Raw genomic sequence first — 72,089 nt, 5'->3', positions numbered from 1 at the left:
GAGGGGCTTCCCCGTTATCAGTCCATGAAGGTGCTTTCTTTATTTATTGGTAGTTTGATGCTAGCTGTTATGCTAAGCTAAGCAATGCCGCTTATAGCAGTTGGACAAGGAAAGGAAAGAGCGAGCAGCCACACATGAATCGCGATAAACAATGTCATGATAGGCTTTCCATAACCATCTTTCTGTAATCAAATCATTCTTTCGGTCTCCCAATAAACGAAAAAGTTGCAAAAGCTGTGCTCGATTTCCTGCGCTAAGAAAGGGGAGTGCCCTATTTACCAAGAGGCTGCAGGACAACTCGGAAAAGAAGGAGTTGTTATCGAATTCGAATAGGCTTAAGAAAAGGCTGTCACAGAGAAGGAGCAAAGGGAGGAAGGAAATGGGCAAATAGGTTCAATCCATAACTGAAAGCAGGAAACTTAGAAAGAAAGACATAAAGCAAGGGAATCTGGTAATCCTACTGCTACTAAGACTACTCCGTCTTAGGGCTAGGAGTTAAGATGCAGCGTAACGGGGCGTAACAGTTGGTGCTCTAATCTGAGCTAAGAGATAGGAACTGCACTTCGACTTGATTTCTTCTACTTCTCCCTCTCTAACCCAAGTCCTAGAAGTGAATGAGGTTTTTTTCCTGGAATAAATTTTGAGTGTGAATTTTAACTAGTGTTGTGCTTACTGTTTAGTGGTAGAGTTTGCCAGAAAAGCAAAGCCTTAGAGTTCTAGCGGGGTTGCTCTATAATCAGCTCCTTAAGAATAGAGACTTATTGGTGAAAATGTCCTTATAAAAGCAAAGGCTAAAGCCCATGCCATACTTAAATGTGTGAATTCTAACTGTCTTGCTTCTGAAAAGATGTACTTCTTGGGTACGAAACTTTTGTTCCAGCTATTATTTAATCTCGAAAGAGTGCCTTTTGGCTTTATCCTTGATGGGTCTGAGCTAATTTTTGAAAGCAGCAGCAGCTACTCCTACCGCTACTTTAACAGAAAAACTATTGATTCTCATCGATCAAAACTTTGCTATTATCTATTCAATTTCAAGGCAAAGTGTCTCTAGAAGCTTATAGCAAGACATGAAGTAGTTAGGAATTGTTTGTGCCACGACTTTAATTAGAACTTCTTTCCTGACCCGTGACAAAAATATTTCCTTCCATCCTTTGATCTTCTTCCAAACTCAATAACAAAAGAAAATACTTCTTTTTTTTCTCTACCAAAATAACCTGAAGTCCCAAATATTTGGAATGAGTAATAACGAATCTAACTCCTATCCTAGCCCGTAATAACTCCATAGACTCTTCACAAACATTACGAGTGAAAGATACCTCAGATTTGTCCAGATTTACAACCTGCCCAGAAGATACTTGATACTTGTGAAGAATGGCCATAATATTATCATCTTCCTGAGGAGTTGCCCTAGTGAACAAAAGGTTGTCACCAGCAAACAGCAAGTGGGAAATGGTTGGAGCCTGCCTAGCGATACGAGTGCCATGAATCTTCAAGTCACAAGCCTCCTTCTTCAACAGACCTGAACGAACATCAACGCATAAAATGAAAAGGTAAGGTGAGAGATGGTCCCCTTGCCTGAGACCCCTCCCAGGGGTGATATTGCAACGAAGTTGACCATTTAAAAGCCCCCTGTAAGACACCATGGAAATACATTTCCCACACCACAAAATAAAGCACCCACACCACAAAAGGCCACTCAATCCTATCATACGCCTTCGACATGTCGAGCTTAAGCGTCATCACTCCCCGTTTTCCTTTTATCTTCTTTTTCATCCAATGGAAACATTCCATGGCAATGAGGGCATTATCCATTATCAAACGACCTTGGACAAAGGCACTTTGTTCTTCATCAATGACATCCGGGAGAACCAAGCTTAATCCTAGTTCTTTGATTCTTTCTTTCATTGTTATTGTATTGATAACAATCTTGTTCATCAAGACTGATAGAAAATCTCTAAAAAGTTTGGTGGATTTCCAGCAGGGATATCAAACCATGTTTTGAAGATAATTAAAGACGTAACTGTGTTACAGCCTAAGTTGCAGAAGAGGAGTTTTTCCAAAAAAATTGATACTTCAATGACATGCAGAAACTACTTATAAATCTATCTCATGTTTATTACTGTTAATGACACCCTAGATACCTGAGTGGAACTGTTCATGCCTAATTTACTATGGTTTGTTCAGATTCAGGATCTAAGCCTTGCACACTGAAAGGATAAAATTCACTCTTATTATTTTTTTATTTTATAATATTTAGTTCATTAACAATTGTTTATTATAACTTTCATTGTAAGACTTAACTAGTAGAAGACCCGTGCGTCCGCACGGGTAAATTCACTCATATCTTAAGTCATTTTATAAGCCTTAGTTGTTGCTGATATATAGTTATTATAAAATAACTAACAACTGTAAATATTTAAAAATAAATATGTAACAAATCATCAACATGATAAAACCAATATTTATAATAACTATAAGTATTTACAAATATTTTGTTCATTAAAATAAAAAAATATTGTGGTGATAGTGACCCGTGAAAATAATGAATTTCGGTAATAAAATTCACAAGAGTTCATCAGTAGAACCAAATATCAACCTGTATTTCGCCCATATTAAAGAACACAATACTCTCAATGACCTTAAACTCTACACTTACATTTAAATTTAAAATAAATAAATATTTTATAAATTTAGTTGTATTAAATGATAATGAAAAAAATTATATAAATTTAGTTGTATTAAATGATAATGAAAAAAAAAAAAAAGAGTAAATAAGGAGGCATAGGTGTATTTATATATTTTATTCGAGGCATAGGTGTACTTGTGGATTTTATTTAAACCATATATAAATAACGTGCTTTAAAGTTAATTATAACAGAAAATTTATATAAAGTTTTAATGGGTCGGCTCTGATAGTATATTTATAAAGTTGCAATGTAATTAAAATTTCATAAAAATTTAATAATATAAATCAAATTAACAATAATCATATTTAATATATTTTAAATATAAATCAAGTTAACAATAATCATAAAGTTCAAACTAATAACATGTATTCGATGAGTAGAATTATTATATAGTGTTTTGATGCAATTCTTATAACAAATTCCAGCATGTTTTATTTTTCCAAGTTTTATAAAATTCCATGAAAGTTTTATACCACCATATACTCAAATAGGTTCAAGAGTCCAACATACAAACTCTCGAGATTAATTAGAGACCAACAGCCGCAAAGAGATTACCAAATTATAGAACAAAAAACCAATGAATTGAGCCAATATGACAATCACAAAATACACTTTCTTTTCTTTTAGATAAATAAATGGCATGATATATGTACAACTAACTAAAAACAACATTAACAAATCAATTCTTACTCTAACTGCATTATAGATTCTTCTGACAATACAGTCAACAATGAATATTTTGCCTTGATTGAGATTCTGCCACCTTCTACACATAGCTTTGCACCAGTGACAACCCAATATCCAGGTGGATCCTCTGGACCTCTTACCTTTTCCTTTGTGTCCACAAAGCTAAGCATCTTGGGACCTCTTACCGAAGGGTTTCTTGCAGTTGCTAAACTAATGAGGCTAACTCCAGGACCAACAAAACCAATGGACTGCGGTAAAAGAGCGGAATTAGCAAAATTCTTTTGCACATGACAAAACTAATGTGCTCCTTCATTAACCCGCGAAGGTGTTTACGATGTTACGGTTGTTCCACACAAGCTGTAATAGTAAACCATTCAAAACCAACATCAATATTTTCTGGACATCAACAAAAACTCAAAAACAATGAAATCATAAAACAATATCCATAAACAAATCTCATTAAACTTGAGAAATATTTATCATGCTTCTGCAGTTTTCCGTACACATAGGTGGCCTCTTCCTCATTGCAATTGAAATTCAAGTGTTGTTTTACAAGATCAAGTGAATGTTTCCTATCAATCTTGTGTTTCAACCAAGAAGTTCCAAGACAACTCTGGAGTTATACATTTGATTACACAACTATGATACAATGCCACAACAATGCATTTTGAACTAAGTATGGAGATTATTAACTTCTTTATTGTATATCATATGGTTAATACAACACCCTTATAAAATAAAACAAAAATAAAGAAGTAAAATAATTTATATTTATGGTATACATAAGCATGGTAAGCTATACTACTTGTCACTTATCTCATATGAAGCTTTTGTCATATACTTTGTCTTCAATTTGAAATTAGTTTAACTGAGATGAAACAATAAAGGTGAATACACACATGTGCAACAAATTTTCTATAAAGCAAAAGCAGTAGTAATTAAGAGAGACACGGTTTCAAAACCAGTACACATTATGACCTTGTAGTATGTATACCTGGGAAATGTAAAACATAAAACTATAAAACAGACTCTACAAATCTTCATTATGTCATGAAATAGATTTTTGAATGCATACATTTCTCAAGTATACATACCGATTAGGTCATCTTGAATATCGATTGTTTCTTGTGGGGATACTCTGCCTATCTGAAAGCTGGTCCACTTGTTTCAGGAAAGCCAATTCACTTTCCAGTGTAGCATGACTAAATATAATATTCAAATCATAAATGGTAAAACGAAAAAATACGGTTATGGAATGTGATAACTCGAGGAAAAAAACTGTGATCACATACACTTTGTTTTGTTCATCAAATTCAGCACAGACTTCATGCACATGTACCATTACCTCCAGCTCCTAGTCAAGCCAACTCGGGAGGGATTTTTCATTGATTTGGATATAAAGTTGGATTAAAAATTTTTTATAGTGCTAAATGTACCAAGCTAAATTGTTTTTTAGAACATTTCTGTCCCCTTTTAATTTGTCAAATTGTATTAAGCACAAGTAGTATAGTTCATTACCTGTCCAGGTTGTAGATATCCATTTGAATAAACTGAAAGGGATAGAAAATAGTTAGTATACTCAAATATGTAGTAAAAGGAAACACTAACAATTCAAGTTCTACCAGAGTGGTCACACAGAGAAGATTTGCGAGCTTCCAACAATTCCTTTAACCTCTTGATAGCCATTGTTGCTTCCTCTATCTTTCTATGAAGAATCTGCACACAAAAATTGAGTGACAACAGCTGTTGTAAAATCCTGAATTCTGGGATGTGAAAATTAGAAGCCTTGTTTTATATGTGTATTGTTTCTAATATCTATCTACATCATTCTAATACAACAATCACACGGTTATTTCTCGCCTAATTTAGATATAGTTAATGTGGAAAGGCCAAGTAAAAGACAAGAGTGAAGGTAGAAATATCTTCACAACAAAATGAGCACAGAAAACAACAAACTTTAAGTATTTAACTCACAATTTTCTGACGGTGTTTACCATCTTGCGGTTGCTCCAAACACGCTGCAATGGCAGCCCAATCAAAACCAACATCAATATTTTCAGAACATCAAATCAACAAAAACAGTGAAATCATACAACAATATCCATAAACAAATCTCATTCAGCATAAAACAAATGAGTCTGCTTCTTTGTACACACATCTGGAAAAAATATCTTCAAAAAACCGCACATTGAAGTCAAACCACCTAACAAAATACCAATAAAATTTCTGGTGATTTCTTACAACATTGCCATGGGAAGAATTCGTAAATGACATGAAAGTTGCCATACCATCATGTTATTGCTTCTACCAGTTTTGATCATGCTCTTTGTGCTAAGAAGAAAAAACATTTCATCATCTTGTTCAAAACCATCCATTAAGAGATCAAGCTGAATGCCAAGCTACATTCAACAACAAAAAGAAACATATCAGCAACATGACAAACACAAACAAACATATGTCTAAAATCTGACAAACACAGACAACAAAATGATGACATGAAAAACTCAAACAAACCAAAGTAATTATCAATGTTCTAAATCCACAAATCCTTTAGCAGCGCAACCCGTGGACTCGATTACATTCACACTAAAACTTGATTACCGAAGGGTTTGTTTCATCCGTCGGCGCTCTAAACCAGGTCGTCGTTGAACTGATAGATCTGGCAAATATGAAACTCCACAAACAAACACAGACACGAGAAATCATAGACATGAACACAAATAGGCAGCCATCAAAACCAAAAATAAAAAAAGGACGAGAGGGAATATGTTTCACATGAAATTGCAGTTGAAAATGAAAACGAAAAAAGAACAGTAAATCGGTATTTACCTTCTTTGGTTTCATTGTTTTCGGCGGCAGCAATTCTATTGTTTTCGACGGCGGTGGTTTTAGGGTTCGGAGAGAAAGAGACGAAAGAGATAGAAATATGTTAATGGAAAGAGAAACAAAATTTGTAAAATGAGAGGGATAGAGGTGAAAAGTTAAAGAAATGAAAAAGGTTAATACAGAGTTTATTGCTTTACCCGGATAAAGTTATGTTTGAAGGTAAAAGGGAAAAACTAAAGAATATTTGGTGAGATTCAATAGAAATATTGGAAGGAGAGTGCCATTTGGAGGAATGGGGATATTTGATTGGTGGATATAAATTTTTGATTTAGTAAATTACACAAAAGGGCTTTTGTAAGGGTAATTAATTTTTGCATTAAGGGTAATTTAGGGTGTTTGGTAGTATGTTTTATTATTAGGTAGGTAGTTGATACTCCCCTGAATTTCTTTTACATGTGTTGAGGATGACTAATTTTTTGTATTGGCGTGTTTTGCAATCCATAGAATTGGTGAACCAATGTCACTTAATGGTTCATCAATATAATTAGAATCCATTACATAGCTTATAGTAAGTTACAAGACAACCACTTGATAGTTGTGGTGTTGTTTTTAGCAGAACCGATTTCATGTATTTTTCAAGTTATGTTAGAGATGAACACATGGAGATAATGGGCTTTTTAATTTCATAAATGCAAATCCTATTCATTATACACATTTGTGCATTTTTGAGTTAAAATATCATTAGAATTTACATAGCTCATTTAGACAATTTCTTTATAGACCCCTACCTTTTTAAGAATCTGTAGCGAAATTCGAATAACGCCTCTATATTTCGGAAGTGCATCTTTGAATGTAATTTTTTTTGAAAAAAAATGTTATTTCGGAAGTGCATATCCGAAAACACTTTTTTTATAGAAAAAATGTGACTTTAGAGATGCACTTCCGAAGACACTTTCTTTTAGAAAGGGGTGTGTTCAGAGATGCATAACCGAAATATTCTAATATTTTGTCTTGGAATTTTTCGGATATGTATATCTGAAAGAACTCAATACTTATTAAAAATTTAAAATCAAGATGAATCAATACAATTAATAGGATAATTAATTGTATTTATTAAAATATATTATTAAATATATATATATATATATATATATATATATATATATATATATATATATATATATAATCAAGATATAATAATAATATGAGCCTAATAAATATTTAAATCAACACCTTATTTTTATATAAAAAATTAATAATAATAATAATAATAATAATAATAATAATAATAATAAAGATATTATTTATTTATGAATTTTTATGATACATAAAAAAATCATTTCATAAACTAAATTTCAAAAATAATTTTATAGTTAAAAATATTAATTTTATAAACAAAATTTCCAAAACAATTTTAAAGTTAAAAATTATTTTATATATAAATAATTTTTTATCATAATTAGTTATTAAAATAATTTTTATATTTATGATTTTTATTTATTATTTTGAAAAACTATGTAATTCAAAATTTATATTAAAATATGAATAAAATAGTAAATAATTTATTCTTATTTGATCTCTTTTATTTTAAATTTTTGTTGAATAATTATTAATGTATTTATTTTTTATATAATCATAATTGTTATGTATTAATTATAATTTTAGTAATTATTAATATAAAATTTATCAAAAAATAATGAAATATTTTAATTTATAATTAGAATTAGAATAGAAATATAAACAGAATAATTATCATTATTATTATTTTCATAATTTATAAATTATATCAATTTTAAGATATTTGAATTAATCAATTTTTTAGTTTTTTGAAATTTTTTCGGATATGCATATCCGAAAAAAACCTCTAACAATTTTTTGGGATTTTTTCGAATATGCATATTCGAATTAACTAAAATCCCGATTTTTTTTTGTGTTTTCGGAGATGCATCTTCGAAAGGGTATTTTAGAATTTTCAATAGGGGTCTATAAAGAAATTTTTCTCATTTAAAGTTTTCTATTTGTCATTTTTAGTATTAGCTTAGGTTTTGGGCTTAAAGTATAGTTATATAGTTTTAATTAATTGATTTCTAAAAATAGTATTAATTGATAAATTATCTTAGATATCAATATTATATCATTAAAAATAATTTTTTTTATTCTAATCATCCCTGTCATATTTAAGATTGGAGAAAGGTCAACAAAATTTTAAAGGAGGTAAAGTTGAAGGATAAAAAACTTGATTTTAAAATTAGAGGACTAAAAATTTGAAAACATTAAAATAGGGGGTCAAAAGTGAATTTAAGCCTAAATAGTAATAATACTATATGGTTGTTGTTGGTTAATATTTTGTTTGAATGAGTTTAATAAGAGTCATTGATAATGAAAAAGAAAGATGGAAGATGTGAATTTTTTGGCGCAGGGGGAGCTTACAAATTTCAGACCCTGATGTTGTCAAGTTAGTTAAACTAACCAACCATTGTTCTTAAAAAAATTTGTTTGTCATCATCAAAAAGTGGCGGATTGTGGGAACAAAATTGCTCATGTCCCTTGAATTTTTATGATAACAAAGTACTTAAAGAACAATTGAGTATATATACTAACATTTGTTTATCAGTGCAGAATTATAAGCTTAAAAAATAACTTGGTTTTGACCCTGATAAAGAGCTTATGAAGATAAGCTAAAATTTTCAAATTCTGGTGGTTTAGAATATGGTGACTCAGACTTTGTATCTCTACTTCCGATGACAACTCAGATTCTGAAGACTTAGGATAAAGGAACTCAGCCTTTGGTTCGTACTCTGTCTCTAAAGTAGAACCATCTTGTCAAAGCCAAATTTTAGAATAAAGTTAAGTAGAGTTTGTGCAGTGCAAGGCTCAAAGAAAGTTGACATCACATCTTAAGTCTGCTCCAACATATTTATAGATACCTAGTATGAAGAAAGACGCAGTGGAAAAAGTCCTTACATATAGGAAGAAGATCTTAATAGATCAACTTCCAACATCTCTCTAGGAACCGTTTTTCAGCAAAGACACTTGTGCAAATCATATTGTAACGACTCTTTTTGTTGCCTTTATATAGGGGACATATTAAATAAGAACTTTGGCTATTATGAGAACTAAGAACTTTTAATAATAACCATACGATTTAAAATCAATGCCTTAGATGTCACTCAAATTTTAAGAAACAATAATTAATACATAGATTCTGGTTCAAATACATATCACACCAATGCAAATCTCAGCATTGATTTTAAATCGTATGATTATTATTAAAAGTTCTCGGTTCTCATAATAGCTAAAGTTCTCAACTCTGAATTCTCAATTAAATTTTCTCCTTAATCTATTTTTGTATCCGATAACAATTTTAGTTAAAGAAACTTTCCGTTGAGAAATAACTTTAATGTTAATAGATTTGTTTCTTAATTATGATAATAAGCCCATTAGCTTCTTCCATCTACAAACATTAGTACTTTTATTATTACTATCAGAATTACTTCTTTGGTCTTATTGGCTTTGGCTAATATGCATAAGGATTTACTTATGCACCATGCATAAGTCTACATAAGTCATTGAATCATGTTTTTAATTTAATATTGAGTATTGAGTATTGAGTAATAACAATTGATGTCTAGAATTTGATCTAAAGGTCCATAATAATCTATGTATGGTGCATAGATTTTTATCTATGCACGATAACTGCACCCGGTCTTATTTATATGCGACAATTCACTTTTTAGATACATTTAATAATCAATTCACTTTTTAAATATATTCAATAATTACTGTATCTAAACTACATATAAATCAAATACATAAATTCAAATATCTCTTATAAATAGGAAGGAAGGGAGCAGTTAATTAATATTAAATCAGAAAAATACAACTAATGATAAGAGGGGTAGCTTCAAAGAATTAGTTATAGTGAATGAGGTTGAAAAAATTGACTACAGTGATGGGTGAAAAACGAAAAGGTGTGAATGGTTGAACATTTGTGAGAGAAATAATGAAAAAGGTGACGGGATTATTTTAATAGAAGATTTAATCTCATTCATTGAATTTGATTTAATGGTTTATAACAATTCTTCTCACCCTCACATTAGAGACAACTAGTGTCTTACCCGTGCGTTCGCACGGGTACCCGTCGTTTTTGCGCATTGTGATTGAGAAAAATAAAAGATATTAGTAAAAGATTAAGTTTTGGGTAAAATTGAAAAAGTTATAAAAATAGTAATATTTTATTTAACAAATTATAATGACGGAAAAGTTTTAAAATCCCAAATTCACGAATTATAATGAAGAAATATTCAATCAAATTATATAATTCAATTAGTGATAACTATTAGCCCAATCTCAAACTATCAGCTAAGGAGAATCGATTATTTTTTGCTAGCTAAGGAGAAAATTAATTATTTTGGCTCAATTATAACTACAAACTATCAGCTCTGTCTTGTAGGCCAATGAGAAACCACTACAAACTCCATTTATAATAATGATTCATTCAAAATGCATAATTAATAGAAAAATACTTTGACCAGTGATCAGTGCATTTTGATGCACATTCTTCCATGTTTGTACTCAAGCATTTATTTGATTTGTTTTAATTATTTTTATGTTTTAATATGTTTTTATAATTTATTTTATTTTTATCTTTATTTAATTTTCGCACTTTATTTTTCAGCTTTAGCAGTCTGCACGGAAACGATCATAACTGGAGTTCCAGGAGTCCGATTGAGGCGTTCTAATAATCGCCGGAAAGCTAAGAGAGAGAGCTACAACTTTCATGTTGGAGTCGAAGTCAGATTCGGAGTCGATAATTCCCAGTTTTGCGTTTAAAGATGCAGCACTTTTTATTTTAGTGTTTCGGGTCGCTAGCAGTGGGTCGGGCTTTGTAATTCGACCCAGTTGGGTCATAAACATTTTTTTGCTGATTCCTAATAGGTCTAGCAGCCACCAAACACTATTCACTTTACACCATTCACGAATTTGGAGTTTGCTTTGTATGATCATGAGGAACTAATTCATCAAGGGTCAATCTGCTGTGACTCGGATTCCACTTTGAGGTTTTTATAATTCCAATTATTTGTTTCCTTTGAATTCTTCCTATAATTCCAATTATTTGCTTAATTTGATTGTTGCTATAGGATAGATTTCTTAAATTCGATTGTTGTTTGATGATCCTGAATCAATTTCGTGTTAACATAGCTTTTATATTATCACGAACGATCAAAGTTGCGTTTGCTTAATTCGTAACAGTTTTTAATCCGTTTGCTTAATCCGGAATTCAGGAGCATCTGCCGTATAATTTCTATTGCGCTTGTCAGTAGTTGTTATAATCGAATAGGAACGAACGAACCCGTTAGGGAATTGGGATTTTATAAATCGATGATAAGTTGGGAGTCGATACAGTAGGTTGATTCGTTTTAGCATAATTATTAATCACTTATTTTCATAAACAACTTATTTCCATAATCACTTTTTTTTAAGAAATTTTTATAATTCGACCACCAAACAAAAACCCCCCAATTCGATTTCAGTTAGTAATAACCAAGAGTCCTTGAGAGACGATATTCGAGTTACCGTTACCGTTGTACTACAGTTTTATAAATTAACTCGTTTTTTATCCGCGCGCGACAGCGGATCAAATTGGCGCCGTTGCCGGGGATTCTTGTTATTATTAATCGATTTTAGAGTCATAGGTTTAGTGTTCTCGCGTTTAGGCGTTAGTTTCCTCACGGTTTTGGCCAATCCGACTTTAGAGTCGAAAAATTCAGTTTTTGAAAAAAAGTTGTGTTCGATTGTAAAATGTTTTTGCTTACTGGAAGTAGAAAAATCGTGCGATTAATACTCCCCTACTCTAGAAGAGTATGGGAATTCGAACCAAAATTGCCAAATTCATCATTTTTCTATTTTTAATGAATTTTTTACTGTTTTCATAGAGTCGAAAAAATCCAAAAAAATTCTCAAAATTCTTATTTCATCTAATTAGATTAAATTTTGTGTTTTTATATTTTTCTGAACTTATTTTAATCGTGTTCCTTCATTCTATTTGTTTATGGCTGTTATAGGACATTGTTGGCATTTTCGCATTTGTTGTTGCATTGCTTAATTGATTTTGATTCTGAACTTGATTTTGATAATATGGTTGATCAAAGAACACTAAGGCAGCTAGCTGCGCTTGATGTTAATTATAATGGTTTATGTATTGAATATGCTGATGTTGTTGTTCCCTTTGAATCGAAATCTGGTTTAATACACTTGTTGCCAAGGTTTAGTGGTCTTATAGGTGAGGATCCAGATAAGCATCTAAAGGAATTCCAGATTGTTTGTTCTACATTATTGAGACCTAAAGGAATAACAGAAGACCATATCAAGCTGAGAGTTTTCCCGTTCTCACTTCAAGGTGCTGCAAAAGATTGGTTATACTACCTTGAGCCGAACTCTGTTACAAGCTGGAATGATCTCAAAAAAGTGTTCTTAGAAAGATTCTTCCCTCCCCAAGTTACCACTTTTGCATCTTCTGGACCTTCACTAGAGGACCTTGTTAAGCAAATGGCTATGAATAATCTCCATTATCAACAACAAATAGATTCTACTCTTCAGACTTTGCAAACACAAATTGGACAGCTTTCCACTTTGATGAATGCCATGCAGCAAACTCAAGGATCAAACCAACAACCCTTGGAAGAGCATTCTATTTTTCAAATTGAGTCGCTTTCTGAAAATGTTGATGATACTTGTACTGATTTGTTTGCAGATGATTTTCCATCATTGTCTGGTTTTTATGATGTTTACTCTTGTGATGTTTGTACTGACACTAAAATTTGCTCTGTTTGTGCTGAAATTGAGGTTGCCTTGCAAGTTGATATTCTTACTACAGATGAGGTTGCAAATGAAGTTATTCATGTAGATGAAGCTCTCGACACCCCGGCTGCCCGGATCAAACCATCCTTTGAACAACCACCTTCTCGGAAGCTGAAACCAATTCCTCAAAATCTTAAATATGCTTATTTAGAGATGAATGAAAAACTTCCGGTTATAATTTCTTCTAAACTTTATTTTGATCAAGAAAGTAAGTTTTTGCAGGTTTTGAAGAAGCATAACAAAGGAATTGGATGGACCTTGGATGATATTTATGATATTAGTTTGTCCATGTGTGTGCATAGGATCTCACTTGAAGATGCAGCAAAAGTAGTGAGGCAGCCCCATAACCTTTGGTTCCTTGATGTTGTGAAAGATGAGAGCACCTTCACGTGCCCATTTGACACTTTTACTTTTCGGAGATTGTTCTTTGATCCTGGAATAAAAGGAGAAGGCACTAAAATAAATTTCAAGGTCAATGTACACCGTATTAGGCTATTCCATGAGAGCCCTACTTTGGAAGGAGAGATTGTAAAAGAGGCTTCACTAGCAAAGGCTGTTTATGCGATCACATATCCTCCTTGAATACTCGGGTGTGTTCTTTCCTTTCTCTCACTCTTACTTTATATTTGAGTTCTTTTCATTGAGGACAATGCTTGTTTTAAGTGTGGGGGAGGGAATCATTTATTTTCTTTGCTTTTGTTCTTTGTTTTATTTTCTTTTGTTTTCTTGTTTTGTTTTCAGTTTTAAAAATAAATAAATAAATATGCATCGTTTTGAAAGTTTTAGGCTACAAACTGACTTGAGTCGAGTTTGCGGAGACTTGAGAAAATTCACAAGATCGGTATTGTTCTAACACCGTAAGTCTCCTGCATATGGAAATTGATTTGAATTTGTTATTATGTTTTAGCCTTAAATTCTCATTCTTTGACAACTCTTGAGTAGTTTATTTCAGCAGTCGGCACCATCTCTCACACACTTTACGCAGGGAAGCCGATGAATATAAGTGAATGTTCCGAAAAAAAGAAAAAAAAGGTAATGCACCTTCTAAGTTTGGTGACCCTCACCCGGTCACTTAACCCAACGGTTATGGAACTTAAAAAAAAAAGATTTCAAAACTCTTCGTTAGTTGGTTTAGCGGTTTCTGGTGCTAAACTTGGTAGGGAGGATTACGATCCGATCCCCCGCAACTACAACTGAGTAAACAAAGGGTTATGCCACGTAAGTACCAGAACCCCGTGCATAAAAGGATCAGAGTCACTAACCGGTCGTCCTGCTATAAGTGTGTGGAGATAACGGGCTTAATGTGATTGCGCCTGAATGAAAAAGAGCAAAAAGGATGAGTAAGTTAGGCTATTGTATGATAATATGATTTGAATTGGTTTGTGTATTTAGGAGGCTTATGTCTGCATATTTGTGGTTAGTGTTCTTACGATGTCCTTAGTGTGCAAGATTAGTACATGTCGATGCAAACTTACCCGAAGAAGATTTGTAGCCTAGGATGAGTAACTGTTGATGTATTTGTGCTTTCTTTGTTTTGATTTTATTTTGCTCGGAGTACAAAAGTTCAAGTGTGGGGGAATTTGATCAGTGCATTTTGATGCACATTCTTCCATGTTTGTACTCAAGCATTTATTTGATTTGTTTTAATTATTTTTATGTTTTAATATGTTTTTATAATTTATTTTATTTTTATCTTTATTTAATTTTCGCACTTTATTTTTCAGCTTTAGCAGTCTGCACGGAAACGATCATAACTGGAGTTCCAGGAGTCCGATTGAGGCGTTCTAATAATCGCCGGAAAGCTAAGAGAGAGAGCTACAACTTTCATGTTGGAGTCAAAGTCAGATTCGGAGTCGATAATTCCCAGTTTTGCGTTTAAAGATGCAGCACTTTTTATTTTAGTGTTTCGGGTCGCTAGCAGTGGGTCGGGCTTTGTAATTCGACCCAGTTGGGTCATAAACATTTTTTTGCTGATTCCTAATAGGTCTAGCAGCCACCAAACACTATTCACTTTACACCATTCACGAATTTGGAGTTTGCTTTGTATGATCATGAGGAACTAATTCATCAAGGGTCAATCTGCTGTGACTCGGATTCCACTTTGAGGTTTTTATAATTCCAATTATTTGTTTCCTTTGAATTCTTCCTATAATTCCAATTATTTGCTTAATTTGATTGTTGCTATAGGATAGATTTCTTAAATTCGATTGTTGTTTGATGATCCTGAATCAATTTCGTGTTAACATAGCTTTTATATTATCACGAACGATCAAAGTTGCGTTTGCTTAATTCGTAACAGTTTTTAATCCGTTTGCTTAATCCGGAATTCAGGAGCATCTGCCGTATAATTTCTATTGCGCTTGTCAGTAGTTGTTATAATCGAATAGGAACGAACGAACCCGTTAGGGAATTGGGATTTTATAAATCGATGATAAGTTGGGAGTCGATACAGTAGGTTGATTCGTTTTAGCATAATTATTAATCACTTATTTTCATAAACAGCTTATTTCCATAATCACTTTTTTTTAAGAAATTTTTATAATTCGACCACCAAACAAAAACCCCCCAATTCGATTTCAGTTAGTAATAACCAAGAGTCCTTGAGAGACGATATTCGAGTTACCGTTACCGTTGTACTACAGTTTTATAAATTAACTCGTTTTTTATCCGCGCGCGACAGCGGATCAACCAGTTACTTCATGTTCCCGTTAATATTCATTATTTTGATAAGTAACTTCGTATTCCCGTTAATATTTCAAATTTCTTCCCGTTAATTTTCAAAATTTTGATCAGTAACTTCATGTTCTTGTTAATATTCATTATTTTGATCAGTAACTCCTTGTTCCCGTTAATATTCATTATTTTGATCAATAAGTTCGTGTTCCCGTTAATATTCCAAATTCGTTTCCGTTAATATTCAAAAAAATTATCAGTAACTTAATGTTCCGGTTAATATTCAATATTTTGTCAATAACTCCGTGTTTCCGTCAACATTTATTATTTTGATTAGTAACTTTGTGTTCCCGTTAATATTCAAAATTTGTTCCTGTTAATTTTTAAAATTTGGATAGTAACTTAATGTTTTCGAAAATTTTCAAAATTTTGATCATTAACTTTGTGCTCCCATTAATATTTAATATTTTAATCAATAACTCCGTGCTCCCGTTAATATTCAATATTTTGATCAGTAACTCCGTGTTCCCACTAATATTCAATATTTTGATCAATAAACTTTATTTCCCATTAATATTCAATATTTTGACCAGTAACTTCATGTTCCCCTTAATATTTAATATTTTGATCAGTAACTTCGTGTTTTCGTTGATATTCAATATTTTGTTCAGTAACTTCATGTTCCCGTTAAAATTCAATATTTTGATCAATAACTTCAAGTTCCCATTAATATTCATTATTTTGATCACTAACTTCGTGTTTCTGTTAATGTTTCAAATTTGTTCCTGTTAATATTCAATAGTTTGATTAATAACGCCATGTTTCCGTTATTATTCAATATTTTTAGCAGTAACTCCATGTTCCCGTTAATATTATATACTTTGCTCTGTAATTTAATACTCACGTTAATATTCAATATTTTGATTACTAACTTCATGTTCTCGTTAATATTCAATATTTTGATTAATAACTTCATGTTTCCGTTAATATTCAATATAGTTTGATCAATAACTTTGTTTTCCCGTTAATATTCAATAGTTTGATCAATAACTTCGTGTTCTCATTAATATTCAATATTTTGATCAGTAACTTTATGCTCTCGTTAACATGTCATTTTTTATCAGTAACTTCATGTTTCCGTTAATATTCAATACATTTAATATTTTGATCAGTAATTTAATATTATCTTTAATATTCAATATTTTGATTAATAACTTCATGTACCCATTAATATTAAAAAAAATTCTATTAATATTTAATATTTTGATTAATAACTACATGTTCCCGTTAATATTCAATTTTTTTATCAGTAACTTCATGTTTCTATTAATATTCAATATTTTGATGATACTTTTGAAACAAAAATAAATTAATTTTAACATTGTTTAAAAATACTTGATGATAATTAAATTTTTTTATAATAACAAAAATCTTAAATTGACAAATTATAATGAAGAAATATTCTATCAAATTATATAATACAATTAATAATAAATATTTAATATAATTGATTAAACTCAATTTACAAATCAAATATATTATTCCATATATAAAATATTTGAATCAATAGTTAATTATTCCTATATATAAATATTTTTGTTTTGGAATTATTTATAAAACTATTTAGGCTTAATTGCAACTTTAATCCTCCTATTTTGTCTTTTTCTTGATTTTGATCACTCTATTTTAAAAATCACTATTTTAGTCCCTTTTTTAAGTTTTCTGGGCAATTTTCGTCCCTCTATTTTGTTTTTTCTGCAAAATTAGTCCATATTCCTGTCTCTTTTTCATTAGAAAACTCAAAAAGGGGACCAAAATCGTGGTTTTAAAAATGGGGGGACTAAAATCGAGAAAAAGACAAAATAGGGGGACCAAAGTTGCAATTAAGCCAACTATTTAAATCAATTGTAAACTTATTCTCGTTATTACATTTAATTAAATGTGTTAATATGAGTACCATATGTGCGTACCATATAATTACCCGTGTGTATCCATAATATATTATTTTGTATTTGGATAGAATTGACCCATTAAAGTTTTAATGGTAATATTTCAATTATATTATATTATATATAGATAAATATATATATTGATTATTATGAACTTGTTCAATTAAATTTTAAATTTTATAAATGACAAACAAATTGTATGATTAATATTACTTATGTTTCATTCTATTACTACTTATTCATACATTACTTATGTTTCATTCTATTACTACTTATTCATACATTACTTATGTTTCATTCTATTACTATTTATTCATACAATACTTATGTTTCATTCGATTACTTATGCTTATTAACACCCATAGTTATTTTTAAATATTTTGTTTAAAAAAAAGTCAATAGATCTAATATATTTATTTTATTTAATAATCTCTAAAAAATTTCATTTATATATATATATATATATATATATAAATTTAATATTTTATATTTTAAATAATTTAGTAGTATTAGTAAGAAATCTTATTAAAGTGAAAATAGAAAATAGTAGTTAGTTTTTCTATACAGAGAATGACGATGGCACATGTTGTATTTTAAATATTTTGAAAATATACTTTATTTTTATAATAATATCTATGAATTTTTTATCAAAAAACTCCATACAATATATAAAAGCAATGATATGCCTAAAACATTTTATTAAAGTATGTATCTAATAATATTTATCCTTTTGTTAAATGAGAGGTTAAAAATCTTCTAACCATATGAAATTTGGTTTCAAAATTATGTTGATAAATTCATTATTTTGGAAAGTTTCTATTAAATAATTTTGAAGGAAATCAAGTGAGATAAATTATATTGATTAATTTTTAATGATAATATGATTCACTCAATTTTTGGTGATACAACATCAATATAATTGGAGTACTAAATATATTTGTAACGTATTTATTTTATACCAATTAAGATATTGGTAAGTAATTGATATGATTTTAATGTATTGATTCTATATCAATTAAATTATTCCCAACGTACTGATATTAAGGTATGGGTCGTTAAAAAGGCTTTTATATCTTACAAAGTTAGATAATTTTAGGTAAATCATACAAAAGTACAATATTTACTCAAAATTATATTATTTTTAGGTAAATCATACAATATTGTAAAAACAATATAATTTTGTAAGATATAAAAGTACATTATTTTCTCAAATCTAATAATTTAAATATACATATGGTAAGTACTAAAAGAATAAGAAATCAAAAGTTGCAATCACATGCATTAAATCATAAATTAAAAGTTGCAATCAATCGATCAATGATTACTAAAGATAATTATGATATTTAACTTTTTTATAAGTAAATGATTTATGTCTTTTCATTCTAAACTCTTTATTTACCTAAAAAAATTTATTCTTTGATTCTATTTTCTTATACATTTCAAAATTATGTATATGTTTTGAATTTGTAATATTTTATTATATTCTATATTTATTTATTTTTGTTCGACCTTAGAATAAATAAATATCAATAATATTTTATAAAACTAACTTTATAAATTATATATATATATATATATATGTTGATAAACTTAATTTTTTTAATTTGACCTAACTAAAATATTCTTTAGTTATATGAATTAATATACAATATTATGTTATTTATATATTATAATATCTATAATTTTGATAGCTACTAAGATTTAATATAAATATCACTCAAAGATAAAATTAATTAATCAATGAAATTTATTTATTAAAATTTGCAATAATATACCAATTATTTCCATATCAAGAAAATAGGTGTGCTGCTTCATTATTTCAACAAACCATTCTTTAAAATCACGTTCAAATCGACCATAATGCTTGGATTATTATGGATAAGAAGTTAAAAATTGTAATCACATTAAATCAAAAAATTAAAAATAATAAATCAAAAGTTGCAATCAGATTAAATCAAAAATTAAAGTTGCAATCAAGTAAAATGATTATGATATTTAATTTTTTTATAGGTAAATGATTTATGTCTTTTCATTTCAAAACTCTTTATTTACCTAAACAAATATAATGTTTTTTCTTTACTCTTTGATTCTATTTTCTTATAAATTTCAAAATTATGTATACATTTTTAATTTGTAATATTTTATCTTTATTTTTTGTTTTGTTAGACCTTATAATAAATAAATATCAATAATATTTTATAAAACTAACTTTGTATATATTGATAACCTTAATTTCTTAATTTGACCTAACTAAAATATTCTTTAGTTCTATGAATTAATATAAAATATTATCTTATTTACATATTATAATATCTACAATTTCTATAATTACTAAGATTTAATATAAATATCACTCAAACATAAAATCAATCAATTAAGATTTATTTATTAATATTTGAACTTAAAATATAAAAAATTAAAGTTCATTCTATGAATTAATATAAAATATCATCTTATTTACATAGTATAATATCTACATTTTTGACAAAACTTGCGCAAGCATAACCCAGTAATTTCAAGCAGATTCTCCATTGTATATTGACACCAGCCAACTTGATTTCTACTTCTACAGCTCAAACTTTCGGGACAGTCAAAGAAGAATATTTATTTCAAACGAATCGTATAGACGATGTTTTCTACTGTCTGCACAAGAAAAAAATCCAAAACACATATTAGGACAATATTTAAATTGTTACTAAAAAATAGAAAATAGGGATTGGAAACAACCCATGTAAAAAACGAACCATATACTATGGAGTGACGCCAACTGGTACTTCAGAATGATACGTTACAAATTCAACCTGCAAATAACATGAAACGCCAATTAGTACTTCAGAATGATACACTACAAATTCAACCTGCAAATAACATGAAAGATATTTTCTATCAAGAAAAGAAAGAAAAAAATGTTAAATTCCGGTTTGTCCATGAATAGTCGTGGGAATGGCTGTAATTGCAAAAATAGTATAAACCAAAATTTTCCACATGAATAGTCGTGGGAATGGCTGTAATTGCAAAAATAGTATAAACCAAAATTTTCCACGATTAGGTTTGATGATTATGATAGATACTGTGAAAGTATGATGGTTATATATAGTAATGATAAAAGTGTTTTGGAACGTGGAAGGTGGAGGGCTTGGAAGGCAGAAGGGGCTTGGAAGGCAGAAGCATTATATGAGGTCATTAGTGCTGTAAGCAGTTGTGAATGTGAATGGCCAGAGAAAGTAAATAATTTGTAACTGCGAGATCATTTCAATCCTACAATGGGAAAGGAATGATGTGGAATTTTGTGAGAAGAGAGGCTGATGTGGCATAGCTAAGAGATGAGGAAATGGTAGACTTTTCTTATATGATAGATTTCTCACCTAGATATGTTCCAGAGAAAATATTTTTAACTTATTCCACAATCTTAACTTTAAATTAGGTTTAGTATAATATATATATATATATATATATATATATATATATATATATATATATATATATATATATATATATGTATATATATATATATATATATATATATATATATATATATGTATATATATATTAAAATAAATTTTAAAATAATTGATTTTGAAACAATTTTTAATATAAAACTAGTTTGAAACTAAAAATGGTTTAAAACCAGTTTATACATCCAAACCAGCTTAAACCAATTTATAATTGAATTAAAACTGTTTTAATAGTTAACTGAATTGTTATTAATGTGGTTATTAAAAACTGAACTGAACTATTTTTGTGGTTTGGGTCAGTGCAGTTCATGAATCATGAACACCCCTAGTCTGTAGGAGGAACTAAGATAACTCTATGTGTGCTTTTACTTTTTTGCTTATATATTATTGGGAAGGAATATTGACCACTTCACTCTCAATAATATACTGAAGAAAGACGAAAACTCCAACATCCATCGTCTTATATTATTTGGTTGAAGATCAACCATCACTTCCTTATATAAGTGGGTTCGTGAGTCTTTTCTACTAAAAGCTCTCAATAATTATTGGAAACTCTTAAGATAAATTCTTGGGGAGTGGAGTAGGCAGTGGCGGAGCCAGAAATTTTATGCAGCCTGGGTAAATAAATTTAACTGCACGCTACATGTGACCATATATAAATAGTCATAAAGTGTGCTACATAAGAGAGATGAAACCTAACCTGCGAATAGTGTGCTAAATAAAATTAAGAGGTAAATGCCCTCTCCGAGACTTCTTTGCGGTGAATGTTCGAACAATATCAACATCTTTAAGTGACTTGAATATATCTCGCTCGGTGTAACATATCATCAAGTCATTGAACCACACATCATTAATCTTGTTGCGCAAATTAAACTTGATAATCTTCATTGCTGAAAATGCTCTTTCAACAGATGCTGTCGACACCGGCAATATCAAAGCCAACTCAATGAGCTTGTAGACCAATGGAAATACCAAATGTTTTTCAGTTTGAACCATCTTCATAGCCAAACTTTGAACATCTTCACAAGAAGTAAATGAAGCATGCCTTTTCACTTGTTGTACATAAGTCTCAAGTTGCTCCCTTATTGTTCCACGATCATCATCAGAAAAGTCTGCATGATAAATATTAGCAAGACGGGCAAGCTTATCAACATCAAACTTGAAAAAAGAGTTCTTAGGGTCAAGACATGAGAAGCAATCCAGCACAACGTTATTTCCTTCACTAAACCGGTGATCCATCTGAAATTTAATGATTCAATGAAAAGAATTTTTAAATAAAGAATTTATAACACACAAATTGATGAGACCAAATAATTAAATTAAATAAATAAATTATAACAACAAAATTAAAAGAGAATTCTAAAAAAAATGAATAATATATATATATATATATATATATAATAAAAAAATTAAACTATTTTAGATTTTAAAAAATATTGAACTATTTTATTATAATATATAGTATGTTAATTTATATTACAATTGCATAATTGCATGTAGTACCAGCCACCAGGGGTGGTTCTATGTCAAGTAATATATACAATGATCTAGCCATATAAAATAAAAATGAAATTAAATTGAACCTATATGACCTATTGCAATTACGGTACAGCAGTACAGGTACATCACTACAGTCTACAATATTCAACATACAAATGAAATTGAACCTATATAATCTATTGCAATTGCGGTACAGGATTACAGGTATAACACTACAACATTCAACTTTCAACATACAAATAGGTACTACTACTAACTATATAACTTAATCTATATAATATAAATAATATAATAATAATAATATATTATTATAATAAAAAGAAAAATTAAGAGAAATACCTGCTGCTTCAAAGTGACGGTGATGGGATTGGGAGAGAGGAATTGAGAAAATAGGAACAGTCTCGGAGAGAGAAGATAGGGCAGTATATAATTAGTTTTTTTTTTAATTTCTATTCTATAAGTTATAAATAATTAATTGAGTTGGGCCTATCTGGACCATTGGGTATTCATCTGTTTTAATTTTTACACCTTTATTTTTACTAATTTTGCCCCTGGTTTCATTTAAAAACCGACTATTAAATTGGGGAAAATACAAAGAAATTAGGGGTTGAGCCCGGGCGCGTGCCCGGGCTCGTCGGGCTATAGAACCGCCCCTGGGAGTAGGTCCTTTTTTATTTGACCGAACCTATATAATTCTTGGTATTCTTCTTCTTCTTCCCTTACCTCTTTAAATTCCGCAATTTATTTTCTTCTATTTACTTGCTGCTACCTAAGATTTTCAAGTTTTTAATATGATTTTTTTTTCAAAACCTAGTTTATTCAAACCACATAATTCACCCCCCTCTCATGTGTGAAGTCTCAAGTCCAATAAATGGTATCAGAGTCTAACTCTTGTTTAAAGACTTATCGTCTCAGGAGAAAGATGACTTCCGACACAAGATCTTTTTTTAAGTATACCACCACTTTTTGAAAATAGTAATTTTTATATTTGGCAAGCCAAATTTAAAATTTTATTCAAATTTTAAATCATAAATTGTGGGAAACAATAAAAAATGGTATGACTTACCTGACTCATCAAGTAGATGATAAAGTAGTGGAAAACTCTATTCTCTTTAGACTGAAGAATAAAAGAGAAAGATGAATATAGATAGGGATGGCAATCTGGCCCATTCCCAATGGGTACCCACAAAGATATCCTCGTTGGGTAGGGTAAAAACCCGCAAAAATGGTTACGGGTACGGGCACAGGTAATTACCCATTAAAATATGCAGGTATGAGTGTGGGCACGGATACCTTACTACCCATTCCGCCTTATACTCGCACTATATATTTCTATTATGTCATTTATATTATTATATAAAAAATGCATGTTTCTAAATTTTTTAAAAATATATCGCTATTAAATCATTACACATTTTAATAAAAGTGTTTATTTGTTTCTTAACTTAACAATAACATGAATAATTTTCTAATATTGTTAAAAAGACTAAAATTATATGATATTTTGTAATTAAATGATTTAATTTTATTATAAATGCGGGTAAACGGGTACAGGTATGGGCATTGAGGTACCCACAGTGTACGTGTACGTGTACGAGTATGAATATTGATACCCACACGGGTTTGTGCTCGGGTACGACGATTTTTTTAAACTGCGGATATGGGGACGGGTACTATAGTACCCTTTTCAAACCTTGCCCATTGCCATCCCTAAATATAGATATTAAAACCAAGGATTTTATAATAATGTCTTCAGATGAAAGTAAATTTTTTTATGTTTGTCACTGTAAAACCGCCAAGGAAATGTGAAATTTTATGGAAAAGATATATGGATTTTCTCCAAGTATCAAACAAAAAAAGATGAACACACAAGACGAAGAAGATACAAATATTAGAATGATGCTTTTCTAATTTTAGAAATATAGTAAGTTTTGTTAGAAATTGCTTTACTAACAAATATCTAAGAATTAATAATTGAAAACTCAATCCAACTCTTAAATCAGTATATGGGAGTCTTCATGAATTTCAGGAAAAATCAAGAAAGAAGGAGATCACAAAGAAGATGAAAGAGCTTATTAAACTACTTGAAGATGAAGCAATCCAAACTGAAAAATCACCATCCTCATCATAATCTTATCATACAACACATGTGTAATCCTTCAAAAGAACATACTCATTAGTTAAACGATCCCCAGAAAATTCAACATCAAATGAAGGATCCCCTTGATCAAGGAACAACAAAGAAGATGAGGAAGTTTCTTCAACATTTGAACAAAGAAGAGAAAGAGAGACATCAACCTCGGGGAGAAATATGAAAGAATCATCTTCCAACGAAAAAGATAAAATATACTCAAAGTCATCCAACAAGGGAGATACACTTTCAAGTTTGGAAAATAAAGATCTCAGAAAAAAGAAGTCTCCACTATATCAATGCACTAATTATGATATTGACATCAAATGTGAAACCTTAAGTGACTTGCAGTTATGCTTTGCAGCTTTAAGCTTTAATGATTACTTGAGGAAGTTGTACAAAGCATCAATATACTCTAGAAGTATACAAAATTTATAAAAGGCTCTGATCTCGAAGATGAACGATGATAGAAATGTCAACTGTTGTGATCAAAGCAAAATATTTGAAAATATCTCAAATTGATGATCTGAAATGATCAATTGAATGAATAAGCCTGTAATGGACTTATCTATTTGTGGATTTATCAATGCATACATAAGAATATATTGTAAGGTGTTATTCCCTTTTTGGGAAATAATTGTCAAGATTTCTTGACAAGGAGGTAAAAAATATTTTGAGAGTGAAAATAATCAGGGAATCTGATTAAACCTTTAAATTATTTATTTTAAATTTTCACTCATTAAATTTAATTATTTCTAACCCATAAAAGTGAGTCCTTTTAGTGTTTTCTAGCAAAGGGGTGTTGAAAAGTAACAGTTGAGGGTGTTGTAAAGTAAAAAAAGATAACATAAAGCCCAACAATGCATAAAGAAAGTTGAGCCAAAAAAGCCTAACTGATTAGCACGTTATGCTAACCGATTAGAAAAGCTTGAAACACGTTTGAAGTTCTTTGTGAAATGATCCTTTGGATTGGTTGCATTTTGCAAAACAACAACATGGAAGAAGTGTTCAAAGAGTTCTAGTTGATCTAGCTTGCTAAAGCTATATGGAAGTGAAGAAGGAGCGTGCTGCTTGACATCCTGCCCTTGTGAATCTGAACTTGGCTGCTTTATTTTGGAATCTAATCAAAGGTTAGATATGATTTTATTGTCATTAAGTTAGCAATATGACTATATGATTTGTTGGATAGTTGTGAAGATCAAATAAATTTTAAAGAGATTTAAATATGAATTTCTAGGAGCTCTATGAAGAAATAGCGTGCATTGTTGGGCTTTATGTTATCTTTAATTTGCAGGATCAGTCAATAGACCACCTGTATTGGATGGTACCAACTATGATTATTAGAAAGATATGATGGTTTCCTTTCTCAAATCCAATGATAACAATACTTGAAAGGTTGTGATTAAAGGTTGGAAACATCCTGTGATCACTGCACAAGATGGTACAACAAGCGTGAAACATGAAGCTGATTAGTCCAAGGATGAAGATAATGAAACTCTTGGAAACGAAAAAGCCTGGAATGTTATATTCAATGGTATTGACAATAATATGTTTAGACTAGTCAACACATGTATTGAAGCTAAGGAAACTTGGTAGATTCTCAAAAATGTTGTTCATGACAAACTTCCAAAGTGCGTATGTCAAGGTTAAAGCTCTTCACAACAAAGTTTGAAAATTTGAGAATGATGGAAGATGAATCTATATCTGAATTTCATTCGTCTTTGTGATATAGCCAACCACTCATTTTCCTTGGGAAAGAAGATGTCTGAAGAGAAACTGGTTAGAAAGATATTCAGGTCTCTACTTAAGAAGTTGGACATGAAGGTTATAGTCATTGAAAAAGCTCAAGACTTAAGCAAAATCAAAGTTGATGAACTCATTGACTCTTTACAACCCTTTGATATGGTTATAAATTATATATTAGAAAAGAAGAACAAAAGTATTGATTTTGTATCCAACACTGATAAAGATCAAGATCAAGGTGAGAAGGATATTGAGGAAAACTTTTTAGATGCTATAGCTTTTGTTGGCAGAAAGTTCAACAATGCTCTGAAAGATCTGGACAGAAAGTGGAGGATAAATGTCTTAGACAAGGTGAAAGACATTAGTCCCCAGAGCAAGAACAGAGATGAAGACAAACCTAATATGCAAAGGAGCAATATGCTATGAATCTGAAAGGTTTGGTTATACTAAAACTGAATGTCCTTTTTTTTTAGGCTTAAGTAATCAATTAATCTTTGTAAGTTAGAGTACTTTTGTTTTTTGTCCCTAAAGTTTTTTGATAAAGTTCTTAAATGTTGAATTTCATTTGATTTTAGTTTCTAAAATTAAAATTCGCAGAAAAATCTACAAGTTTTTCATAAATTTTTCTACAAATTTCTTGCGAATTTTAAACTTTATATTATAAAAAAAAGATTTTAACAGAGATTAATTTTTAAAAAAAAAATAAGGAACGAAAGTCAAAAACACATAAACTTACTTGAACCAATTGATTATTTAAATTTGTATTTTATATGTAAAATCCACTATCACATTGGATCACTACCATTGACTTTAAAAGAATCACATGAGAGACCTTAACATTAATACTTAACCAAGATTTCTAACTCATGGTATACTTAACATATCAACAATATTTTTCCCCAAGTTTGATCCTTGGCCCACCATATGAATTATTTGCTCATTCTTTTCTAACAAATTAAAGAACATATAATATTTTTTTGTCAAGATTTTATAATGCTTGTTTTGCTTTTTTTTAGTAGTTTGTTATGCTCCCCACTATATATCATAGTTAGTTACATCATTTAAGATAGAGCAACACATTATGTACCTGACTTTATCATAGTCAATCAAGTTTGACCTCTTTTTTCAAGATAACGTTTATTCCCAACTCCCATAAATGAACTCATTACAAAATTGTGCCAGCATAGACTCAATCACTTTTTCCACTTAAGTGTGTAATTCTTTGTAAAGGGTTTCTTCGTATGGTTAATATTTAAACGAAACAAGAAAAATCAAAATTTCCAATAAAAATTCTTATTTTTATAAGCAAAGTTTATTGAAGTTTATGGAGCAGCGTAGAGTAAACCTCTCATCCACAAACGCCATGCAGTTGCAATAATCACGAATCTAGATCTACACTAATAACACTTCATCCATTCTACCATGAGTGATTTAATGAACTATTTTTCACACATTAAAAAATAGATAAAAAAGAGAAAATATTGTTTTTATTAAAGTATCTCTTAGTATTGGAAATGATGAAAGTAGTACTTCTTCCTTGAGTGACATATTTGAAATAATATTTTGTCTCAAAATAAATGAATTATTTCAATTGTCCATACACTTTTTCAATTCTAATATCTTATTAATAGGATTTTCATCATTTCCAATACTCTCTTTGTCTCGTAATAAGTGTCTCATTTGTACTTTTTTTATATCTCAAAATTAATGTCTCTTTTGAGTACCAATGCAACATTTATTATTTTTTTCCACTAGTAACTTTCACGTTTTTCAACAACTCCACTACATATAATAAATAAGGATACTTTAGTAAATGACATTAATTTTATCATAAAAAATGTCTTATTTTTTACTTTTTCTTTTTCTCAAAATAAATATTTATTTACAATACTAATATAATACTCCCTCCGTTTTTTATTATAAGTCGTTTTAGAAAAAAAATTGTATTTAAATATATGTCGCTTTACAATTCCAATGAATAATTAATGCTATTTTTCCTATTATATCCTTAAATATTTATTATTCTCTCTCCTTTCAATTATATAAATTTATCTTCCACATGTCATTAATGAAAGATAATTTTGTAATAACCTTCATAATTTCTCATTTTCATTCAACAATTATTATTTTTCTTAATCTGTGTGAAAAGTCTAAAACGACTTATAATAAAAAACGGAGGGAGTATTTATTATTATTTTTCAGTGTTATATTTAATTTTTTACACTTTTCAACTACTCCACTTATTATAATTAATAAGAATACTTTAATGAATGATATTCATTTCATCGTTATAATCAAATGATCTAATTATTTTTAAAAACCATGCATAGTTTAAATAAAATACTTATTATAAGATGGATGAGTAATTAATATTGGATTAAAAATTGAAAAGAAATTATTTATTCGGTAACAATTTTATTTTACAAATGAGTTAAGTTGTAGTATGCTTCATACATAAGCCCAAAACTCCGACCTAATTTCTAATGGCTCCAAACTTCTCAATCCAAATGGCAGAGATAGTGGCTTGAATTGCCCTCATTAAGTTCAACAATACATGGTTAGTGGCGCTCCCCAAAGAAGATGCTACCCAATCCTCACAATATCAAACTTCCACATCATATTAAAACTCAAAATAGTTAAAAGACATCGCACCACTGTAAAATAGTTTTACATTGTCATCCAATAGAGAGTCATTAATTTATCATGTCAATAAAATATTTTTTAAATAAAAGACATCGTATTAACAGTATAAAATAGTTTTACATTGTCATCCAATAGAGAGTCATCAATTTATCATGTCAATAAAATATTTTTTAAATAAAAGAATGCTTTAATTAAATACATGATTGATTGATAGGGTAAAAGTGCATGACCCATTTTTTCAAACTGAAACTCAAAATAGTAGCGCACCTAGTCTATTCCTAATAACATCTGCTGTGACACATACAAGGACTTCATTCCACCAAACACAGTACACAATTTGTAGATGATAAGCCTAATGAAGTCAATTTTATCTGTAGTAACAAAAATATACATACTTTTAGTTAAGTATACAATTTCGACATATATTCTTCAACTGCAAAGGCACTAAGCTTTGATTTCTAAAAGATAACAACTAATTTTGAGTTTATTTCCAATCAAAGCTTGTTGCATTCTAGCACATTAGAGAGATAATTCAAGATGTGTTGACCAAAAAGAAACTCAAAGAACAAATGCTCCATCGATTCATCTTCCTTGTGACACAAGTCTCATATCTATGGTAATGACAACCTATTTGAAAGTCGATATTCTCATATCCAAAATAGGCATTGGAAAATTGGAAGTTCGGGACAGAGACCTCCCGCTCATGTGGCTTTTGAAATATCGATTCCATGTTCATTTCTTGTAAAGGATTACTTATCACCTGAAACAACGATAATTTTTTAGAATCAATTCTATTCGTCGTGATTATCTGAATAGATCAAAATTAATTCTACATCTCTAAAAATAATAAAATTTATAAATAAAAAATACTTTAAAATACAAAAGGAACACGTTAGAGTACTTAACCAAGATTACTAACTCAATTTACATTTTCTTGATACCCAAGTTTGATCCTTGGCCCACCATGTGAATTATTTGCTCATTCTTTTCCTACAAATTAAAGAACATAATATTTGTTTGTCAATATTTTATAATGCTTGTTATGCTTTCTTTTGGAAGTTTGTTATGCTCCCCACTATCTATCATAGTTAGTTACATCATTTAACATAGAGCAACACATTATGTACCTTAATTTTGACCACTGTTTTTTTAAGATAAAGCTTATTCCCAACTCCCAAGAAGGAACTGATTACAAAATTATGTCAATAATAATATAGATTATGTCATTTTCAAACACAATTGCGGTCGAGGACGAGGCATATGTTTTCAAAAAATCTCATTTTAAAAGTATTTTTCTTAAGGACGAGGCATGGTTTTAAATTGCGGTCAAAGTTGCAAGTGTTGCGGTTGCGCTCAATGAGGTTGCTGGAATGCGTATTGTGGCGTGAATATGTATTGTTGGAAAAAGAGAGAAGAATTACAAAATACAATCAATAACGGTGCGCCTATATCTTACGGTGGGCGATCCAACTTCAAATGGCCAGAGTGATGCTTTCAACAATACAGTGGCGCGATCAAACATTTTTGCTAGAATTACAAATCTGATCAATCGCCTAATCGTGGCACACCTACATAGCACAGCGGCGTGATCCAGACATTCAGCCAGCCAAGCAATAGCAGCGCTCCCCAAGGAAGATGGCGACATGATCCTCACAATACCAAACTTCCGCGTCAGATTAAAACGCAAAATAGTGGCACACCTAACATCTGCTCTGACAGACACAAAAACTTCATTTCCACCAAACACCATTTGTAGATGATAACCCTAATGAAGTCAATTTGTCTTCACAATGATTACCTTATTTGTATATGAGTAACAAAAAAATACATACTTTTATTTAAGAATACAATTTAGACTTATATTCTTCAACTGCAAAGTCACTAACTATGATTTCTAATCAAAGCTTAAGTTAGTTTCCAACCAAAACTTGTTGCGCTCTAGTACGTTAGACAGGTAATTCAAGATGTGTTGACCAAAAAGAAACTCAAAGAGCAAATGCTCCATAGATTCATCTTCCTTGTGACACAAGTCACACATAGATGGTAAGTGACAACCTATTTGATATAGATTATCATCTGTACAGATTTTCCTGTGCATCAGTTTCCAACAAATCTAGCATGATATTAATGAATGAATCATTTGATCAAGTCATGTTTCTTCATTTGCAATGCCCTTGCTTGGTTTTCTCACCTCAAAATTGTATCTTCTTTTGATTGAAACCGTCCTTTGTGTTGGTGCTCGTCCTTTGTCTTGACACATCTATTTGTGACACGAAGATGAACGATTTTGGTTTTTGTCTCTTCTTGGTGTCGAAGAACTGGAAATTTCGACAGAGCTCATCTCCAAAGATTTACCGGCAGTTGAGTCACAAGAGGATGCCTCCACTCCCCCAAAATCGTCGTAATAGGTACTTTCATGTTCGTCTTTGCTTTCATCATTGTTAAAAGATAGAACACGAGTACATCCATATTCGCCCGAACTAGGATTTTCAAGATACATTGTTGAAGTATCAAGAAAATTGTGTAACTGTAAAGTTTTAGAATCGAAACATCAGTATATGAAGAAAAAAAAAGTGCTTTGGAATCTATTAAAGAAAACACCAAAATCACCTAGCATTGCAAAAATGTGGCAAAACTCATGTCAGCACAATGGACGGTTCATATGCAAATGTAGGTACATAAAGTTCCAAATATCATTTAGTCTTTGAACAATATATATTTACCAGCGGCGTAGAGACTATATCAACATCTGCTTCGCTGCTATTATAGTAGGCCATTCTCAACGACTCAGACTCGATCAACATTGAGTTGATGAACTTATCTTCCTCTTCAATTGTTTCAAACGAACTCTGAAAGTCGATATTCTCATTTCCAAAATAGGCATCGGGGAATCGGAAGTTTGGGACAGAGACTTCCGGCTCGTTTTCAGAGATTAAAGATTGTTGCGTCGCGAAGGGAAAGTATCTGTCTGCCTGATGCGGCTCTTGAAATACTGATCCCATGTTCATTTCCGGTAAAGGATCACTTATCACCTGAAACAACAATAAGTTTTTAGAATCAATTCTACTAGCAGTGAGCATCTGAACACGTCAAAATCAATTCTACATCTCTAAAATCAAGAACGCATTGCTTACATCAGGAATTCCTTCGACCGTTTCTCGATTTTCATAGTCAGAGCTCATGTGTCTGCTGGGCTCCCCTTCATCACAGACCATTATATCAGCTTCCTCTTCGGGCTTTTTCTCCGCTTTCTTCATCAAGCGGCATAAAACAAAAGTCCTCTACAAAATTTTGCAAGGTAAACACAAACACAAATCAAGCCAATGCATCAAAATCAGAAACTTGTAATCTTCAAATTTCAGAACAAACATTCAGATAGGAAAAACATCAAAAAAACTGAAAAAATACACACATTCTCATTCCATTTCTAGTAACTAAAGATGATATTTTTCAGGAAAAAAAAAGTGACAAATAATCAAAACATGAAAAGTTAAAACATTCTAGTACCAAAACAAACCTGATCATCCTCAAAGTTGGCAGCATGATACTCATGAATAACCCAATTGGTCTTCACACCAGGAACCCGACCTTTATAATAAACAAGAGTCTTCTTAGTCCCAATAACCTTATCAGTCCCTCTAACCTTAACATTCCTGTCATTACCAGTAGCCTTCCAAAATCCATATTTTGTAGCCCGGTTAAACCTCTTGCTCTTAGCATATTTATAATCACGCGGAGACAGAAAAAACCACTCAGGATCATCAGATTTTATCACAGAAAAACCTGAATTAAAAAAAAAAACAGAAACAATAAAAAAGATTACATTTTTATCACAAATAAATGATGGGTTTTGTATGTTTTTGAATATTTACTTACCTGGTAACTCCCATGGTTCAAACTTGCAAACATCAACTTCAGCTATAACATTGTTGACAACCGAAACATTACCAAGTAGTTTGTTTCTGAGGTAGTGGTCAACAAGCTCTTGGTCTGTTGGACGGAATCTGAAACCAACAGGAACAAAACTATGAATGGGAAATGAACTTGTTGCCATTAGTTTTGGTTTCTTTGAAGCTTGTTTTGTTTTGCAATATGACAAAAAAAAAGGACAGTGTGAGAGAGATGAAAAGACACAAGAGAGTGGTGGTGTTTGAAATGCAGTGTGGTTACAGAGGTTTGGAATTGATCATGTTCAGAGGAAACTTTTTGTCTTTGCTAAGAAATGATGGATGAAAAGGAAAACAATATGAGAAACTTTCTTTGTATTATCTGTGTTGTTGCTTGATAATGGGCTAGTTTGATCACAGTCCCTATTTATAGAAGTTTTGAACAATTTTTAACTATATAAACTAAATTAATAATATAAATAATGTGTCATCTAGTCCTAATTATAAGAAAGAAAGAAAAAAATTTAAAAAGCATCCAATGAATTTGTTTCTATAATTTCCTTTTATTTTTTGTGTTTGTAAAAAAATATTTTTGTTTTTATAGTGAAATTGTATAATATAATATATGGTTAATTATTTTTTTAATTAAAATAATGTGTATTAAAATAAAAGATATATCACTCAAGCATAAGGTGTTGAAATGAAAGTGATAGAGTTTCTCTTTGTGTGTATCAATCAAGAAGTGTTGGCAACATTGTATTTGGGAACTATATTCCAAGTGGTCCAATATATATTTTTAATCTTGAAGACAAATTAAATTAGTGGTAATAATTAATGATATATATATATATATATATATATATATATATATATATATATATATATATATATATATATATATATAATAAATGCACATAGTAAATTGTATTTAAATTTCATTTTTAGACTAATATAAAATATTGCGTTTCTTCTATAAGTAGGTAGTTTACATTTGTTCATTTCACATGTATTAAGAAAATACTATAAATAAATAAAACATAATAATTAAGAATATGCATGTAAAATTAATTTAAAATGTATTAATAGTACATTTAAAAAATATTTAAGTAAGTTGTGTTTATATTTTGATATACTAGTATATTTTTATTTTTTAAAATTAAAAAAATATCATTTGTGTATATGTCAATGTTTTTTAATTTTTTTAAAAATATTAAATTACATACCAAAATATAATTTTTTAAGTTCTCTCCCAAATTTTTGAAAAATCAACTTGCTTGTATTAAAAAAAATTAGGTGATTATAACCATCAAAGTTTGAGTGTTAAAACATGTGTTTATAGTATATTTAAACTAAATCTCTACCAATTAGATCAAACTAAATTAACTTTCTTATTTCTCCTTTATTTTGCATATTTAACCATTAACATGACATGTTACAAAGTTGAATCATAAACATTATTAATAGAACTTTTGTCTTAACATGGAAAGGGAAAACAAGAATAGAGTCAATTTTCAAGTCAATAGAGTATGAGAGAAGACACTTTCTTATTATATTGTGTGAAAATGGTTATATAGAAAATGAACACTTTTAAGAACTATTGTCATTTTTAGATAAAACTTAATGAAGTGGATTTGCTTGTTCCATGTATTTACCGCGTAAGAATTTAATTATTATGAGAAAAAGAATCTTCATCACTATCACCACTCAGTTTCCACGAAATTCACATAAGGTTACTCTTGTACTATATTATTAAACTTTTCATAATCTGTTATCAGTCTCTATCACGTTATAAATTATGTATAATAGCTACATATACTAATTATGGGGATTTATTATTGGTTTCAAATCATTTGTCTATTTGTTTATAAAGAATTCTTTATGTATTCCTTTTGTTTCTTTCTACTTGTTTTCTTTAAGTATTTCATATATTATTTTTAAAGTTTAATTAAATACTGTTTATTGATAATATTTTTAAATATTTAATACAAAGAAAAATATATAAAATGAAATGATAATTACTTATTTAAATTATAAAAAATAATAAAATTTATTAATTTCATTGGTATGTGTCTGTAACATTAAAATGGCAAGTATAAAGGAAATAAAAAAAGAGTGAATTTTTATGGTAAAAGAAAACAATTCATGCAAGGACTATTTCTGATTGTCAGTGAGCGCGTTTGTTTTGTCCTCTCGTGTAGAGTGAGATATGATGTAATATTTATAAATTTATATTTAATAACTACATCTTATATTATTGTTTTTTTCTATAAAAAAAGTACTACCATCTTCTCTATATACAAATCCTTCTTCAAAATTGTAAAAAAATCTGTCTACCCAAAGAATCTTATACTTTTTTAAAAAATATTTTATGAGTTTGATATTATATTTGATTTAATAGTTATTCATGTAAGTATGTTCAATACACTTAATTATAACAAATATTTATTGTAATGCGGAAGCTAATTAAAAATAATTGTATTTGCAAAAATATATCAATCATAATCTTTTAAAGAAAATTTAATATGGTTGTTTTCGAATATGACCTCTTAATGGTGATTCAGAATCAGGTTTGATTGCCCGATATCTTCAATCAATTATAAATGTGTTTATCATATCTCAATTATATATATATATATATATATATATATATATATATATATATATATATATATATATATATATATATATATATATATATATATATATATATATATATCGTCATGCATTAGACTTAGGCCAACATAATCAACCTGGTCATCAACTATTTCAACTCGACCTTGTTCTTATGGATAAATCATCAATCGGGGCAAGCTCCACTAGGTTTGAGCTAAATTTAATCCATTCAAGATTCGAACATTGAAATAAGACGTGTACACAACCTCTCAAGAATGAGACATGTATGGAAGAATTGCTTTTCGAATGCATACCAAGAAATCAGACATGTACATAGCCCTTCAAGCATGAGTTGTGTAAGGGCGAAATGTTTTCCTAAGACATACCTAGAGATCGAACATGTACACAGCCCCTTAAGCGTGCGTTGTTTAAGGGTAAAATGCTTCCCCAAAACCGATTAGCGATTCTCGCATGTGCCTCAAAGCATAATCGTTTTCGCGCGAGCTTGCTCTAATTTTCTAGATACAACAACCTCATATCGTGGTTGACCAATATCCATTGGTCACTTGACTGTTACATTTTTCCTAGATATGATGATGGTCAAACGTCTTGAAAATAGGAGTCACTCATGACATATCTCCTCTTCCTAGGGCCCTAATAAGGTATCCTTAAATGCAGTCGTTCTCTGCCATCAAATCTGATAAATAGGTTTTCTCATTTTTCTCATCTCTTCATTCTACCTTACAAATTTTTAACAAGTACCTTTGCGCCATTCTGCCCTTTCAGTCCTAAACCTTCAACAAAAGCTCACGATACTAGGAAATACCATATTTCTTATGTGTTTTTTCTTTCTTATTTTTTGGTATTTATTCGAGAGTATAACTCATTTGTAAGGGTCATCAAGCCCCAGAATGATGCCGAGATGTGCAAGTTGTGGAAAAAATGTCTATTAAGGTCAAAACGGGGCACGGGGAAAGTATATTGATTGTTCCTAGAAATGGAGCTCTCCGGACTTAGACTAAACTATTTCCAAATATTAATGAGTTTTCACATGAATGTGTGGATGAAAAGAATTTGACTTACACCAGCCTACTACTAACTTTGAATGCCATGGCGCTTATGCAATAAGCTTTGGTGGAAACATAATGCACTAAATGAAAACTTTATTAATGGAAATAAGATGTATTTCGTTAAAGCTTAAAGGACCACAAACCTAGTCGGAGAAAATACTCGAGTAGGAAAAGAAGACATCACTCTGTTATAAATTTATTGAAATAAAATTTAAGGTGTGTGGTATTCCACGACCTCGAGTAAATGTTTCATGCTAGATATTTTAGTAGATATGCTCCCTCTTTAGTGTAGAGCTAATCCAAAATTTTCCTGCATGTCTTAATACAAACTTATCTTGTTACTTCTCGTTCATCTCTTCATCAAACTCCTTAAGACCAAGTCACCTTTATTAAAGCTTATTGGTTTTAATTTGGTGTTAAAATTGTTTGCGGCTCTTAACTTTGCGGCATATTGAATTATATGTCTTGGATTTTTATTCTCGTTAAGTAGAAACATGTCTTATGTCATTATGGTTTACGAGATGGACTTATTTGATAATCTTGATCAAAAGAATATATAAGTGACTTCACTAGTGCCATCATATATGATCCGTACACAAACTTAAAATAAAACTCCTAAGGTAGTGACTGAGGTGTGGCATGATATTTCCATAGTACTCCATTAAGTGCTTCAACTCATTCTCCTATTGTATGGTATATTATTTTTTTAAACCTGTTGAACAAATATATGGCTGACTTCACTAGATGGTTAGTTTGTGGATGTTCTCCCATCGATAAAAATAATTTTGATGAATTTCGATAAAATATCAATAATTTTAAAAAATCAAAATTTTACATTAATGAACAATATAATAGAAAATTTCAATCCAACAATAATTTTGTAAAACCTATATTCATTGAAAGATTATTAAGTTGCATCATATTACTCAAATACTACACCGATGTAATTGGATAATTCTCCTTTTTATTTTAATTAATAATTCATTTTGTCTCTTAATTTCTATTTATTTTTGCTTTAAGCCCCACTAAAACAACATTGGATCACATTTGAATAAAAAATAATCACAATTGAGTTTGAACTATATATCTTCTCAAAAAACTTTAATACTATCTGTTCCTTTTTAAGTGTTTTATTTTAGAATATTTTTTGTTGGATAACTTGTATTCCAAGTTATATACAAATTGAGAAATTAAGAGGGAAATCAAAGGCAATTCTGAGAGAGATGTATTATTAGAATTAATAATATACAAGTACATGAGAGAGTGGTATTTATAAGACCTGGAAATCCATAACTAACTAACTAACTAACTAACTAGTCATAATAGCTAAGTTGTGATAGTTTGCTTGTGTTGCAAGTCAATCTTTAATACTTAATTTTCAATCTTTATTTACTAACTTGTTCTCTTAGGAAATGGTACATCCTCTATATGTGTTTGTTCCTACCATAGTTCATAGGGTGGTTTGCCAATTCAACTGTTGACTGATTGTTCACAATCAACTTGATTTTCATAATGTCATTTACATGTAATTCTTCAAGTAGTGTCTCTAACCACAATGCTTGGCATGCAACATAAGAGGTTGCAACATACTCTGCCTCACATGAAGATAAAAACAAAGTTCCTTGCTCTTTAAACTTCATGAAATTTGTGTTTCTCCAAGAATAAACAAATAACTTGTTGTGCTCTTTCTATCATTTTGATCACAACTCCAATCTGGGTAAGAATAGTCATACATTTTGGCGTTTATTCTAGTGTTTTATTGATGAGGCATAAGTATCTTGTGGCCTGTTGTTCCTCTAATGTATTTCATGATTCTCTTTTATGCAAGTAGATTACATAACCATGGTTCCTCCATAAATATGCTAACCAATTACATATTATGACAAATATTTGGTCTTGTGTTGCAATGATATCTTAAAAAGCCATTGATCTGCTTGTATAACGTGTCAACTACCAATTCATCATTTGATTCCTTCTTCAACTTAATATTAGTTTCCATAAGGATAATTGTAGGGTTGCAATTGCTCGTCTTGAACTTCTTTAGGATGTCTTTTTCATATTTCTTGATATGAAAGAAAACTTCATGCTTGTGTTAATAGTTTCCATTCCTAAGAAGAATGCCAAATTTCCCAAGTCTAACATTTCAAACTCATTCCATGCTTGCCTTAAATTATACTAAATCATCTTCATTAGAACTTGTGGCCAATAGATCATCCACATAGAGACATAGGATGACTTTGTCTTACTTGTTTAAGCCTTTCATATATACTTCATGCTCTAATGTGCACTTTTTGAAACCTAAATTAATCAAGAAGCTATTAATTATGTTGTTACATGCTCTAAGTACTTGCTTCAATCCATACAAAGATTTTATCAGCTTGTACAACATTTATTCCTTCCCTTTTACCTCAAAACCTGGTGGTTGCTTCACATGGACTTCTTTTTCTAAAGGTCCATAGAGAAAGGCTGACTGTTCATCAATTTGGCGCATCTTACAACCTTGATATGTTGCAAAGGCTATAACAAATCTAATTATTTCATGCCTGGTCATTGTGCATAAACTTTATTAAAATTGATCAGTTGGTTCTAATTCAACCATCATGGCTTCTTTGGTCAAGTCACCATTGTCACTTATAGATTGATTAGGAAATATTTCATAAGAACTAGATCTAACTATTTGCATTTTGGATCTTGTTGATCTCCTCACTTCTTGAGGTTATGCAGACTCAGTCTAAATTTCTTGGTCATCTTGTCAAGTGGTTCTAATGTGGCTTGAACCCTCCCTCACCTTTTTGCATTGGACTTCTAGGAATAACCAATTCCATCATTTGCATTCATCAAATTCCACATCTCTATTAATCACTACCTTATACTCAATTGGTGAGAATAATTTGAAATCACCAGTGGAATGGTAACCAACAAAAATCAAGGCCTGACTACTATCATCTAGCTTCCTTTTGAGTTGCTCATGTACATGGGTGCAACATATAAGCCAGAGATCTTGAAGTGTCTGACACTTGGTTTCAAGTCTGACTAGGCTTCACAAATGTCTTGCTGCTTAACTTATTTGTTGGACATATATTGATGATGTAAACTAAAACTAAGGTACCTTCATCCTAGAAATGATTTTACATTTGCTTTTGATTGAGCCTGCTTATTTCCATGATCAAAATGCTCATATTATTTCTCTTAACAATGTCATTATGCCGAGGTGTGTAAGGTGCTATAAATTTATAATTAATTCCTTATTTCTTACAAAACTAAGCAAATTCAGTTGAGGTGTACTTGCCACCACCGCTAGTTCATAGCTTCTTGATGACACCTTCAACTTGATTTTTAACTAGCATCTTGAATCTCTTGAAGTTGGTGAATACTTCACTTTTCTTCTCCAACAAATAAATACAAATATATCTAGTGAATTAATATATGATAGTTAAGAAGTAACAATTACCACCTAGTGACTTTACTTTAAAAGGGCCACACACATCTGAGTGCATAATCTCTAACTTTTGATGTGACTTCATTGGCAAGTCATGTTTGAATTACCTTCTTCCCTGCTTGGAAATGCAACACTCATCACATAATTTATTTGGATTTTTTATTATGGAAAGTCCATACATCATCTTCTTCATATGAGTCTCAAGTTGAGACTCTTAAAATTGAGATGGTCGTACTATGAAATCAAATCCAATTCTGGTCTTCAATTGTGATATGTGCAAGACATTAAAGGTCTAACATATTGATCACAATCTTGAATTTTATGTTGTTAGATAGAGGTTCCCTCAAGACCAACTTGGAACTTTCATCAAACACCTTGAGCTCCTTATCTTCTAGCCTCATTGTATAAATTTCTTTTCATGCAATTATCTTAAGCTTATCATATTTTGTTGTCATTGAAGAAACATAAAAAACATCACATATCATTGCTTTTTGTTCATCCTAATTCTTAACAAGAATATTTCCCATCTCTTATGATGTGACCATGTTATTATCTACAAATCTAATGGATCTTCTTATTGATTCATCAAGCTTGATGAACCAGCTCTTGTTTCCAGTCATGTGATTGATGCACCAAATGTCAAGGTACAATGTATTGGTTTTGTCTTGAATTAAGTGTGTGTTGGCCATTAAAATGGCCTCCTTAGAGTCACTAATTTCTGCAAGTTCAAATTGTGCTACACCATTGTCATTTCTATTTGATTCTGTGTTGAAGTAACAGTCTCTATCATAGTGTCTAAACTTTTGATGACAATAATATCTGGCTTCAATCATCTTAAATTTTTTATTGTGAAAAGCACCATTTCTGGTTGTCTCACATTGAATTATTGAATTATTGCCTGCACCATCATCATTTCACTTCTTCTTCCATTTTTATTTTCATTTGTTAATCGTTGAAGAGTCTTTTTTCATTTTCTTAAAGAACTTAGCCTGCAAAGCATGTTTAGCTACTTTCTCAAAGTTTCTCCATTTTAGCCTTAACTCATGAGCTTCAAGAGATGCTTGCAATACTTCAAGTTTCACCTCAGATAAATTTTTGGAGTCTTCAATGGCCACAGCAGAGTGATCGGATTTTAAAGCCAAAGCTCTTAGAACCTTCTCCACTTTATGCAATTCAATTATATTTTCTCAATACAATTCCATTTGATTGGCCAACACCATCAATCTTTAGAAGAACTTTGCAATTACTTCACCATCATTCATCTTTGTGTTCTCATATTTTTTTCCTCAAATATTGCACCTTGAGCTTCTTTAATTTCCCATCTCCATAAAACTTCTTGAGAGTATTGTTGAGATATTATTGAGATTGATATATTATTGAGATATTAGATATAGTATCAAATATAATCTAATCTAATAATATCAAATATAATCTAATTTGTGTAAGCCCAAGCTCAATCAAGGTTATATATAAATAGTCATAGTCTGTATCATTATTTGTACACACCATTATAATTCAAGTGAATATAAATCCTTATTTCCTTATTTTCTCTCTTTCTCCCCTCTCTCTAAAAGTGTCTCACACACTAACAAGTATCACATGCATATTTGGTCGTTTCTTGCTCAATTATCTTCTTAAATATATTCAAATCTACACATTTATGGATAAAAAACAAGTTCTTTGCACCTCGGTAGCATTCGTCTCTAATGCAAAGAAATCATCATTCACAATTTCATGAACATCTTGAAATCTGAATATAAGTTTCATCAATGTGCACCATCTACCATATTCTTCTCCCTTGACCAATGGTAGATTGATTGGGAATTTAATTGAGGGTGTACTTCCATTTTCCATGGATGGAAGTTGAAGATCAAACTGGTGCTCTTGATACTAATTTTTTGGATAACTTATATTCTAAGTTATTAACTAAATTAAGAGAGAAAATCAAACATATGTTAGTCTTTTTCGGGGTTTATTTTGATCCTTTAACTTTAAAAAGTTTCATATTGGTCCTCTTCAAACATATGCTAGTCTTTTTCGTCTAATTAGCAACAAATTTAGCCGTAGATTATTGAATTTTTCTATTGCTAGTGAGACGAAAAAGATTAACTTAATATATTTTGAAGAGCTAAGAGAACATTATAAACTTTTTTGAAGTTAAGGAAAAAAAATAAACCGGACAAAAAATTATATTAAGTCCAAAATTTGTTATTAGTATTTCCATGTGTAAAAAGTTTAAAAATAAAATAATAAAGAAAACACATTAGAGTAATTAACCAAGATTTCTAACTCTATTTACTTACTCTTATTCTTGATGCCCAAGTTTGGTTCGTGGCCCCTCCATTTGAATAATTTGGTCATTCTTTTCCTACAAAAGCACAATATTTCTTTGTCAAATTCTAATGTTTGTTTTGCTTTATTTTGGTAGTTTGTTATGCTCCCCACTATCATAGTTAGTTACATCATCTGATGTAAAGCAACCCATTATGTATCTGACTTTATTATAGTCAGTCAATTTAGAGTTCCTTTTACAAAATAAAGCTTATTCCCAACTCCCATGGATGAACGGATTACAAAATTGTACCAATTTTAGATTGTGTGCGGTTTTTAATTCCTCATAAATGGATTCTACATTCCTTGTGGTTCATATTTAAAAGAAAACAAACAAAAAAAAATTATTCAGCCTGATTTTTCTTCATAATGATAAATTAATACATTCAAATGAAATGAATAAAATTAATTTGGATTAGTTTCAAAGATTGGTTAAGTTTGCATAAGAAATGGAATTAAATAAGCTACAACATTAATTTTTTTTGTTCAATTTGATTAGATTATCAAGTTCTTCAATTGAGTTATATATTGTATTTAATAAAGATAAATTACTAAAAAAAAAAAAAAAAAAAGGAGATACATAAATCTAACTAGTCCAACAATTAATAAAAACAAAAGTTACACGTACTCGATTTATATCTTTAAAAACATAAATAAGAAGTAAAACTCATCAAATATCAAAACAAAAATAAAATTTACATCACAGTAAAAAAAATTATTTAATTGAGATATATATATATATATATATATATATATATATATATATATATATATATATATATATATATATATATATATATATATATATATATATATATATATATATATATATTTAATTTTTATATATTTTCTAATTTCAATAAAACTATCTATCATTTAAGAAAATTCTTTGTTTTGGAAAAGATATTAATGCCCTTATTATTTTTAAACTTGATAAGTGGATGTCTTCTCCATCTAGATTTCAATTGTTTTGTTCTCTACTCATTTTTTATTGTTTTGCTTTTAAGCTTTTGATCAACTCATAAAGTGACTTTTAAGTTTTGGTCTTGGCAACCACATCATTTTTTCAACTTCACACTCTTCCTTTCAAATCATTACTTTCTTGGTAAGAACTTCTACTTTTTTTTTTTTTTTTGTAGAATAAAGTTAGATTTCCTCTTCTTGTTGTAAGTGTATATAAAAACTAGATCTCCTCTTTTCTTTTGATTTTGGAGTATAAAGTTAGATTTCTATTATCTTGCTTATTGGCTCTAAAATTATATTATATTTATATTAATTAATTAATTTATGTATTAATCATATAATATTTTTTTGTGATAATGAAAGATATTATGAGCTGGATTAATAATTAATATAGAATATTATTTTTCTTACAACATTAAATATTTAAATATTATTTTTAATTCATAATATTTTTAATTAAGTTTTTTTAACTACGACAATTTAAGATAAAAAAATATTTTATTATGTTTTTTAATGGTGAAATTTGATAATATATCGTATAAGAAAATTCATTGTTTTGGAAAAGACATTAATGTCTTTATTGTTTCTAAGTTTGACAAGTGGATGTCTTCTCCATCTAGATTTTAATTATTTTGTTCTCTACTCATTTTTTGTTGTTTTGCTTCTACACTTTTGATCAACTCATAATGACTTTTTGGTTTTGGTCTTGGTAACCACATCTCATTTCCAACTTCACACTCTTCCTTTCAAATTCTACTTTTTTTTTTTTATTTTGGAGAATAAAGTTAGATTTCCTCTTTTTGTCATAGGTGTATATAAAACGTAGGTCTCTTCTTTCTTTTGATTTTGGAGCATAAATTTATATTTCTATTATCTTGCTTATAGGCTCTAAAATTATATTATATTATATTAATTAATTTATGTATTAATAATATAATATTTTTTGGTGATAATGAAAGATATTATGAGATGGATTAGTCATTAATATAAAATATTATTTTTCTTACAACATTAAATATTTAAATATTATTTTTAATTCATAATATTTTTTATTAAGTTTTTTAATTACAACATTTTAAGATAAGAAAGTATTTTATTATGTTTTTAATGGTGAAATTTGATAATATATTGTATAAGAAAATTTATTGTTCCGGAAATGACATTAATGTCCTTATTGTTTCTAAGCTTGACAAGTGGGTGTCTTCTCCATTTAGATTTCAATTATTTTGTTCTCTACTCATTTTTTGTTGTTTTACTTCTAAACTTTTAATCAACTCATAAAGTAACTTTTTGGTTTTGGTCTTACTAACCACATCCCTTTTTCAACTTTACATTCTTCCTTTCAAATCACTACTTTCTTGGTTACAACTTCTACTTCTTTTTTTGATTTTGAAGAATAAAGTTAGATTTCCTCTTTTGTTGTAGGTGTATATAAAACGTAGATCTCCTCTTTCTTTTGATTTTGTAGCATAAAGTTAGATTTCTATTATCTTACTTATTGGCTCTAAAATTATATTATATTTATATTAATTAATTTATCTATTTATTAATCATATAATATTTTTTTGTGATAATGAAAGATATTATGAGCTGGATAAGTCATTAATAGAAAATATTATTTTTCTTACAACATTAAATATTTAAATATTATTTTTTATTAAGTTTTTTTAGTTACAACATTTTAAGATAAGAACGTATTTTATTATGATTTTTAAAGGTGAAATTTGATAATCTATCGTATAAGAAAATTTATTGTTTTGGAAAAGACATTAATGCCCTTATTGTTTTTAAGCTTGACAAATGGATGTCTTCTCCATCTAGATTTCAATTGTATTTATTCTCTACTCATTTCTTATTGTTTTGCTTCAAAACTTTTAATCAACTCATAAAGTGACTTTTTAATTTTGGTCTTGGTAACCGCATCCCTTTTTTCCAACTTCACACTATTTTTTCAAATCACTACTTTCTTGGTTACAACATCTACTTTTTTTTTTTGATTTTGGAGAATAAAGTTAGATTTCCTCTTTTTGTTGTAGGTGTATATATTAACTAGATCACCTCTTTTCTTTTGATTTTGGAGCATAAAGTTATATTTTTATTATCTTGTTTATAGGCTCTAAATTTATATTATATTTATATTTATTAATTAATCTATGTATTAATTATATAATTTTTTTGGGATAATGAAGGATATTATGAGTTGGGTTAGTCATTATTATAAAATATTATTTTTTTTACAACATTAAATATTAAAATATTATTTTTTATTCATAATATTTTTTATTAAGTTTTTTTAATTACAACATTTTAGGATAAGAAAGTATTTTATTATGTTTTTAATGTGGAAATTTGATAATCTATCGTATAAGAAAATTCATTGTTTTGGAAAAGACATTAATACCCTTATTGCTTCTAAGCTTGACAAGTGGATATCTTCTCCATCTAGATTTCAATTGTTTTGTTCTCTATCCATTTCTTATTGTTTTGCTTCTAAACTTTTGATCAACTCATAAAGTGACTTTTTGGTTTTAGTCTTGGTAACCACATCCTTTTTTCCAACTTCACACTCTTCCTTTCAAATCACTACTTTCTTGGTTACAACTTCTACTTCTTTTTTTGATTTTGAAGAATAAAGTTATATTTTCTCTTTTTGTTGTAGGTGTATATAATAACTAGATCTCCTCTATTCTTTGATTTTGGAGCATAAAGTTAGATTTCTATAATCTTGTTTATAGGCTCTAAAACTATATTATATTTATATTAATTAATTAAGCTATGTATTAACCATAAAATATTTTTGTGATAATGAAAGATATCCTGAGTTGGATTAGTTATTAATATAAAATATTATTTTTCTTACAACATTAAATATTTAAATATTATTTTTTATTAAGTTTAAAAAAAAATTCTGTCAAAAAAAAAAAGATAAAAAAAAATTTATTATGTTTTTTAATGGTGAAATTTGATAATCTATCGTAAAAGAAAATTCATTGTTTTGGAAAAGACATTAATGCCTTTATTGTTTCTAAGCTTGACAAGTGGATGTCTTCTCCATCTTGATTTCAATTATTTTGTTCTCTACTCAATTTTTGTTGTTTTGCTTCTAAACTTTTGATCAACTCATAAAATGACTTTTTGGTTTTGATCTTGGTAACCACATCCCTTTTTCCAACTTCACACTCTTCCTTTCAGATCACTACTTTCTTGATTACAACTTCTACTTCTTTTTTGATTAGGATAATAAAGTTAGATTTTCTCTTTTTGTTGTAGGTGTATATAAAAAGAAAATTTCTTTACTGACCCCTGCCTTCTTGGTCACCTACGGCGAATTTCTCAAAATGACCCTCTACTTCGAAAATGCATCTCCGAAGTTGAAAAAAAAGAGTGTTTTCGGATATGCATTTCCGAAATCACCTTTTTTTTACGTAAAAAATATATTTTGGAAATGCATTTCCGAAAACAGCATTTCGGAAATGCATTTCCAAAAAAATGTGCGTTGTTGCTGTTTAAACAGAACAACCTCCCCCCAAAATCATTTACCCTTAATCAGTCGAAAACCCAAAATTTCGTCTGAACCAGTTGTATAACCACCAAAGGCAAATTCAAAGACCATCAAAGGCTACTCCAAAGGCTCTTAAACTACTTCTAAAGCACCTCCAACAATATCTCAAATCTGTAAGTTTTCTAAACTTTTAAGGCTTACTTACAGTTTTGGTCCCCCTATTTTCTCGGATTCACGAAATTGGTCCCCCTATTTTAAATTTAAACAGTTTTGATCACCTTATTTTAGATTTAAACAATTTTGGTCCCTCTTTCATACTTTTTCACTTAAAATTAACGATATTTTCACTTTTTAAATGACAAATTACTTGTAAAACATGACAAATCATCGTATATAAACTTATTATTGAATTTCATAGATAAAAATATGAGTTAAAAAATAAAAAATCTCATCGATTTTCTTTGAAAAAATATGAGAGGGGGACTAAAACTGTTTAAATATAAAATAGGGGGACCAAAACTGTTTGAATTTAAAATAGGGGGACTAAATTCGTGAATCAGACAAAACAGGGAGACAAAAATCGTAATTTAGCCAACTTTCAATTTAGGATTGAAATTGATATTAGGGGTGTTAGAAATTAGTATAGTGTAGTTCATTTAAGTTATTACATGTCACTGGTGTTATTTAGATAGGAAAATTGAGATTTTGATGCACTTAGGGCAAGCTTTTGGGTTTTCTACAAAAATGGTGTCGCATGGGGGGTTTCAAAAGTGCATTTTCGAAAAGACCTCTCTCACCAGTTTTGGAAGTGTACTTCCGAAATATACTCAGAAATGTGTTTTTTTTTATTTTCTTGATTGTTTCGCATTCTTATGGAATTCAATTTTTTCAGGAAAATGGCAGATGGCGGCTACACAGGGACGGGGTCGAGTACGAGTACCCGTCCAGATGGATGCGCCCGAAGCCTCATCTGGACCCAGGAGTCGGCTGGCTCGGGTGTCACCTTCCCGTCAGGAAGAGGTACGGGAGGACGAGGAGGAGGTGAGATACCAGGAGGCGGACGAGGAGATACCTGGTGGTGATCCTCCGCACGGGGAGGAGGAGGAGGATGGCTTCACGGGGGGTCCTAGGGACACTTCCGTGCTGATTTCCTACCACGAGCACGTCGCTCGACGTGTCTGAGAGGGATAGGTAATTTTTTTAATTTAACCAACTTTATTATTTAACCGTTTTTTATTTAGATTTTTATTTCACATTTTCTTCACGCTCTAATTAGCAAACTTTTTGTTTTTGTTTTTGTTGTAACAGGAAAGGCCAGCACTAAAAATTGTGAACCACGCGCGGAAGATTTATGATATCTTTAATAATGTGGTGACTACTTCCGGGCTAGGTGGGTTGTGCATGACCGGGTATACCACCATCAGCCACGGCATGCAGGGGGGTTTTGTGGAGCGGTGGCATAGGGAGACGTCTTCTTTCCACTTACCGGTTGGGGAATTGGCGATCACCTTGCACGATGTGCATTGTCTTCTCCACTTGCCGATTAGGGGGATGCTGCTGAACCATTCCCGGATCCAGAGGGTCGATGCGATCGAGTGGATGGGGATCTATCTGGGTATGGACCCATATATGGCTGATTTTGAGTGCCGGACGACAAATGGGGCTCATATCCGGTTCTCCACCTTGAGAGAGCTGTATGAGCACCACTTGGTGGCGGCGGCCGATTCCGAGGAGGCGGGTAACGACTTATTTACGGAGTATCACCGTGTCTGCACTCTCAGGTACTGGTTCATGTTCTTGGTAGGCATTGCACTCTTTGTGGACAAGAGTGCAACCTACGTCGACGTGACTTATCTCCGTTACTTCATGGACCTGACTACCATTCACCAGTGGAAATGGGGGTCAGCTATTCTGGTATACGTATACCAGAAGCTAAATGAAGCCTCCAACTGGAGGATCAGGAAGTTGACTGGATCTGCCACACTCTTGACGGTACGTTTCCTTTTAATTGTTACACATTTATTTATGGTTCATATTTATTTTTAATACATTATCGTGTTTGTCTTTCAGGGCTGGATCATCTCCTACTTCCCCCGCATCCACGGCTTCGCCATTGATCCTGCGTACGATGACGCTTTTCCCAGGGCCGCCAGATACATTCTCCAAAGGGGAAAAACGCATTGGGACCATATCGCAGGTACCTCGACCGCAAAGCTCAAGATGACATTCGTTGGACGCCATTCAGTGACTACACTATTGTTGTCCCATTTGACCGCATCGCGTTATACTCTGGTTGGTTGGCATGTGGGGCCAACACCATGGTGAGGTATCTGCTAGAGCGGTGCATGCAGTAGTTTTGACATGTGCAGATGATACTGAGGTTGCCGTTTGAGGCTGCTCCCGACACAGTTACCTGAGTGGAGCTCACTGCCTTATTTGAGGACTGGGAGCATCATTTGGTCCCGAAGGAGTATCGTCGCATGCAGGCAACCCAGGAGTGGCATTGTGTAGAGGGGTACGTGACATGGTTCTATCGGGTGTCACATCCTCTGATGACACCCGACGCTCCCGGAGCTCCTAGGCCAGCATATGAGGAGATCTTGGAGAACCAGCAGGCCGATGATGACCATGCCACTGATCTCCTGCCGATATGTCAGCGGATAGAGATGCTTGGGCGGGACGCATTGGGCCGAGGTATCATTGTGCACGGAGGTCCAGAGGCGGTTGCAGTCGTGGAGAGGATGGTCAGCGACGCGGGCGGTGCGGCGGCTTATACTAGGTAGAGGAGGTCTCAGTAGGGGGTTTCGATTTATTTTTCTTTGACTTTATTGTATTCGGCTTATATTTCTTGACATTTACGTACACTTTCGTACACTATTAGTTGTATATATAATATTAGTATTTTATGCTAATATGTCGCTTATTTTATTCGGGTTATATTTTACTTATATCTGTTTACTGGAAGCGTTTTCGTTTAATTAAAAATACGGGACTAAATGTTGTTTAGAAAAACACAAATAAAACAATTTCTGCATATTTCGGAGATGTATCTCCGAAATGATCCAAAAATGTGAAAAAAGGTGTTTTCGGAAATGCATCTCCGAAAACACCCCCCATTTGATGTTTTCGGAAGTCCATTTCCGAAATCTGGGGAAAAAATTTTAAAAAAATTACTTCGGAAATACATTTCCGAAGTAGGGGTATTTTTGGTTTTTTCTGGAGGTTCTCTCCCTAGGGGGGTCTACAAAGAAAATCTCTATAAAAACTAGATCTCTCTTTTCTTTTGATTTTGGAGCATAAAGTTAGATTTCTATTATCTTGCTTATAGGATCTAAAATTATATTATATTTATATTAATTAATTAATCTATGTATTAATCATATAATATTTTTGTGATAATGAAAAATATTATGAATTGGATTAGTCATTAATATAAAATATTATTTTTCTTACAACATTAAATATTTAAATATTATTTTTTATTCATAATATTTTTTATTAAGTTTTTTTAATTACAACATTTTAAGATAAAAAAGTATTTTATTATATTTTTTATTGGTGAAATTTGATAATCTATCGTATAAGAAAATTCATTGTTCTAGAAAAGACATTAATGTCCTTATTGTTTCTAAGCTTGACAAGTGGGTGTCGTCTCCATCTAGATTTCAATTGTTTTGTTCTCTATATTTAAATATTTAAATTAATTTAATAATTACCTCTTCCATAATTCTCTCTTCTCATTGGTCAAAATGATTCATTCTAATTGAAGGACCATGTATAGTTATTTTACACAAACAGTGTATTTCTAATTAATCCCATAAATCAACATTTAATTAAAAATAATAATTCAACATATCAGAAACAATTTTACAATATATTAGAAACTATAATTTTAATTTACATGTGTGAATTAAAGAGATCCAGCAGGTAAATTATGTAAGAATAATAAGTCTTGTCTTTTCCATTCATCTATGCTTGTATTCAAATAATTTTTTTATAATAACTTCTTATAATTTTTTTATAATAACTTCTTATAAAAATCATGATAAATCAATTACAAATATTTTTATTCTAAATATAGAGATATGAATATAATCATCTATAATTGATTAATTTATTACAATCATTGTTAAAATGGAATATTAGATGAATGTTGAGACTATCACGAAAATTATCAAAGAATTGTATCAAAAGTTCTTTAATGAATATGTCAGCAATTTGATAACATGGAGAATATGTAAAACTCTTACATGGCCGCAAGCTACTTTTCACATAAAATGTATATGCATCTCGATTGTTTGGTGCGTCGATGTTGCACTATGTTATCAGATAGATAAACTGCACTCACGTTATCACAATAGACTAGAGTAGATGTTGTAATTGAGAAATGTAGTTCTAAGAGAAAATATGAATTGAACCACATGAGAGATGTTGTGTCACTCAAAGGAACCATCAAATATTTTCTTGTACCTAAAAAATCCACAAACTTCAAATAACATTAGCATTAGATGGCCGAGGAACTAAGTCTCACGTCTTATTTTCAATAAGAGCATAACAAAACAAGGCATCATCCTGTCCAGTGTTACCAGAAAAACTACATAGATGGTTGACATTGTTATCCCTAAAAATAGCACCACGTGTTTATAAGGTATGAACTCCGTTCGAAGCATCATCAATATTGACTTTTATGCAATTAGGAAAAAAGTATTTCAAATAACTTCTTTAGTGAAATGAGGTCTTGGAGAGTGAATTTGCACTTTAAAATATTTGAAAATCAAGAAGTAAGATATTAAAGAGAAACCTGTGACAAAATTAAGGAAGATGTTAATTAAAACCACGTGAATAATATATATTTAATCCCCAAAGGTGTCACACGTCTCTTTCAAAACAAACACACTTCTCAAAAAACTTTTTCAAAAATACGCAATAGTTAATCTCAAGCAGGTTTAACTGAATAATTCCAAAACAAATAGTTCAACAATCATGCTAAGGGAAATAGTCCCAAAATCCTTAGAAAACACAACATAAACAAAAAAACTCATCCATGTGTTACATAACAAAGAGACACTGCGAAACTAAATGAAACTTGAAAAACATAAATAAAGAAGAAGACAATGTGAACCATTCCTTAACTCAGCAGCTACTACTCATTACATGTATCTGCAACATAGGCATAACGAGCCACACAACAGCAAATAAGGGGTGAGAATAACTTTACATAAGTTATTGGTGTATTAAACAACAAGGAAAGAAAACACGGCATAACTCGAGATCATACAGAAGAATTCTCATCCACAAATAATTATAGTGCAAATGTGAAATGCTATGTAATCCTCCCCCAAATGCATTTGCTACCAAGTGTTTTGGATGTTCAAGTTGTGTTAAGGAATTACCCACGTCTCCGATCTCTCTCTAAAAATGTGTTCTCTCTGAACAATGAGACTGTCATTGGTTCTCTCTAAACACTTGACCTCGTTTACCTATCTCTGATATACAATAATGCATGAATATGGCAACAACATCCACATTAAAAAATCAAAAAAAATTATTATTCAATCTCATATTTAGTAACAACAATACTCATATCTCGTACTCAAAACAAGGTTCTCTCTGAACCACAAATTTGCCAATGCAAGGCACGATAATTCTCTCTGAACAATTCAACTCATACTCAAAAAGGTTTCTCTCTAAAACCATAACTCAACAATGTAATTACGACTCATTAATTATATTAATAATCAATAATAGAATAAAATTATATGATCACTCAGTAGCTCAATTAACACAACACTCAAATTACTCGTTAACTCATTAAAATACTCAAAACATATCGGCAGAGTAATATTTATTTATTTTATACTCGCAACTCACCAAAAGGGTGACAATCTTTGTCTTTAACTCAAAAGAGTTCTCAATACGAACTCTAAACAACTTTTTAATAATCTCTACAACTCCAAAACAAATCTAAATGACTCTGAAGTACTCTAAAGTATCATAAAGTGCTCAATTGACAACTCTTGCATGATTGATATAATGTCTCAAATAACTCTAAAGTATCATAAAGTCCATTTTGGCTTGCATTTTGTCCATGAGACTTATCTCATGTATTCCTCCTTGGGTCTCCTTCTTACCTATTGTTGCTCATTCGGCTCCCCATTGGTAATGGTTTTGAGCCATATCTTCAATGAGGGCACAAGCTTTAGGGTAAGGTTTGTTCATCAGCACACCACCACCGGCAGTGTTGATGGACATCTTAGTATTATAATGAAGTTCGTTATAGAAGGTGTGTATGATCAACCATTGCTCTAGGCCATGGTGTGGACAATCTCTCAAAAGGTCTTTATATCTCTCCCAGGCTTCAAAAAGTGATTCACCTTCGTTTTGAGTGAACATATTAATTAGGTTTCTAAGGACAGCGGTCTTGCTTGGGGGGGAATACCTAGCAAGGAATACTCTCCCAAGGTCTTCCCAAGTTGTTATCGAGTTGTCAGGAAGAGAGTCTAACTAGTCGTGTGCTTTACCTCTAAGGGAAAAAGGGAATAGCCTTAGACAAATTGCTTCAGGTGAAGCACCATTTGCCTTTAGGGTGTCGGCTAACTGGATAAACACTTTTAGGTGTTGATTCGGGTTCTCAGTAGCGAGACCAGCGAATTGGCTTTGTTGTACTAATTGTAATAGTGAGGGCTTTAGTTCGAAGTTATTAGTTGTTATAGCAGGATTTACTATACTAGAACTAGGCTCCTCATTAGATGGTTGGGCGAATTCCTTAAGAGGTCTTTGGTTACGGTCTTCGGCCATAGCTCTTCTTAACCTTTGGATAAAAAAGTGTGCTCGAGTGTAACATTCAGGTTCCACTAAAGGATCTACTAATGTTTCGATGCTACGATTTTTACGCATCTACCGACTAATAAAGCCTTAGTCTAAACGGGATAACAATAGGGTACGAAATTTGACGAAGTTTGGTCCCCAGCAACGACGCCAAAAATTTGACGGGTCTGTAAACAGAGTCTAAAACAAAACTGCAAGTGCACAACCTATCGAAGTAATATATAAGATTATCGAACCACAGAGATCAATCGTCAATCTATCAACTCTATTGCTAAGGTGCTTATCTAAGGCGGTTGAGAATATTTGATATGAGTGCAGTGCAAGAAAATAAAGGAATAAAGTAAATAGCAGATAAAACCTACAGGTTCGAATGTAATTCACGTATATCAGATAGCATTCCAGTTACATATGGATAAAATTACTTACGAGGACATATTTTCTACTTATAGAAAGGAACAATTTAACGGGAACTTGTTGCTTTCGCGTATTAAGAACTGAGTTTACTCTTTAATTCTATCCATTCATTTATCACATATGAACAGTGCACATTGCGTTAAAAGTAGTAAACCTATTTTAAGAAATTAATTACTTGTCTTAGTAGAAAAGTGATTTTAACTTGGAAAATTTAACTTAAAGAGATTCTTGGCCTTTGGCCAAGAATCAGATTTCAAACCCATAAACGCGTCCGAAAATAGTTTCAAAATCGTTTTCTAAAAATGTGTTAAAGATTCTTAATTAACCAAACAAACTACTTTCGCCCTTTTTGTTTGGTTAAAAACTAATCAAATTTGATCTTAAGTATGGACGATTTTCGATCTTACCCATAAACATTTAAACACAGTAAACTTGAATTAAAGGTCAAAACATCCTCAATAGTATTTCTATTAACGTAACACTAGGAAAGCGATCATGACAACGATCCTTACATTCCAACCCTTATAAATTTAGTCAGACATGGAAATAAAAGCGAGCCTATAAAAACGTGTAGGCATGGTAAGAGCGAGAAATAAATAAAGTAAAAGAAAGACAGTAAAATAAAGCAATTAGGCAAGCCTATAAAAACGTATAGGCATGGTAAGAGCGGGAAGTAAATAAAGTAAAGCAAGACAATAAAATAAAGCAATTAAATAAAAACTTCTCCAATTGGAGTCTTTTGAATCTGGTACAAGCAGAAAGTAAATGGCGAGGAAATGTAAATGGCGGTATGATGAACTTCAACCAAAGTGCTCCAAACCCGATTACAAACTCAATCTACACCGTGACAACTCTTTGATGTGGAGGGATTGTCACTTTACAGATATTGATGGTATATGGCTTAAGTAGTAACTAAGCTTGGATGGTTTGAAGAAAATGAAAAACAAAACTATATACAGAGGTTCTTGAAGATGCGCAAAGACAAGGATGCCCCTCAACTCCTTCTGAGCGGGAAAGAAAATACAAAGACCGCGCCCGTTGAGGGGGGTCCGCGACCACGGAGCAGGCCAACATGGAGATCGTGGGGACGTGGCAGTTATCCCCCCGGTCGAAGCGGGACATCACCACGCTCCCTTCAGCGAGCGCTGAGTTGGACGCCATGTGTGCAAAACTACTGAAAATCTCGGTTTTTCTGGCTTTTTCGTTCGTTTTCTTCAAAATAGTGAACAAAGGGGACATTACCTGCCAATGAGCCAAGAACATACATAACACAGAAAAATATCCTAAAAACTAATGAAAAACATGGGCAAATCGAGTCAATTATATGGTGCATTTTAGTGCGATCAGGTGTTACATTTGTCCTCAATTTGCTTTCCACTTTCTTCAAGGATCTGTTAAACTTTCTACCAAGAAGAGTTATAGCATCTGATAGACTTTCTTCTTTCTCACCATGATTTTAATTCTCTTCAAAGTTGGAAACAAAAGCTATAATTTTGTTCTTCTTACCTATCATTTAAAGTCATCTCAAAGATTTGTAAGGAGCTAATGAGTTCATCAACTTTTAGCATACTTAGGTCTTGTGCTTCTTCAATAGTTGTAACATTCATATCAAACTTCTTTGATATGGATCTGAGGATCTTTCTTGAAAGCTTTTCTTCATAAATATTTTCTCCTAAAGCAAAGGAAGTGTTGACAACGTCACCTAGTTTGATGTTGAAGTCTGAAATAGATTCATCTTCATTCACTTAGATGCTCAAACTTTGTAGTAAGGAGCTACAACCTTGGCATTATAACCTTAGATGTGAATTCATTTGCAGTTTTTAGAATCTCTCAATCATCTTTGACTTCAGTACATGTGTTAATCAATCTAAACATGTTTTTGTCAACACCGTTGAAGATAACATTCAAAGCTTTGGAATTTCCAGGAGCTTCATTATCTTCAATATCAATCCACCCAGCTTCTGGATTTAAGATTGATGTTCCATCTTGAGAAGTAATCACGGGGTGTTTCCAGCCTTTTACAATTTCCTTTCATGTTTTGTTGTCCATGGATTTTAGAAAAGAAGCTATCTTGGATTTCTAATAATCATAGTTGGTGGCATTATGACTGATCCTCCATCTTTAGTATTGTCCATTTGAACAAAATTGTATCTACCATGTTGCTCACCCGAACAGAACATGGTGCCTTCTCTAATGCCAATTGAAATTCTGTTCTTGGGGATAGATGTTGGACACGATATCTAAGACAACATGTACAACTGAGTTAAAACAGTTTAACTTACACAAGATGATGAAGCATAAAATCAATAAAGAACACAATAATCGTTAACTCAGTTCAGTGCAAACCACACCTGCATCTGGGAGGCATTCAATCCAAGAAAAGAAATTTGATATTATAGTAGTATTAGTACACTTAGTCTTACATGAACACACATTGTTCACAGCCTCTTCCTAATACTACCAGATGACTTTCTATTTAAAACTCCCCTTAAATATGAGGGTGTTTCTCGCTTTCTCTCATTGTCTAACCTTAGTGATCAACTTCAATAAACAACTTAAAGAATGTTGAATTACAACTCAACTAAACAAATCAAATTGTATGCTTTAAGATATGAATGAAAGCGCTAGAGTGGTGTACAAGCAACACAAACAAAGGACTCAAATATAAACCCTAGCACTAAAGATCTTCAATTCATCCCATGGTCTTCAACGATGGAACATAGTCTCTTTAAATAGCAACACTGATTCTTGGCTTTTTCAATGGACATTTGATCACGTCCAAAATTGTAGGATATATAGTTAAGATTTTTTTTAAAAAAAAATCTCCAAAAAGATTTGATTTGATTCAAATTTAAATCTTCATTTAAGTTGATTTGATCATGTCCAATCTAATCAAACAAATCTATATAAATGCATTGCTAAAAAATAACAACAAATCTACAATAAATATGATTGAAACAACCAGAAAATACGTGCAGAACATGCTGGGACATTTGTTCTCACATGTGTCCTTTCTTCGTAAAAACAACTTTGAACATACCATGAAGTTTTGCATAATGCAGTCAACCCAAAAAAATAATAAAAATATCTCAAAAATAATTAAATTGAAAAGTTTATTCTTTTTTTTATTGTTACGTGAGCTAAATTTCTAAAATAAAATAATAATAATAATAATAATTGATTTTAATTTATATTGCATTTTACTATAATTAATAATTTTTTTAAGAATGTTTAAAATATTTAAAACTAAAATAGCAAATTTTAATCAGTACTCCCTCCCCGTTCATTTTTACGTTTATTTTTGTGAAAATTTTAGAACTTTTTTTTAATTATTATTTTCAAAGTTCAAAGTAGCAGTGATTATAGTTTTTTTTTTTCAAAATTACCCTTAACTATTTATTATGGAGAGAGAAAAAAGTATTTTAAAATTAGGTGTATTATAGCGAAAAAAGGTCATAGTTTGAAAAGTAACAATAATTATTAGCTTTATTTATTTATTTTTGATAAAAGAGAGGGCCAAAGCCCGGGAAAAAAAACTACACTACAATCAGACGGAGAGAAACAACCCCTCTAATATCTGCATCGACAAGATGTTGAATATGACTCATAACATCAAGATAATAAATAACATCAAAATCTAAATTACAACCAATATTAGCCTCCCTATAAGTATGAGAGACCTCAACAGAGCAAGGTAAATCCAATAAACGGCGAATGTTCTTCAACAAAGCTTGCCTCACAATGCCACTAACTGCACCCTTCTGAATAACTTGAACCACCGCTAAGGAATCAATTTTAACCTCCACCTTCAAAACTCCAAAGCTCCTAACATACTTTAGCCCTTCAAAAACACCCTACAACTCTACGACATAAGCATTACACGCACCTAAGTACTTGGCAAAGCCACCCAACCACTAACCCTTGTAATCACGAAGGATACCTCCACAACCCGCTTGCAAGCCATCCTTACACGCACCATTAGTATTGAGCTTGACCGTGTCTTCTGCAGGTGGCTTCCAACCAATCCACTAACACACGTTGAATGTTCATGATATTATCCTTAGCATTCTTTGCCCGATAATACTCCTCTGATAACCTCTTGACACAAAGCCCTGGGTTATTAGGCTGTTGATACTCCTCCTCATGAAGCTCTTTATTCCTTCACAACCACAAACAATGGCACGCCGTCGCCCAAAAGTCACACCTTTGCACGCCATTAGAATCACACCCTTTAAAACTAATATTCATATGAATCCATTTCTACAAGTCAACTTGAAAGTAATTACTCCCTCCGTCCAAAATTATAAGACGCTTTGGAGAAAAATTTGTCTCAAATTATAAGTCACTTTACAAGTCTAATGCAACATTAATACAATTTTTCCTAATATACTCTCTATCATTTATTACTTTCTTTTTCATAATCTTTTAATTTCGTTTTCCAATGTAATTATTGAAGGGCAATTTTATAAAGTTATACATCATTTCACTTTCTCATAAATTAATAATTGCATTTCTTAATTCGTGTGAAATGTCCAAAAACGTCTTATAATTTTGGACGGATGTAGTATTACACAGCCCATAAGTAAGGATGACAAGCAGACCCAAACCCGCGGGCCCCACCCGTATCCGAATCCGAGTCAACGGGTGAAAACTCGAGTTGACTGGGTTTGAGTTCGGGTGCAGATTTGGATAGTGTGAAGCCCGCACCCGAAACCCGAAATCACACCCGCTTATATATATATATATATATATATATATATATATATATATATATATATATATATATATATATATATATATATATATATATATATATATATATATATATATATGAGGGCATATCATATGAGAATGCCATATTTATATGAGAATGTGAGAATGAATCTGAACCATTGAATTTTGAAATAAATGGCGGAGATTATGTGCGAATCTTTTTTTCTCTCTCCTACATCATTTATTTTAATAATGGAGGAGAGAGAAAAAAAGATTTACACATAATCTTCACCATTTATTTTAAAATTCAATGATCCAGATTCATTCTCACATTCTCATATGATATGTCATATATATATATATATATATATATATATATATATATATATATATATATATATATATATATATATATATATATATATATATATATATATATATATATATATATATATATATATATATATATATATATATATATATATATATATATATATATATATTAGAAAGTTGTAGGAAAATTGTAGAAAAAATGTATTTCATGTATTTTGTTGTGTGTTCGGGTTTGGGTGAAAAAATCCGAACCCATCGGGTGTGGGCGTGGGTGTTATTTTGTCACCCGAACAACTTTTGATTTCAGGTTCGAATGTGAGTTTGGGTAGTGCAAAACCCGCACCCGACCCGTTGTCATCCCTACCCATAAGCAAGAAATTTTGCCAAATTTGTACGTGTAAAAAGTAAAAAGTAAAAAATTTGCCATCCCTATTTTATTTTATTCTTTATTTTTCACCAATTTTCAACTTTAGTATCAACGGATCTTTCTTCTTTAGGCTCTTCGGAATTGTCCTATTTTTTTTCTTTGCTACCATTTCAAGCCTCTGCAACACTGCTCCTTGCTCAACTTCTGCATCATTGTGATTTCTAATCTTTGAATATAAATAAGAGCTAAACAAATTCAAAAAATTCAAAGAGAGAAATTTTGAAGTAGCAGAAACAGAGAACCTAACAAAAAAATCAAACAGAAACAGATCCAGAAAAACAATGAAGAAGCATTAGAAGAGGGGAGGATTTGTGCCTCTCTCCCTCATATCAAAGAAGCTCTCAGTGTCACCTCCAAGCTCCAACAATACTTGCGCATTTCGTGCTGCTTCATTTGAGAAACGTGTGTTGATTGCTACAACAATTGGAAAAGCACTAAAACTGCCCCAGATTCAGGTTTGTATATAATGCATTTATTTTAATCTTCATCATATATTCCCTTATTCTCTTGCCAAAATACATTATACCATTTCTTTTATGGGTATGAAATGTTTATGCATTGTAGTTTATATAAGTAAAGACAAACTTTAGTCACATTCCATTTTAAATAATTATTTTTAAAACATAGATCAAACTTTTGTTCTTAGAGTAGACCAACCTCTACACAATTTTTGCAACTAAAGAACCGAACCAATGCTACAAATTTGCAACATGTTGTCATATCTTAAGAACAAAAATATCATTGCATTCATAATACTACTGACTAAATATATTATGTCTACTACAATGTAGCCATCTGTCTAATTGTATCATAAGATAGCGCAACCACCCTACATGATATTAAAGAAAGAAAAAAACCTCTTACTCTGAAATAAATTTATAGATGCATTGCTCGTGAATACTTTATCATAGTAATCTAAGATAGTCATCGCAACAAGTCAAATACACGCGGTTGTTGTCAAAAAAGCGAGTCCAATAGTCACCACTGTAAAAGAAAACTCTTTATTAGAGGTGTACATAGGTCGGTTTGGGTTGAATTTAGTCAAAATCATAACTCAATCCGTACATGGTACATTGGTTTGGGTGAGGTAAAATAACTACCCACAATATCATTGGGTCGATTTGGGTAAAACCATAAATTTATGGGTTGGATAGTAGGTTACTCAATTTTTTCTTCATTGTATAATTATTATACGTCACATTTTTTCTTAATAAATAGTTTAATATATTACTGTTATTTTTTTAAGGGAAATGCTAACTATTAAGCATTCTAAAATAGTAAATTTATCTCGGTAATCTGCGTATTTAATGTCTCGAAAATTGAAATATTAAATTTTCTAAAAATATTTTCTTTTTTTCGGAATGCTTAACTATTACCCTGAGGGCACCGGTTAGCAAGACCCTTTTTTTAAACATCAAATGTCTAAATGTACAGTAAAATTTATCATAAACATATTTGTAAAAAACCAAAGTTACATTACAGTAAAACCTAGAATTTCATAAAATACTTGCAACTTACTAGAATTAGCATCAACATGATTAAAGTGTGGCATCTTAAATAGTTAAAATCATTACTTACTAGATAAAAAATGTTCAAAATGTTGAAATTAAAGCAACCAAAATTAAAAATATCAAAGTTATCACTTGTTAAATTACAAAAAAGACCAAAAATATAGTCACTCAGTAACTCATGGGCTTTGCGGGTTGGGTGTGGGTTTATCCATAACCTAATTATTTTGAATGAGTTTTCATTTTTGAAAATCGTATTCACCCAATAATCCGACTCAACCCATTTTTTTGGTCGGTTTGAGTGAGTTTTCCTGGGTTTATTAGGTTTACGCAACCCACGTACACCCCTACTCCTCATTTCTCCAGCAACAAGCCATAAGACAGACTTAATAAAAGTTGTGTTCAAAAAGATACTGACAATTGCGGATAGTGTACTTGCAACAAGCCATAAGACACAGGCTTAATAAAAGTTGTGTTCAAAAAGATACTGACAGTTGCGGATAATGTACTTGTTGTGTTTTTCATCCACTTTCTACATTCCATCACAAATGTTTTGTAGTTCAAAAAGAATGTCTCAATAAGCTCCAAACCGGATATATTAGGATTTTTTAAAAATACTTCATGTAAAATGTTCTCTATATCCTACGAAAGAAATTATTTAATGAATGTGCAATATTATATACAGCAAAATTGTTATTCACAAAGCAAAATCTAGTCTTATTAAATTTCAAAATCGACTTTATAATTGATTTTTGTCGAAATCATGGTTGATATGACTTATATTAAGCTAATCACCAACTGCCACATCATATGTTGAAAATATCATGAATACAAAGAAAAATGTTGAATGTAACAAAAAAACATATTCACGACATTTTCAAGATATTGGTGTCAGTTGGTGAATTTTAATATAATGCACACCAACTACAATTTCAGTCAAAGTCAAAATTAAAGTCGTTTTAAAAATCAATAACACTAGATTTTGTTTCATAATGCATATTGTGAATAACAACTTCAATGTATATATAGCATTGCTCATTCATTAAATGTTTTCTTTTGTAGGATGAAGTGTTTAGGAAAGTCTTAATAACTTCTATTTGAAGCCTAATGGGATATTCTCCTTGAACCACAAAATATTTATGAAGGTAAAAAGTGGACAAAGAACATGACAAATACATTCTCTGCAAGTGCCATTCTTTTTGAATGACTTATGGTAGGAAAAGTTTTCTTTCACAATGCTGATTATCGAACTCGCTTTTGTGACGGTGGTTGCACCTATCTGGTTATTTGCTACATGATTACATGAGGTTACAATGATGAAGTATTCATGAGAAATGCATCGGTAAATTTATTTTATAGTAAGTTCAGCCTTTCTTCTTTCTTTAATATGCTAGGTGGTTGCGATCTTTTATGGTATTATAAATGTAATAATATTTTGTGCTCAAGATACGACCACATTTTGCGGATTTGTTTTCTACGAATGTGACATTTCTTTAGTTGTGAAAAAACACTTGCGAATTTTGTAGAGGTGGTTATGTTCTTTAGTTGCTAGATAAATCAAACTGATGTGGAGTTAAAGATGATAGAAAATTCACTGCTAGATATAACTTTATGTATGAAGAAATACCAATTTCTTGGTGCTCCAAGAAGGAATCCGTTGTGGTATTCTCTTCTTGCGAAGTTGAATACATTGCAATGTCGTTGTGTGCATGTCAAGTTGTATGATTGATGAATTTGATGAAGGAATTGCGTGCGTGTCAAGTTGTATGGTTGATAAATTTGATGGAGTTGTGCAACAAAGAGAATGAAGTGATGACAAAATTGTATGGTTGAAAAATTTGATGGAGTTGTGCAACAAAGAGAATGAAGCAATGACAAAGTTATAGTTATAAACCTTGTCAAAAATCTCATCGTCGCGGTATGAATTAACAATAATTTTTTTTATAATATAAAAATGATGAATAACAATATTGGCCGATACCATGTTGTCACGACTGTTTTCACGGTCGCATGTTTAAATACTTTTTATGTTTAAACTATAATTATTCTTTTATTATCATTAATAATTATTATTATTATAGTACACTTACAACCTATTATGAATGCATATAAATAATTAGTATGCTTTGCACAAAATTATGTTACTAGGCTAAAAATATCTTGGGCAAAGCATATGTCACAATGCAAAAATATCTTTACCCTGTTCTTCCTTTGCCAAAACAAAAACATGGACAAGACTCACCAAAATTGATTACTTGGTGACAGTTATGGTACATCTGTCAGATATTATTAGCACAGTAGCACACCAATACTTAATACCAAAAATGTCCTCTTAACTACTTATTCACACACAATTATTTACAAGATAAAGTGATGAGACATTAGATGTGGGGGCTAAAAATAAAAATGAAAAATTACACTGAAGGCTCATCCATAAACTGTTCATGTTCTTCTTTACTCCCATATCAAACTTCTCCTAAAAAGGAACACTTTTTTTTAGCTATATACCTTATGCATTCTCAGACTATAGAGAGAAAAAATGTTCCAGTATAGCCTATCATTCCTAGAAAAAACGTGTAATAGAGACCAACAACTTTGGATTGGTAAACCACTAGTCGATAATCCTTATCATGAAAGGTGTGACATTTTTGCCGGTGAAAATACAACAGTTAACCTAGCATGATCAGAAAGAGAGTAATCTTCAGGCCAGCGTCCTTTCTCCATTTCACGCGGAAACAACATCGCATTCTTCACTTTAAAACCAATGGCTTCTAGCTCCTGCTCAGTTTTAGAATTCTCCATGCATCCATTGAAATTTTCCAACACGTGCTCTGAACATGTAGAATTCCAAATCTTTTGCTGTACATGTTTAATTATCAAACCGTTAATATTTTTAGTAGTAGCAGAAAAAGAATGTGTTCGATGTTGCTAATGATCTTTGTCAAAAACAAATTTACATTCTAGCACAATGCATTAGGCATATTCAATGTGTATACTATAGATCCACGTATTCAAATGAAGGCATGTTCAGAGATTTTAATGAGATACAAAAGTGAAGATATACAATATTATACCTTGAATTCTTCAAAGTCGATGACACCATTTCCATCTACATCAGCTTGATTCCATAGATCTTGCAACTGTTGAAAGCATAGTCCATAAGGCACGCCAATTAACTTAACCTGTAGAAGTTACGAGATAGTGAGACTTTTTGGTCAATTTTAGCTATTGCAAATGGCAATTTATATCATTGTCTGTATAATAGCAGATATGAAGTACCTTACGGAGTGCTTCAGAAAAACTAACATACGTAACAGAATCAACACAGTTGTTGCCCTTTAAAAAGGTAAATGCTTTAACGGAATCAGCACAGTTGTCGCCTTTCAAAAAGGTAAATGTGTCATCTTCAGACAATAATACCTTCCGAAGCTGGAACTGAAATCCAGAAGAAAAGGGGAAAAAGGAAATTTAAACAAAGAAATAGCAAGTGTATATCGAAGAAAAAGAAATACAAAGACACCTAAGAAAATATATAAAACTGGATGAGTAGAAACTACCTTTAGTATACTAAATACAGCTTCAGCCCAACTTGTTTTCAAGGGTTTCCGTGTTTGGTTAGGATTACAAAGCCAAATGAAATCAACGCCACATATATTTCCTCTATGATTTCTGTGACTAACCCACTGCCGATATAAAGGATATTCAAGGAAAACAAAAACATGTTAACACCGTGTTATAAACAATAGGAATTGTTGTGCACAATAATCTAATAGTGTGATATATACCTTGTGTGCGTCTGCATAACTATCAGTATATTGATTTGCAATATCGTATGATGATACAAAACCCTGCGACCTAAGGAACTTGTAAACATGTCCTCGCTTGCTTCCGTTCCAATCGCTGCATTAGATAAAACATGAAGTTGACAACATAAGACATCTGACTCAGTAGCAATAGTAACATCACAAGAAAACCAACAATACACTTACCCGCATAGAATAATAGGCAGTGGTTTGAGCCGGTTTTCTCTCTGATACAATTCCACATATTGTAATATTTGATAAACCTACAAGAAGGCAAATGAAAGGCAAATTTAAGGATTGAAAGAAGCCGAAAAATGAACAAGAAGAAAGAATTTTGTATTGCTGCAAATTCGCATACCTGGTCCAATCTCACTATAGACAGACTTGAATCATGAGGAAAAAGCAAGTGTGTATTCACAATCAGAAACTCTTGGTGAACACTTTCTATTTGGTTTTGAAAAATGGGATTAACTGATCGAACATGTAACAACTGAGCAACACGGTCACCGCAATCATTGAAAAGCAATTCTCGATAATTTATGATTCTTAAATGTTCTTTGCGTATAGCAGTCAGCAGACCTGCAAAATAAATGTCAAATTTTGAGCCATAGAACAACAATACTAAGGAGAAACATTACTTTGGATTCTGATGTGGAAAAAACCTCAAAACCAAAGTTTTAAATTGCAGTCTGCTGGCCACACCAACTATATTTGTCTCAGTTTGCTACAATATCATAGACAACGACGTAACTGTGACTGCAATTGCAATTTAAAACCTTGCTCAAAAGTCAAAACAATCCCACAAATAGACATGAAGCATTAGCAATTCGGCAGGCACTAATCACTAATAAAGAAGCAAGTAATGTTTAAATGAGCAAAACAATGAAAGTCATTTTCATGCTCTTACCGTCTCCACGGTTGTTGGTTCGAGCAAGCTTGATGAGTTGGTAGCCAGCATCCCCAAGTCTCTCCTCATACATGTGAACTAGTTCTTCACTTTCAACCCAAAATTCCTACAAAATAAACAAAATAATAAATAAACATCATAATAACATAGAATAAATCATGTAGACTGAACTATCACTAGTCAATTGCAGATAGTAATAAATAGTGTTCTCTTCAAATTCTGCTATGCTTCGCCACTATAAAGCTCTGACGGCGCCACTATTTGTCAACACTTTGTAAACAATAACAGTTGGTTAAAACTGTGCTACGCTCACTATATACACTATTTCACAACCAATAAAAAATGACAAAATCATTACCTGTAGACACATGATAGAAGATGATTCAGAAAGCAATGAATCAAGAATCCTTTGATTCCTAGCCAACCAAAATGATCTGAAATCACTTTCTCTAAGTCCTTGATTCTGTTCAAAACAAAACACACACAAAAAACAATCTTTTTAACACATGATTCTCCTACACATAACACAAACTACAAAAATAACAGAAAAAGAACAAAACAAAACCTGTGGATCAACCCGTTTGTAAATAGGAGCAAGGATATTAAAAGTAGTGAAGGAAACACAAGAAGAGTCTTTATCAACAACATCCACCATTGATGAAAAACAACCACTTCTATTTACTCTAGAAAAATCTCCATCACAGCTATTATTACTATTACTATAATCATTGATAACAACATTATGAGAAGAACAAGAAGCACTGTTCCCTCTTCTCAAATTATTGAACTTGGAGCCAGCAGCTACCACCTGAAATTCAATCACAAATCAAAAACCCTAATCAGTAAAAATCATCAAAATTAGGAAAATTCATAAAAAAAAAAAAAAAAAAAACTTAATCTGGATTTGATATAGATATAGAGAATGAAGTTACCATTCTGAAGATTCTCGCCACGGTAACGAAGTGTGAAGGATTGAAGATGGAAGAATGTAGATTCTGTTATCGCTTTATATATCTATATGGTTTCAGAGAGAGAGAGAAGAGAAGAGAGAAGTTGAGTTTGAGGGTTGGAGTAGCGTGTGCTTATTTATGTCGCGTATGTGTTGTTAAATATGATGAGCTTATTAAGGTTTTTTTTTTTTTGTTGGTATATACTTGAAAAATTAAAATAATATAATAATTGTCGGCAGAGTGGAACAGTGTGATTTTAAATAAAAACTAATTTTTTTCATTTTTCGTTTTTTTTTTATGGTGAAATATTCCGATTCTTGTTTTATTCGATGCCACTTAAATTTTTTTTCAAATGTATTATAGGAAAATTTGTAAACAATTACATAAAGTAAAATAATTAAAAACTTTAATTTTTTTTAAAAAAGAAAAATATAATTAATGATAAAATGTAGCGATTTTTTTTGTCAAAAGTTAGAATTTTCTTTTTGTCACTCGTGTCTCTTCTATTCTAACACTTAACCTAGTCAAATTAATTGATGTCATATCAATATTGACATGTTTCTCTAGACCTGCTAACACGCTTAAGCCACGTAGACATATACGAACTTGCATATTCCGCGCTGAGGAAATCGTCTGGTACTTTAACCGTTCTACATTGAGGGACTCGCCAAAAGGGAGGATCACCCCATAAAACCATCCTCAACCGTAGGAACCATCGGCGGGGCAATAGGCGCCTTTAGAAAGAGAGGATGGTTTTAAAACACTCCGCCTTTTAACAAGAAAGTCCTCGTGCTTGAGGGATTGTGTAATATCTTATTTGGAAAAGTCATATATTAGGGCGTCTATCGCCTAACAAATGGGCCGCTTGGACAGAACCAAACGTAGTCGCCCATACAGTCCGTCCGACGTGATAGTTAAATAAGAAAAAGTCTTTGTTGACTCCGAAAATATAGCCGAACACGATCTCCATAATAAAAGGGAGTGGTTAACACTACATCCAGAGGCCATAAACTCTAGGTGTCGGAGAAATCCTATATATATGCTATCCCTCACGGGGATAGGGTCTCTCAAGTAACACATACTTACATAGATTCAAACACCACTCCGAGAGCACTCCGCTTCGAGTAACCCTAACAACATAACTCCAATTGTCCGCCTGCGATCTAGCAGCGCCGTCCACCAACAAAGCCTCTCACCTCATGTAAGTTGGTCCCTTAAACAACCTCAAAAACCACAGTAAATGGATACTCGCCATCGCGAGCTAGCCCTCACCCTCAAACACGTAATATGCTTACTAGTGCCTTTGAATCTCCCTGCCCGTGGAGGAAAAAAACACACACACACCTATACTTTTTTGGACATTACAAAACCCAAACTCCAATAGTCTATTTATAATAGAAACCCCATATTTAATTTTGAATTATGAAATATGTACCAAATTCAACCATCAACAACATCACTAACCTCTCTCGGTGCAAATTTGCCAGCGACAGCGAAATGGGTGTGCGTGTGCGGCAGAAGTAGTGACTAAGCTTCCATTTCATCTTCCACAAACAAGTCTCGCCTTCTCTTTTCATTTTACTTTTGGTTTGAATGATACTCATTATAATTTTATGAGTTTGGGGAAAAAATGAAGAAGAAGAAAATTAAAACACAAAGGAGTCAACTTGATCTTACTCTGAGACAACATCACCAACCGTCAGTAACAAGTTTGCAATATCTAGGATAAATAGCTATTCTCCTGCAATTTAACTAAGAGTTTTTATTCAAAGTGATGTGAAGAAGACGATGAATAAACTCAGACGGTGAGAAAACTCTGCAACAATGTTCTCGGTGGTATAGTTATAGTTCGGATAAGAATGCAGAATATTAAAACACTTATAATTCAAAAGTTATATTTCCAAAATTCTATAATACATTTACAACTATTTTACAATCCCACTCAAATTATACATTTTTGAAATCAAAGTAATGATCTGACATGGATGGTGATACACATATACACATTAATATTATGATGTCAAGATAATGGTTATATTATATGCTTTCATAGTACACATAGACCATTGTCACAAAATCACTTTCAATATTTTCAGCCAAAAACTATGTAATTGTGTTTTTATTTGTACAGAAACATTGTGAGCCAAATTACCGTGTCAAAGGTTTTGTTGGTGTTATTGTCGACCAGAGTTACTTTAATATGATGACACGCTTTCATATACTATTAATCTATTATCACAAGTACTATTCCCCAAATTCACCTTCCATGTTTTCAGCCAAAAATAGTGTTTTAATTGGTTGTTTTTATTTGGGCAAAATACTCTACCAAGTGTCAATAAAAATTTATTGATACGTTATTGTCAACCAAAATTACATATATTAATATTAAAATATTATTTTATTTTGATGAACATATAATAATGATGGTGTGCTTTTATTTTACAAATTATATAATCGATGTGCTCTATATTTCCTTTTATTTATTATTTAACTTTTCTATTTAAATTTTATATATATATATATATATATATATATATATATATATATATATATATATATAATTTTATTTTTAATAATATTGTAAAGAATAAAGAAAAAATACGAAAATAATTTTATATTAATATTAGTAATAAATAACATATGTACATGTCCGGTAAATTTAAAAATAAAATTTATTTATATTACTCAATTTTTTCACTATTACAATAATTTCAGTGGCTTTTAGTATACTTACACAAATAAAAAAATCGAATATTGTCATAGGAATCATCCAAAAATTATATATTATCTTAGGAATAATCATCCAAAAATATATTGCACTATAACTATATATTAACGAACAGATTGTTAATAAAAAGAATTTAATGAAATGTTTCCATAGTCCTTTACATTTGATCCTTATAATCATTTCCCTTTATTTTAAAAAGGCCACTTAAAATATTTTTTTAAAAGTAATTATACACAATATAAAAGTATTTTAAAGATTTTTGTTACAAATGTTTAATTTAAATGATATATATATATATATATATATATATATATATATATATATATATATATATATATATAAATGATATATATATATATATATATATATATATATATATATATATATATATCATTTAAATATATATATATATATATATATATATATATATCATTTAAATATATATATATATATATATTTAATTTAAATATATATATATATATATCATTTAAATATATATATATATATATATTTAAATGATATATATATATATATATATATATATATATATATATATATATATATATATATATATATATATATATATATATATATATATATATATATATATATATATATATATATATATATATATATATATATATATATATATATATATATACAGGGGTGGCCCTGAGCACGGGCTCGCGGGGCGGGAGCCCAGGGCCCCATAATTTTAGGGGCACCAAAAAACTTTTTTTTACCCCTATATATATATATATTAAAAGAAAATTTTTTAATATAAAAAAATACTTGTTAGAATTTTATTTTTGAAAAATACTGACTAACAAAATTATAGGGACACTACAAAGTCAAAAGTAATAAAAGAATGTAATTTCCCGTAAATTTTTTTTGTGTAAGCAAGAATTTTATATATGAGAGAACTAAGGGTTCTCAAACCTTGATACACAAGAACGGAACGAGTCCGACAAAAAAGATATTACAAACCAATTACAATAACGACATAAAAGACAAAGTGTCTTTGCAAAAATCGTGAAAGTTATAATTGGAATGAGCAATGTCGCCAAAGGAAGACCACCTCCAACTTAAAATCTTGATGTTCCAAACAATATTGTTAATATTCCAACTGTCATTCCTAAAACAATAGTCGTTCCTTATCAACCAAATAATCCAACAAGTGGCTAACCAAAACACCTCCAATTTTCCAACTTTGATACCTTTTACCCGACCCTTGGAGTTCCATTCCATAAAGAACGATATACTTTCTTCCTCTTTCCAACTCGGGTAATCCACCCACATATCAATTTCCTTCCAAACAACCTTAATCACATCACATTTGAAGAACATATGATCCTTATCTTCCAAATGCATATTACAAAAAACACAATTTAAGTTAGAAGTAGGAAAGTTAATACCTCTATACACTAAAAGATCTTTAGTGGGAAGCCTATTCACAAAAAATCTCCAAGCAAAAGCTTTAATCTTAAATGGAACCTCCATCTTCCACATCATCTCTAAGGCCTCTTCGTTCCTATTAAAAGGACCAAAAGGCGTCCGCAAAGCAACAAACCGGTGGTAACACGAAGAAACCGTAAAAGTCTTTTCCGAATCAAACAACCAACTCACGGAATCATTATCATCATGCAATCCCTCAAAATTCTCTAAAAGAGCCCTCAAAACCGCCACCTTGTCTAACAAACCCGCATGCTCCACCTCACACGCCGAAATTCTCAAATCACCCCATTTCAACTCCCCATCACACCAACCTCCCATAGCCGCTACGGAAACGTTTTCTCAAAGAAGAAATCTCAAAAAGTTCCGGAAAGGCCTCCATCAACACAATATTATCTAACCAACAAACTTCCCAAAAAGGAGTAGTAAAACCATTGCCCATATTAAAACAACAATTAGTAACGAAAGGGTCATAAGAAAAAAGAGTAGAATGACCAACCTTTACTAAGTTCCGCCACCAAAAAGATGAAGAAGAATGTTTGAAAGAATCTCCGCCACACAAAACATGCATTCTTAAATCTCCATACCGAGCCTTCGAAACCTCACTCCACAACAACCCCCCTCCTTTGACTATCCTCCATCTCCATTTATTTAAACGAGCCAAGTTAAAGTCTTTAATATCTTTAATGGCTAAACCTCCTTTTAAATAAGGCAATGTCACATCTTTCCAAAATATAGAATAGAATAAAATCAATTAATTCTCCTAAAATAAAATCAATTAATATTATATCTATAATTTTAGCAACTAAAGAGTTTAATTGAGACACAAAAATTAAAATAATGATATAGAGAATTTTTTTATATTATTGATAATGTTATTTGGGGCACCACTCTTTTGATTCGTCCAGGGCACCCAAATTCAAAGGACCGGCCCTGTATATATATATATATATATATATATATATATATATATATATATATAGCATATTTTTCTCCTAAAAAATAGGCTATTTAGTATCACCGTTTGGTCAATTATTTTAACGGTTGAAAAATTAATGAGAGTGAC

At 30.9% G+C, this 72,089-nt stretch overlaps 4 protein-coding genes, 1 long non-coding RNA gene and 1 other non-coding gene across 11 annotated transcripts; 1 reads left to right on the top strand and 5 right to left on the bottom strand.

The window, feature by feature from the left end:
- Positions 1-77: 77 nt before the first annotated feature.
- Positions 78-1,905, bottom strand: LOC131619968 (uncharacterized). The gene is made up of 3 exons (XM_058891003.1): positions 1,712-1,905; positions 1,215-1,629; positions 78-182 (listed from the first exon to the last, which is right to left on the bottom strand). Exons 1-3 carry the CDS (start codon positions 1,903-1,905, stop codon positions 78-80), a joined length of 714 nt encoding a protein of 237 aa, XP_058746986.1.
- Positions 1,906-3,269: 1,364 nt separating this feature from the next.
- LOC131618236 (uncharacterized) lies at positions 3,270-6,366 on the bottom strand. Of its 6 annotated transcripts, none has more exons than XR_009288770.1 (6): positions 6,204-6,366; positions 5,663-5,773; positions 5,531-5,577; positions 5,349-5,392; positions 4,997-5,090; positions 3,270-4,924 (listed from the first exon to the last, which is right to left on the bottom strand). It is a non-coding gene; the product is annotated as an uncharacterized LOC131618236 (long non-coding RNA). The 6 variants fall into 6 exon arrangements; XR_009288772.1 differs by lacking the exon at positions 5,531-5,577 and having other exon boundaries at positions 3,270-4,242; positions 4,469-4,924; XR_009288771.1 differs by lacking the exon at positions 5,531-5,577 and having other exon boundaries at positions 3,270-4,576; positions 4,667-4,924.
- Positions 6,367-31,137: 24,771 nt separating this feature from the next.
- LOC131618235 (protein ATAF2-like) lies at positions 31,138-33,454 on the bottom strand. The gene is made up of 5 exons (XM_058889500.1): positions 33,032-33,454; positions 32,673-32,938; positions 32,290-32,436; positions 31,879-32,187; positions 31,138-31,682 (listed from the first exon to the last, which is right to left on the bottom strand). Exons 1-5 carry the CDS (start codon positions 33,207-33,209, stop codon positions 31,416-31,418), a joined length of 1,167 nt encoding a protein of 388 aa, XP_058745483.1. The 5' UTR covers positions 33,210-33,454; the 3' UTR covers positions 31,138-31,415.
- A 19,813-nt stretch (positions 33,455-53,267) lies between these two features.
- LOC131621168 (small nucleolar RNA R71) lies at positions 53,268-53,374 on the top strand. The gene has a single exon (XR_009289495.1). It is a non-coding gene; the product is annotated as a small nucleolar RNA R71 (small nucleolar RNA).
- A 10,123-nt stretch (positions 53,375-63,497) lies between these two features.
- LOC131616495 (uncharacterized calcium-binding protein At1g02270-like) lies at positions 63,498-66,985 on the bottom strand. The gene is made up of 11 exons (XM_058887831.1): positions 66,826-66,985; positions 66,459-66,701; positions 66,252-66,356; positions 65,894-65,999; positions 65,345-65,565; positions 65,173-65,249; positions 64,969-65,083; positions 64,741-64,866; positions 64,463-64,618; positions 64,258-64,365; positions 63,498-64,042 (listed from the first exon to the last, which is right to left on the bottom strand). The coding sequence occupies exons 1-11, from the start codon at positions 66,826-66,828 to the stop codon at positions 63,812-63,814; spliced, it is 1,491 nt and encodes a 496-aa protein (XP_058743814.1). The 5' UTR covers positions 66,829-66,985; the 3' UTR covers positions 63,498-63,811.
- A 3,576-nt stretch (positions 66,986-70,561) lies between these two features.
- On the bottom strand, positions 70,562-71,344 carry LOC131619967 (uncharacterized). Its single transcript, XM_058891002.1, has one exon. The coding sequence runs from the start codon at positions 71,342-71,344 to the stop codon at positions 70,562-70,564; it is 783 nt and encodes a 260-aa protein (XP_058746985.1).
- Positions 71,345-72,089: the final 745 nt, after the last annotated feature.

This window comes from Vicia villosa, linkage group LG7, assembly GCF_029867415.1.
Source record: "Vicia villosa cultivar HV-30 ecotype Madison, WI linkage group LG7, Vvil1.0, whole genome shotgun sequence".
NCBI classification, from domain to species: Eukaryota; Viridiplantae; Streptophyta; class Magnoliopsida; order Fabales; family Fabaceae; genus Vicia; species Vicia villosa.
This window is presented reverse-complemented; position numbering and strand designations above follow the sequence as displayed.

Bases quoted from the DNA above. Each gene is read 5' to 3' on its own strand.
- LOC131619968 (XM_058891003.1), bottom strand. From the start codon at position 1,905: ATGAAAGAAAGAATCAAAGAACTAGGATTAAGCTTGGTTCTCCCGGAT. The intron at 1,630-1,711 runs GTATGATAGGAT...GGTGTCTTACAG, and splicing joins AAGCTCGACATGTCGAAGGC to GGGGCTTTTAAATGGTCAAC. The intron at 183-1,214 runs GTTATTTTGGTA...ATTTGATTACAG, and splicing joins CCAAATATTTGGGACTTCAG to AAAGATGGTTATGGAAAGCC.
- LOC131618235 (XM_058889500.1), bottom strand. From the start codon at position 33,209: ATGGCAACAAGTTCATTTCCCATTCATAGTTTTGTTCCTGTTGGTTTC. The intron at 32,188-32,289 runs GTAAGCAATGCG...TTGTTGTTTCAG, and splicing joins CGGTCGAAGGAATTCCTGAT to GTGATAAGTGATCCTTTACC. The intron at 31,683-31,878 runs GTAAATATATAT...AAAACTTTACAG, and splicing joins ATATAGTCTCTACGCCGCTG to TTACACAATTTTCTTGATAC.
- LOC131616495 (XM_058887831.1), bottom strand. The intron at 66,357-66,458 runs GTTTTGTTTTGT...TGTTTTGAACAG, and splicing joins ACAAACGGGTTGATCCACAG to AATCAAGGACTTAGAGAAAG. The intron at 65,250-65,344 runs GTATGCGAATTT...GCCTTCTTGTAG, and splicing joins CTATAGTGAGATTGGACCAG to GTTTATCAAATATTACAATA.
- LOC131619967 (XM_058891002.1), bottom strand. From the start codon at position 71,344: ATGGGAGGTTGGTGTGATGGGGAGTTGAAATGGGGTGATTTGAGAATT.